Source organism: Salmo salar, chromosome 17 (genome assembly GCF_965601325.2).
Source record: "Salmo salar chromosome 17, fSalSal1, whole genome shotgun sequence".
Lineage (NCBI taxonomy): Eukaryota > Metazoa > Chordata > Actinopteri > Salmoniformes > Salmonidae > Salmo > Salmo salar.
The window spans coordinates 17890083-17962171 of record NC_138307.1 but is presented as its reverse complement, the minus strand read 5'-3'; the positions used below and the strand labels follow the sequence as shown (position 1 = coordinate 17962171).

Below are 72089 nucleotides of genomic sequence, written 5' to 3'. Positions count from 1 at the left end.
TCCACCATCCAGTTGTCTGAGTTTACCAAGGATTCTGTATCTCTCCCTTTGAAATGTTTCTTGAGGCAGGTGCCTTGAGAGGGAGTTAGTGAAATTCCCGCACCTCCATTTTCCTCTCCTTTTTCAGCTGTGTTCAGGTCGGCCCCCGGGCCTCCGCCGCCGCCCCTTTCAGAATCGCCGCCGGCTTCCAGTCCGCCGCCGCTTTCACAAATGCCGCCTCCGCCGCCTTTGCAATTGCCGCCTCCGCTGCAATCGCCGCCTCTGCATTCGCCGCCTCCTCATTCGCCGCCTCAGCAATCACCGCCTTCGCAATTGCCGCCATCGCCGCCGCCATCGCCACCATCGCCGCCTCCGCAATCGCCACCATCGCCGCCTCCGCCGCAATTGCTGCCGCCGCCTCCGCTGCCGCCGCCGCCTCCGCCGCCGCCTCCGCAATCGCCACCATCGCCGCCTCCGCCGCAATTGCTGCCGCCGCCTCCGCTGCATCTGCAATCGCCGCCGCCGCCGGTCCGCCGCCGGCCCCTGTCCCGCCACCGTCGTCCCTTTTAGGCTCACCGTCGCGCCCTGAGGAAACACACAGAGAGGGTAAACAATATACTACAGCCTCTGCTGAACCACCAGTGTTTCTCAGACATCAACATTTGTTCGCAGCAAAAAGAGTAGAGAAGGTTCCTTGAAGTTAATTTATGTATATGCCCTTTAATTTTGCGTAAGGTTATGACAAATTGGAAATGTTCTGGGTGGTGGGATTTACTGCTCTGTGAGTAAAGGTCTCTAGTTCAATTAAAACTAATTTCTGGTGATGCCATTAGGGGAACAGTAACCTCTGCAGAAACAGACACAGAAGGACAACATCAATTACAGCCCCTCTCCTACTGCATCAAAAACACACTGCTTAAATCTGCAATATGTAACTTTTTGGGCAACCCAAACAAATTCACATAGAAACGTGAGTTATAGATCTGTCATTCCCATTGAAAGCAAGTTCAAGAAGCGGTAGATTTGTTCTATGTGTGCTATTTATATGCTTCCCATTTCAGTTTTGTACACCAGCTTCAAACACCAGCTGAATATACTATATTTTTGGTTATGGAAAATATAGTTCACAGTGGTTTAGATGGTACAATGATCCTCTACACCAGGTATTCCCAAAGCCCCAGGGGTACGCGCAATGCCGTCGGGGGTACGCCAAATAAAAATGTGATTCACAGTCCATTTATATTTTCCAACGGGGCTATACATTTGGGTGAGGTTTTTCTCTCGTGGGAAATCCACTAACGGTCCGCATGTAGCCAAACGTAGCTGCTGCTCATTCCGTTTACTCAAAAATGTGTAAATGGTTTTTAAAAAAGGCCAGCGTCAATTGATACACATACCAGCTCTACTGGTAGTACTGCTACTACCAGCAGTAATACACCTGCTTCTGTCGATGACAAGTTGTTCTGCTTCCATGAGCACATCCAATGCTTGCATCAGTAATTCTATATTTGTTGTTAGCCCAGCTAGCATGGACACTGACAATTGTGAATCTGATGCAGCCAAAGAGCTACTGCCCCCTTACCCGGGAAAGCACCGAACAACAGACAGGGATGTTGGACCATCGAAGAGGCGCAAATATGATGAGAACTACATTGACTTGGGGTTCACTTATTTTGGGAGTAGTGCCTTTCCTCATCCACAGTGTGTTATATGTGTAAAAGTACTATCTCACAACTGGATGAAACCTTCACTGTTGCGCAGACATTTAGAAACAAAACGTGGCCATTTGAAAAATAAGCCACAGGAGTTTTGAGTGAGAATAAAGGCAATTTTCAAGTAGTAAGACATGTATAAAAGCAACAGATACCATTAATAAGAAGGGGCTAGAAACATTTTATATGGTGAGCTACCGAGTGGCTAGGACGGGCAAACCCCATACTATTGTGGAGGCCTTAATTCTTCCTGCTGCCACAGATATGGGGTGGCAGGGTAGCCTAGTGGTTTGAGTGTTGGGCTATTAACTGAAAGGTTGCAAGTTCAAATCCCTGAGCTGACAAGGTACAAATCTGTCTTTCTGCCCCTGAACAAGGCAGTTAACCCTCTGTTGGCTGTCATTGAAAATAAGATTTTTTTCTTAACTGACTTGCCTAGTTAAATAAAGGTCAAATAAATAAAAATGTAAATATGGCTGGGACAATGCTGGGGGAAAAGGACAAAAAAAACTATACAGACAATGCCTTCATCAAACAACACTGTTTCATGACATATCAGTGACATGCAGGAGATGTTTTGAAACAATTACTGCTTTGTTAATTATATGCGTTACAGCTGATTCCAAGATGGCGTAGCAGTCAGACGTGTGTTTTGTCTTGCCCCGTCCTGTCCCGTGTAAATATTGTTTTTTGCTTGTTTTTTCCCCTTTGTATACATTTGAGTCATTTAGCAGATGCTCTTATCCAGAGCATCTTAATCTTATCCAGAACATCTTAATCTCACTTTCCATCTACGGACTGAATATACTCTCCTGCAACCCGCCTCACCCAATGTGGTACGGATCTGCTATTTTTATACTTTAGAACCGGAACCCCCTTCAGCAGCTAGCCAGCTTACTAGCTAGTAGTCAGTTATCCACTGCTAGGAGTCTTCAGCCTTAACTCGGACACCAGCCAGCCTCAGCTCAGTCAATACCTGCCAGTCTACACAGCGTGATATCAATCCAGAGCATATCGGACTGCTTTTTCTCTACCACATCTCCGGATTCCTACCGCAAACTCTGAACCTTTACCCCGGATCATCGCAGCTAGCTAGCTGCAATCAGAGTGGCTACTCCTGGCTAACGTCTCTGTCCCGAAGCAAGCACCAGTTAGCCTTGAGCTAACCTCGAGCAAGGCCCATCTCCCGGCTAGCCGAAGAGGTCCACCAGCCAATTCTTGGGCTACAATACCCCTCCTGCCAATTGGCCTGGACCCTTTACTGCCGACACGGAGCCCCGCCAATCCATCACGACTGGTCTACCGACGTAATCTTCCGAGGTGGTTTCAACAGGCTCTTCCGTTGCGACTTCGCCAGAGGCCCATCTGCTAGCCCCGGCCCGCTAGCTATCTGAATCACCGTGTCTCCAGCTCGCCTAGCGTGGTAGCGACTACTGAATTGGCTCCCTGACTCATCTATTGCTACTCATTGGACCCTATGATCACTCGGCTACACATGCCTCTCCCTAATGTCAATATGCCTTGTCTATTGCTGTTTTGGTTAGTTATTGTGTTATCAAATTGTTTAATTTGGGTCAAACGTTTCGGGTAGCCTTCCACTAGCTTCCCACAATAAATTGGGTAAATTTTGGCCTGTTCCTCCTGACAGAGCTGGTGTAATGGAGTCAGGTTTGAAGGCCTCCTTGCTCGCACACGCTTTTTCAGTTCTTCCCACTACTTTTCTATGGGATTGAGGTCAGGGATTTGTGATGGCTATTCCAATACCTTGACTTTGTTGTCTTTAACCTCACTAGGGTAGGGGGCAGCATTCGGAATTTTGGATGAAAAGCGTGCCCAAACTAAACTGCCTGCTACTCAGGCCCAGAAGCTAGGATATGCACATCAAATTGCACTTCCTATGCCTTCCACTAGATGTCAACAGTCTTTAGAAATTGTTTCAGGCCTGTATTCTGAAAAATGAGGGAGTAAGACCAGTCTGAATGAGTGGACACCACAGTGGCCTAGAGATTTTTTCATGTGCGAGACCGAGAGCACGCCTTTCTTGTTTACCTTTTACATCGACAACGTTATTGTCCGGTTGAAATATGATCAATTATTTAGGCTAAAAACAACCTGAGGATTGATTATAAACATTGTTTGACATGTTTCTACGAACTTTACGGATTCGTCTGCCTGTTGTGACTGCGTTTGAGCCTGTGGATTACTGAACAAAACGCACAAACAAAATGTTTTTGGATAATAACAGGGACTTTATCGAACAAAACAAACATTTATTGAGTAAATGGGAGTCTTGTGAGTGCACCGATATGAAGATCATCAAAGGTAAGTGATTAATTTTAGCACTATTTCTGAATTGTGTAACTGTTCTACTTGGCTGGTTACTGTTTGTAATGATTTGTCTGCTGGGCTCTGTTCTCAGATAATCGCATGGTATGTTTTCACCGTAAAGCCTTTTTGAAATCTGACACCATGGTTGGATTAACAAGAAGTTCATCTTTAAACTGATGTATAACAGTTGTATCTTTTATGAATTTTTATAATGAGTATTTCTGTTTTTGAATATGGCGCTCTGCAATTTCACTGGATGTTGGCGAGTGGGACGCTAGCGTCCCACATCCCCTAGAGAGGTTAAGCCGTTTTGCCACAACTTTGAAAGTATGCTTGGGCTCATTGTCCATTTGGAAGACCCCTTTGCGACCAAGCTTTAACTTCCTGACTGATGTCTTGAGATGTTGCTTCATTATACCCACATAATTTTCCTTTCCTCATGAGGCCATCTATTTTGTGAAGTGCACCAGTCCCTCCTCCTGAGTGGCCTTTCAGGTTATGTCGATATAGGACTCGTTTTACTGTGGAAATAGATACTTTCGAACCTGTTTCCTCCAGCATCTTCACAAGGTCCTTTGCTGTTGTTCTGGGATTGATTTGTCTCCTTCCTGAGCGGTATGATTGCTGCGTGGTCCCATGGTGTTTATACTTGCATACTATTGTTTTTACAGATGGACGTGGTACCTTCAGGCATTTGGAAATTGCTCCCAAGGATGAAGCATACTTGTCGAGGTCTACAATTCTTTTTCTGAGGTCTTGGCTGATTTCTTTTGATTTTTCCATGATGTCATCTAAAGAGGCACTGAGTTTGAAGGTAGGCCTTGAAATACATCCACAGGTACACCTCCAATTGACTCAAATTGTGTCAATTAGCCAATCACAAGCTTCTAAAGCCATGACATATTTTTCTGGAATTTTCAAGCTGTTTAAAGGCACAGTCAACAGTTAAACTTCTGACCCACTGGAATTGTGATTAAGTTAAATAATCTGTCTGTTAACTTCTCAGGGCTACGTGGGACGCTAGCGTCTCACCTGCGGGTCACAGCCAGTGAAATATCAGGGCGGCAAATTCAAAAACAACAAAATGTCATAATTCAACTTTCTCAAACATACAACTATTTTACACCATTTTAAAGATACACTTCTCCTTGATGTAACCACATTGTCCGATTTCAAAAAGGCTTTACAGCGAAAGGAAAACATTAGATTATGTTAGGAGAGTATATAGACAAAAATAATCACACAGCCATTTTCCAAGCAAGGACATGTGTCAATAAAACCCAAAACACAGCTAAATAAAACACTAACCTTTGACGATCTTCATCAGATGACACTCCTAGGACAATATGTTACACAATACATGTATGTTTCGTTCAATAAAGTTCATATTTATATCCAAAAACAGCATTTTACATTGGCGCGTGATGTTCATAAAATGTATTCTCACCAAAACTCCCATTGAATGTGCACATCAATTTACAAAAATACTCATCATAAACGTTGACAAAATATATAACAATTATTTAAAGAATCATAGATAGACTACTCCTGGATGCAACCACTGTGTCAGATTTTAAAATAGCTTTACGGAGAAAGCACATTTTTCAATATTCTGAGTACATAGCTCGCCATCACAGCAAGCTATACAGACACCCGCCAAGTTCGGGGCAACCTAAACTCAGAATTAGTGTTAGAAATATTCTCTTACCTTTGCTGATTTTCGTCAGAATGCGCTCCCAGGACTGCTACTTCCACAAGAAATGTTGTTTTTGTTCGAAAAAAATCCATATTTGTCTCCAAATACCTCCGTTTTGTTCGTGCGTTCAGGTCACTATCCAAAAGCATGATGCGCGAGCGTAATTCGAGACACAAAAAGTCAAAATGTTCCATTACCGTTCTTAGAAGCATGTCAAACGCTGTTTAAAATCAATCTTTATGGTATTTTTAACGTAAAATTGCGATAATATTCCAACCGGACAATAGCATATTCATTCAAGGAGAAAAAGAAGGAACAGCATGCTCGCGTGACCGCGCATATCCAATCCCTTTGTTGCCAGGCAGGCCACTCAGTAACTGAGCTCCTATTATCTGCCCAGTGACAGGAGAATGCTAAAACAACTTTCTGAAGGCTGTTGACAGCCAATGGAAGCCTTAGAAAGTGCAACGTAACAGCACAGATACTGTAGTTTCGAAAGGGACTAGAAAGAAGAACTACATTTGTCAGATCCTACACTTCCTGGTTGACTTTTTCTCAGGTTTTTGCCTGCCATATGAGTTCTGTTATACTCACAGACACCATTCAAACAGTTTTACAAACTTCAGAGTGTTTTCTATCCAGATCTACTAATAATATGCATATTCTCATTTCTGGGCAAGAGTAGTAACCAGTTTAAATCGGGTTCGTTTTTTCATCCGGCCGTGAAAATACTGCCCCCTATCCATATCAGGTTAATATTTTATCATTTCTGCCCTTCGAATTCCCATTCATTATATGAATTGGCCCTTTTAATTTTGTCTGGCTTGCTATTCCAAATAAAATGTAATATTTTTTGCTCATATAATTTAAAAACAAGTCGCTAGGTGTAGACAAGACCATAAGCAAATAGGTAAACTGGAATATGTTTAAAGAGTTAATCAGGGTGATTTTTCCACAAATAGACAGGTATTTTCCTTTCCATGGTCGCAAGATCTTATCTATTGTTGATATCTTTCTATTAAAATGTTTTGGAGTGAGAATTTCTTTCTTTCGGGATATGTATACTGAGTATGTCCACATCCCAGTCAGACCATTTTATTGGTAAACTACACAGTAATGCTAAAGTTGTATTTTTTAAGGATCCAATACGTAATATAGTACATTTATCATAATTTGGTTTTAATCCGACCAATGGTCTTTGTAGAAAGTGGGAAGAGCACGAGACAATGTTGGTGGGAAGTCATTATAGTGTCTTCAACGACACAGGAGAACACACAAACCAATTTTTTTTAAAGGAGGGCTCGCCCACCTCCCAGTTCCCTGGCTATCAGATTACAACAAGGCTTACAAGGCCGAGTTCAAATCCTGACATCAGATTCAAAGCAATCGGCGAACAGCTTAAACTTCTGACCGGCAAAACAAACTGGCACTCTCTGTTCTCTGCTTTCTAAAAGTGAAAGAAAAGGCACCATGCTGGCAGCTGCTTTCCGAGCCATGCCATCCAATACTCTAAAATACATTTTAATTGGGATTGGAATCATTTTTGCCTACTTTAAATGTTTGTTATTGAGCTACTCTGCTATTCCCAATGGAAGCACCTGGTGGAAACCCCAGAGTTAGGGAGTAACTGATTACATGTAACATACCCAACGCTGGAAACACCTGGTGGAAACCCCCAGAGTTAGGGAGTAACTGATTACATGTAACATACCCAACGCTGGAAACACCTGGTGGAAACCCCCAGAGTTGGCGACTAACTGATTACATGTAACATACCCAACGCTGGAAACACCTGGTGGAAACCCCCAGAGTTAGGGAGTAACTGATTACATGTAACATACCCAACGCTGGAAACACCTGGTGGAAACCCCCAGAGTTGGGGAGTAACTGATTACATGTAACATACCCAACGCTGGAAACACCTGGTGGAAACCCCCAGAGTTGGGGAGTAACTGATTACATGTAACATACCTAACGCTGGAAACACCTGGTGGAAACCCCCAGAGTTGGCGACTAACTGATTTTATTGACTTGTGTTGTGATGGTGGGAAGTATTTGCATAAAGTTCAGCTTTTGATGACTGGCAGCGCCCTGTACACGACTATCGCCCATACTACCAACTGTCCCCTGCACACTTCTATTTCATTGGAAATGAATGGCTTTCCGTGGTTTCATGGCCCACATCATCTTCAGAGAGGCACTGTGAGCCTTTTCTTTTAAATCATTTTTCTGGTTTGTTTGAGTAATCTCTAGAAGACCTTTCCCCTACAGTGCTGTGAACTGTATCCATTGCAACCCCAGAGAGATCCCCTGAAGCTCCACGGTTGGCGACCTGAATATCCCGTACACTGTGATATACAGTCCACAGTCAGAATTCTGTTGCCCCGGATACTGTTTATCACATTGTAGGGGATGTTCAGGTCGCCAACTGTGGGGCTTCAGGGGTTCTCTCTGGGGTTGCCATGGATACAGTTAACAGCACTGTTAATTTGATTAAAACAGGTTTTCTGTCCTGTGCTGTCAGGACGCATGTGTGCAGTGCATTCGGAAAGTATTCAGACCCCTTGACTTTTTCCACATTTTGTAGCGTTACAATCTTATTCTAAAATTGATTAAATAGCTTTTTTTCCTCATCAATCTACACACAATACCCCATAATGACAAAGCAAAAACAGGTTTTTAGAATTTTTGCAAATGTATTAAAAATAAAAGTAAGCACCTATATAAGGTCTCACATGCAACTGTGAGACCTTGTATAGACAGGTGTGTGCCTTTCCAAATCATGTCCAATCAATTGAATTTATCACAGGTGGACTCCAATCAAGTTGTTGAAACATCTCAAGGATGATCAATGGAAACAGGATGCATCTGAGCTCAATTTCGAGTCGTATAGCAAAGGGTCTGAATACTTATGTAAATAAGGTATTTCTGTTTTTTATTTTTAATACATTTGCAAATAAATCTAAAAGCCTGTTTTTGCTTTGACATTATGGGCTATTGTGTGTGTAGATACATATTTTTTCATTTAATCCATTTTAGAATAAGACTAAATGTAACAAAATGTAAAAAAGTAAAGGGGTCTGAATACTTTACGAATGCAGTGTATGTGTATATAGTGCAGTACATGAATAATGTTGTTTGTATTACTTTGGGGACCCCGTTAGCAGGTTGAATATGAATCAGAGTCAAGTTAGGGTAAAACTTACCACAAATTCCACCACAAAACCTCCTCCAAAAGTCGATCCAGGTGTCTAGGGGATATCCTGAGAGGAAAAAGAAACACAAGAATGTAAAACATTATTAACATTTTCATTCAAATGGTTCTTTGTTAGTACTGGAATCCAAATGTATATGATTTTATTGTAAAGCAGTGAGTATGAAGAATTGAGACAGGAAGAGACAGATAATCATCCTACCAGTCCTTTTCTTCCACACCAACATTCCTGAGGAGTAAAAAAATGTATATTTTATTTTCCAAGTTGATCCATAGTTGTGTATTTTATGTGTTGGATTAACAGAGTGAGAAATAACCCCTCTTAAAGTACAAGTCGGTGCATTAACCATTCTGTCAGCTATTGAGTATGACTTCACCCACATTTACATGTTTAAGCTATTATTTCTTACATTGTTACCCCAGGAGAATTGTTTTTTGTAAAAGCATTTCGCTACACTCGCATTAATATCTGCTATCCAAGTGTATGCGACCAATAACATTTGATTTGATTTGATGTGTAGGATTTATCTAGCATAGTTTGCATTCGTCGTCAGCTGTTTAATACGCCGGTTACTTTCACATTGATGTTGGCATTTTAAGTCTGCCTTTTGCAGGTACTGTATGCATGCTCTCAGAAATAGGAGACAACCGGCGTATTAAACAGCTGACGACGAATGCAAACTATGCTAGATAAATCCTACACATCAAATCAAATCAAATGTTATTGGTCGCATACACTTGGATAGCAGATATTAATGTGAGTGTAGCGAAATGCTTTCACAAAAAACAATTCTCCTGGGTTAACAATGTAAGAAATAATAAATAAACATGCATTAACACATGCAGTGAAATAAAAGGCATACATAAAAAGACTTACTTATGCCTACAATTGAGAAGAACACTTGAAGACAAAAGCTCAAAGAATGACGAAAATCACAAAATATACACATGCCTTTTTAAAGGGAGCTAAGGCTACGTCCGTGATTCAGCACCGCTGAATGGACAGCTCCTCGGTACAGGTAGGCATAGTGGAGCTCAGTGGTGTGGTGCTGAATGGACAGCACCTCTGTCTAGTAGACAGCTACATAATTCTTCAGTTGTTGGGCAGATTTTAGGGCGTGGTTAGGTAGCCTACAATGCGTTTATGAAAATCATAAGTGGCATGCAGAACTTTATAAATGGTAGGATCAATTGTAAATTGGCACGCCAGATGAAAAAGGTTGCCGACCCCCTAGGCTATAGCCACCCTTGTGGAACGGCGCATACAGTGTAGGCCTGTAATGACGTCCCACCAACGGTCGTTTTATTTTTTAGGGGGTAGATCAGCTTTAATATTGCAGATAGATTGTAGCTTCCATCAATGTAATTGTCTGCATCATTTCCATATTTTTTTGTAAATATACACTACCGGTCAAAAGTTTTAGAACACCTACTCATTCAAGGGTTTTTCTTTATTTTTACTATTTTCTACATTGTAGAATAATAGTGAAGACATCAAAACTATGAAATAACACATATATTTAAGATTCTTCAAAGTAGACACCTTTTGCGTCTAGGGTCTAGGGTCTACACCAGAAGTTAATGGTTATCTGTAGGAGGAATGTATATGGTGGAGGCAATTAAGCTTGGAATGTATTGAGTAAAGGAAGGGCAATCACATGTGGCAGGCACTAATAAGGATGGAGAGATGTGGTTTAGTGAGGAAGAGGGCTGAGGTTATGTCAGGTCACATTAAGGGAGAAGGAACAGTTTATGGCCTCATCACTTAATTTCCTGCCTAGCAATAAAGATGTAATGTTTAGAGAGAAGGAGGACGTCACCTAAATTGGGGTATATATACTACCACTGGTGGAACCATGTCTTTGTCTTACGCAGCTGTAAGACCCAGTGGGTGAATAAACTTGGTTTGAGCTTTATTTAGCGTCCGTGAGTTTATTACTCTGTTTATTTAGAACCTAACAGTTGGCGCTGCGAGCAGGGTTCACCACGATTTACAGTCGAACTAGAGATTCCGAATCAGTGAAACAGGAGCCGGCACCAAAAACAAGGTAGGCACAGTTCCTACACCTGTTACCACTCATTCTGACATGTTGGGGAGATGAGAGTCGTAGGCTGAACCAATTATAGGATACGGACCTAGAAAGCCTGAGCTTATTCAGTAGTCCCATTGTATTACCACCGGTCGTAGATTCATGGTATATGGTAAGTCCCGGAAGGTAAGCCCGAGCAGGCTGGTACCTGCAGAGGGTAAGTCCTAGAGGGTAAATCCCAAGTGGGTTGGTTCCTGCGAGGACCATAAAGTATAGGGTAATTCTCGGAAGGTAAGCTGGAGCAGGCTGGTACCTGCAGAGGGTAAGTCCTAGGGAGTAAATCCCAAGTGGGTTGGTTCCTGCCAGGACCATAAAGTATAGGGTAATTCTCGGAAGGTAAGCTGGAGCAGGTTGGTACCTGTAGAGGGTAAGTCCCGAGTGGGGTTGGTTCCCTACTAGACCCGTAAAGGGAGGGTGAAACCCCAGCCACGGTGGCCGTAGTGTGTGTGTATGGATAAATTGTAATGCTTGTGTACTAGTACGGCAGTTTGTAGAGAAGTAGTCCATGGAGAAGGACAACAGGAGGGAATGTGGATGGTGATAAGAAGGTTGCCTATAATTTCTGAAAGAAAGCCACATTCATGGTTAAAAGAAAAGCAATAAGATATTCGAATACTGTTTGATTTGTGTGTATTAGCAGTAGCAATAAGGAGAGAGGTTGGTTTATGCCCTATTGGGAGGGGGAACCATGACATAGTATGTGGAAATAGGAAGACAACTGTGAATCATTTTGGTAATGTGTGTTATCAACAACAGTGATATTTGAGGCGTAACACTGGAATAAGACATAAGGTCACCCGTATTCTCCAGTAATACATTTGCAGACGCTATAGGATTGGTTCAAATACAAGGTATTAAGTGCCATGACCAATTAATAGGCACAAATACCATAACTATTCTCAGGGGAAGTGGGTAGCGCTACCTTGGAAAATAGTTAATAAAAGGTGTGTATTAGAGTGAAGAAGATCTGAACACCCTGGACACCATCAGGAGAGATTTCAGAATAATAACTATTGAAATGATGACAGACATTCAAGGATTCTCCCTGTAAAGCTGGGCTAGAGGAAGAGAAGTTTAGAGGTGTTGAAAGAGGCGCACAAGCATTCTACCAATTCTCGAATATTGGAAAAATTGCGCAAAATTGATAAAATTGGTCAGCATTTCCCTGCTAATGGAAAATTCCAATCAAATAAAGAGGGGGTAGTGGACCAGCATTCTCACTGGGATTTAATAGGACAAGCAGCGTTGAGAGTGGAAGCTAATTTAGTTTACACCGCAGATGTACAAGTGGTTAATGCTGCCACAGTGGAAGTCACTAACAGTGGTCTCAATGGCCAAGGTAGGACAAAGAAACAGAGAGGAAAGGGTAACTAACCTGTGCTAAGGCACCCGGGAATAGCTCCCTGTTTTAGATGTGTGGCTATCGGTCATTGGAAGAACGAGTGTAAGGAATCCGATGAGGTTATTCCATAGTGTGCGCGGTCCAAATTGATGCCTCCTTGTGACACATTATGAATGAAGACAGTGCCCTACAGCAGGTGGTGCATCTAACCCCCTGTCTTGTCTGTAGCAGTAGCCTGAACAGTACTGTAGATACAGGTAGAACAGGTATCCCCTTCAGGAGGTATAGCTCACTGTTGTTGCTACTGTTATGTCAACCTGTGCTTCAGAACTATGTACATGTGCAGTGCTCTGTTTCTATAGATGTGCTGTTCTTACCTGTTATGACAATGAAAACAAATGCTACAATGGCAGTGACAACAACACCAACAAAATCTCTGATGGAAGGCTCTGAAATGAAAACACATTTTGTATTGATACTTTGACAGGAGTTGATCAGGTATTCAACATAGTGCAACATTCAAAATGTCTTACAAAACTAGCAGTGTTACAAACATATCAATACATAAGTATGTAACACGCTTATGAGTGTCGACTCACCTGAGACAAACACCTCTCCAACTGGCTCGCTGACTTCCCCTTCCCCACTTACAGAGTTATTCAGCTTGCAGATGTACTTGTAACTGTTGGTTGAATTGCCAGTGTCGCTCTTAAAGACAATCAGCTGTTTTCCTCCAACCTCACACACCCCCTCTCCCACTTTCCAGCTGTAAGTGACTGGTTCAGCATCAGTGGTGTCGCCCTCACAGGTGTGAGTGCAGATGGTTTTGTTGGCGTTACAGGAAGAAGTGATTGTGGGTTTGGGGGCTGCCTCTGTAAATAGAGGAAAGAAACAGGAATAATTTGGGAAAATGCTTGTGAAACACTACAATACATAACCTGCTGTTTCTACACGACCACACATGTACACACACACATAAACACTTACTGATAACAGATAGTTTATATGTCTTGTCAAACAGTTTGCTGTTAAACTGCACAGAATAAACTCCACTGTCAGTTTTCATCAATCCACTGATTCTCAGCTCTCCAGTAGTCTGGTCCAGGATTGTGCGCTCTTTGAAGGCAGCATAGATGTCCAGACCACCAAAATCATTGTCCCACTCTGCCACCTTGTTCTTCCCATGCTTCCATAGGATGCTTGTGATGGAGTCAGGCACTGTGGACTTGTCCGGCGTCAACAGGAGCTCACCTCCCACTTGAAGGTTAAGGTCTTCTGGAAAAGCAGACATTTCATACATGTATCAGAGTATCAATGCATCCAGGGTGACACATTATGGTTAGGGTATAAATATGTAGTCCTAGCCCTATTGGCATTGAAAGAGACATTATTATCTACCTTTACTTTTTACATCTAGAATTCTGCTTGCTGGGTGTATCTGGTCTATGTAGACAGCCCACTTTGACTAGTATGTCCCCCTCACCACCACCACTGGAGCAGAAATGTATCTAGACTACACCACATATTAATGCCTTTGTCTACAGCCTGTCCCCGTTATATCACTAGCTAGGTTTCCATCCAATCTGCGACAAATTTTCATGTGATAATTCAAAAATCTGCACATTTTCCCACCAGAGAGATGTTTCCATCAAACTAAGTGGGGTTAGGCTATCTACATTATGAGATTATTATGGATAATAGTGATTATTATTTGTATTTGTCAAAGGGCAGCAAAGCATTGATGATCATGTCACCAGAATAACACCCTCGATATTTATTGGAAAGGAGCATCAAGATCACCGTGAACTTTCACCACCATGTGAAGTTCATCATAATGTATTTCATTTGTACTGTAATAAACTGCATGGTTTCCCGTGTCATAGTGGGAGGCCCACACACCATATAATCTGGTGACTCCAAGTTTACTTCGATATGACGGTCGTCATATGATTTTTGCGCATTAAACTGGGCATTAAACTGGCATTAAACTGGGCAGGTGCGAACGTGCGAAACAGCATCCCTCTGTCTCCTTAGGTGTAGACCATGTATCTGATGATGTAAGTGTAGACCATGTATCTGATGATGTAAGTGTAGACCATGTATCTGATGATGTAAGTGTAGACCATGTATCTGATGCTGTAAGTGTAGACCATGTATCTGATGATGTAAGTGTAGACCATGTATCTGATGCTGTCTGGGCAAAAGGAGTATGGCATGTCATACTTTTTCTGTCCAGACAGAATCAGATACATGGGCTTCATACAGCTGTTTCGCTGGCTAGTTTCAGCAGAGAGGAAGAGGCGAAGCGAGAGGGCTCAGTCCCGCCACAATCTGTCCTGGATAAGCCCAGTGCCCTTTAGCATAATATGCGGACCTAAACTAGTCGCCCGCATTCCCGCCTTTGGGACAACAACTCGCATTGTTAGGGTGGAGACATGAGCATCTCGTCAGATTATAGAGATTTCTGGTTTTAGCCACTTGTGAATGAGAAAGGAAAGTTGGCGGGTGCACATTGCACTTTTCGGATGCTGGCTTCCCCTAAAGTAAATTGATATTTACTCCTGTCTAAATAAAATAATTCAAAATACTTTACCAGAGAGCTTGACTTAGCCACAACAAATCCTAAGTTATTTTATTTAAATAGCACTGCATAGGCATATGCCTATTTGGGAAGCCAGAAATTTGGGCAGCGCATCTAGCAATATGCCTAGCTTTGTGGCTGTCAGTGAAAAGCATCTAAAATGTGTGAAGATAATGTGTCTTGAGTATAATTTACTCTGAAACAAAATATAAAATGTTGGGAAAAGAAGAAGGGGAGGGGTGTGTGGTAAAAATAGGGACATATTTCTCCAGAATGCATGCACTCAGCTCTCCAGAATGTGCTCAGCAGTCTCCCGCCAATTACTGCCCATTCATTCATTGTTTCATTGGGTGAATAGTTTGCCCTTTGATTGTTTATTTTATCAATAATCCATTACACATGTAACCAGTAGGCCTTAAATGTATCGTAAATGTATTGTTAATCCCCGTCATTTGGTTACATTAATTACTGTTAATACATGCATTACAGAGTTCACAACCCGCTACACTTGTGAGAAACACATTTTGGTTAATTTCATAACCATAATTTAGGAGTTTTGTCCATTTTTTCATTGACTTTTGTTTGGAGTGCTCCATGTGAGCAATGTGTCTGGTTTCTTTGTCCTGATAACGTTCAGGGAGCGAGCGAGCGAGCATGAGCACACCAACCTCCTGACATTATACAATGTTACACTTCACAAGTCATGACCGATAGAAAGGGAGGAAGACAGGCGGCGTAGAGAGATTAATGCAATCTAAAGAACCTGAATTTTGATCAGGATATTTTCTACTGTTTTTATTTGTCGGCTTTAGGCCTATGTATTTTACTTAGTTGATGATGGAAGTTATAGACGTACTATTGCATTGGTCTATAGACTATCTCTGAGTTCCATGCGCTAATTTCTTTAGCCGCCAGTGGATCAATGAATGAATCAGCAGCAATGAATTCATGAACTTCTTTGAGTAAAAGATCATGATCATTAGAAAGCAAATTACAGACTCCTCTTTAAATCTGGGTATTCCTCCAAAGCTCCGTTGTCCTGAGTCTGCACAACTCTGCCAGGACCTAGGATCAAGGGAGACACTAAAGTGTTTTAGTACTATATCTCTTGACACAATGATGAAAATAATCATGGCCTCTAAACCTTCAAGCTGCATACTGGACCCTATTCCAACTAAACTACTGAAAGAGCTGCTTCCTGTGCTTGGCCCTCCTATGTTGAACATAATAAACGGCTCTTTATCCACCGGATGTGTACCATATTCACTAAAAGTGGCAGTAATAAAGCCTCTCTTGAAAAAGCCAAATCTTGACCCAGAAATTATAAAAAACTATCGGCCTATATCGAATCTTCCATTCCTCTCAAAAAAAATGGAATAAACTGTTGCGTAGCAACTCACTGCCTTCCTGAAGACAAACAATGTATACGAAATGCTTCAGTCTGGTTTTAGACCCCATCATAGCACTGAGACTGCACTTGTGAAGGTGGTAAATGACCTTTTAATGACGTCAGACCGAGGCTCTGCATCTGTCCTCGTGCTCCTAGATCTTAGTGCTGCTTTTGATACCATGGATCACCACATTCTTTTGGAGAGATTGGAAAGTTCTGGCCTGGTTTAGATCTTATCTGTCGGAAATATATCAGTTTGTCTCTGTGAATGGTTTGTCCTCTGACAAATCAACTGTACATTTCGGTGTTCCTCAAGGTTCCATTTTAGGACCACTATTGTTTTCACTATATATTTTACCTCTTGGGGATGTCATTCGAAAACATAATGTTAAATTTCACTGCTATGCGGATGACACACAGCTGTACATTTCAATGAAACATGGTGAAGCCCCAAAATTGCCCTCACTAGAAGCCTGTGTTTCAGACATAAGGAAGTGGATGGCTGCAAATGTTCTACTTTTAAACTCAGACAAAACAGAGTTGCTTGTTCTACATCCCAAGAAACAAGGAGATCTTCTGTTGAATCTGACAATTAATCTGGATGGTTGTACAGTCGTCTCAAATAAAACTGTGAAGGACCTCGGCGTTACTCTGGACCCTGATCTCTCTTTTGAAGAACATATCAAGACTGTTTCAAGGACAGCTTTTTTCCATCTACGTAACATTGCAAAATCAGAAACTTTCTGTCCAAAAACGATGCAGAAAAATTAATCCATGCTTTTGTTACTTCTAGGTTGGACTACTGCAATGCTCTACTTTACGGCTACCCGGATAAAGCACTAAATAAACTTCAGTTAGTGCTAAATATGGCTGCTAGAATCCTGACTAGAACCAAAACATTTGATCATATTACTCCAGTGCTAGCCTCCCTACACTGGCTTCCTGTTAAGGCAAGGGCTGATTTCAAGGCTTTACTGCTAACCTACAAAGCATTACATGGGCTTGCTCCTACCTATCTTTCCGATTTGGTCCTGCCGTACATATCTACACATACGCTACGGTCACAAGACGCGGGCCTCCTAATTCTCCCTAGAATTTCTAAGCAAACAGCTGGAGGCAGGGCTTTCTCCTATAGAGCTCCATTTTTATGGAATGGTCTGCCTACCCATGTGAGAGACGCAGACTCAGTCTCAACCTTTAAGTCTTTACTGAAGACTCATCTCTTCAGTAGGTCCTATGATTAAGTGTAGTCTGGCCCAGGGGTGTGAAGGTGAACGGAAAGGCTGGAGCAACGAACCGCCCTTGCTGTCTCTGCCTGGCCGGTTCCCCTCTCTCCACTGGGATTCTCTGCCTCTAACCCTATTACAGGGGCTGAGTCACTGGCTTACTGGTGTTCTTGCGTCACTTGAGTGGGTTGAGTCACTGATGTGGTCTTCCTGTCTGGGTTGGCGCCCCCCCTTGGGTTGTGCCGTGGCGGAGATCTTTGTGGGCTATACTCGGCCTGGATGGTAAGTTGGTGGTTGGAGATATCCCTCCAGTGGTGTGGGGGCTGTGCTTTGGCAAAGTGGGTGGGGTTATATCCTGCCTGTTTGGCCCTGTCCGGGGGTTTCATCGGATGGGGCCACAGTGTCTCCTGACCCTCCTGCCTCAGCCTCCAGTATTTATGCTGCAGTAGTTTATGTGTCGGGGGGCTAAGGTCAGTCTGTTACATCTGGAGTTTTTCTCTTGTCTTATCCGGTGTCCTGTGTGAATTTAAATATGCTCTCTCTAATTCTCTCTTTCTCTCTTTCGGAGGACCTGAGCCCTAGGACCATGCCTCAGGACTACCTGGCAGTTTCAACTGTTCTGCCTGCGGCTATGGAACCCTGACCTGTTCACCGGACATGCTACCTGTCCCAGACCTGCTGTCTCAGACCTGCTGGAACACTGACCTGTTCACCGGACATGATACCTGTCCCAGACCTGCTGTTTTCAACTCTCTAGAGACAGCAGGAGCGGTAGAGATACTCTCAAAGATCGGCTATGAAAAAGCCAACTGACACTTACTCTTGAGTTGCTGACTTGTTGCACCCTCGACAACTACTATGATTATTATTATTTGACCATGCTGGTCATTTATGAACATTTGAACATCAATCAATCAATCAATCAATCAAATTTATTTTTATATAGCCCTTCGTACATCAGCTGATATCTCAAAGTGCTGTACAGAAACCCAGCCTAAAACCCCAAACAGCAAGCAAAGCATGTGAAAGAAGCACGGTGGCTAGGAAAAACTCCCTAGGAAAAACTCCCTAGAAAGGCCAAAAACCTAGGAAGAAACCTAGAGAGGAACCAGGCTATGAGGGGTGGCCAGTCCTCTTCTGGCTGTGCAGGGTGGATATTATAACAGAACATGGTCAAGATGTTAAAATGTTAAAATGTTCATAAATGACCAGCATGGTCAAATAATAATAATCATAGTAGTTGTCGAGGGTGCAACAAGCACGTCCGGTGAACAGGTCAGGGTTCCATAGCCGCAGGCAGAACAGTTGAAACTGGAGCAGCAGCACGGCCAGGTGGACTGGGGACAGCAAGGAGTCATCATACCAGGTAGTCCTGAGGCATGGTCCTAGGGCTCAGGTCCTCCGAGAGAAAGACAGAAAGAGAGAATTAGAGAGAGCATATTTAAATTCACACAGGACACCGGATAAGACAAGAGAAATACTCCAGATGTAACAGACTGACCCTAGCCCCCCGACACATAAACTACTGCAGCATAAATACTGTAGGCTGAGACAGGAGGGATCAGAAGACACTGTGGCCCCATCCGATGATACCCCCGGACAGGGCCAAACAGGCAGGATATAACCCCACCCACTTTGCCAAAGCACAGCCCCCACACCACTAGAGGGATGTCTCCAAACACCAACTTACCGTCCTAAGACAAGGCCGAGTATAGCCCACAACGATCTCCGCCATGGCACAACCCAAGGGGGGGCGCCAACCCAGACAGGTTTCTAAGACTTTCACTTTTACTTGGGCAATTTTCTACTAAGGTATCTTTACTTTTACTCAAGTATAACAATTATGTACTTTTTCCACCACTGGTATTCTGAATAACTTTTTATGTCAACAAAAGAACATACATTCGTGAGCAAAAGTAATAGAAAAGGGCTAACAATACCAAATGTATTCCTAGGACAATCCATCAAGGGATTTTTCTAGGACAGGAGAGCAGTGAAGGAGCGTCGATCATGGATCAGCGCGTCCAAACACTTGGTCTCACTAGACTGAAATCCGGTATACCTACCGGATGTGCCAGCTCTCTCTCTCTCTCTCTCTCTCTGTCTGTCTCTGTCTCTCTCTCTCTCTCTCTCTCTCTCATCCGGTAGGTATACCGGATTTCAGTCTAGTGAGACCAAATGTTTGGACGCGCTGATCCATGCTCGACGCTCCTTCACTGAGAGAGAGCGCGATGAATAATATCAATTATTATATTCATATACTATATATCAGCCTAGCTATTTGAACAAAATGTTTTCCTTGCACAGACGAGGCAGCATTGATGAAAGGGTGTTTAGTCCCATTGGGTCCATGGTATACCAGACGTTGTCATCATTGGAGAGCTTTAGTCTGGGGTGTAGATAAAAGGCTGGGGCATGTTCTGGTAATTTAAAGAGATATTTTTCTAGCGATGTCACCGGGCAGAGCTCGTTCCCTAGGTTTTCATAAACAGCCGCGACGAGTATCTCCGTCTCTTTCCATTGGATTTTTGTCTTTCTTGGTTTCTTCATTGAAACTCAGTGTTGCGTATCTCGATCCATTTTTGTCTTAATTTATTACGAACGAGTCTGGCTTCAGTTTGCGATTTCCTTCGTTGCCTCTTTGGCCAAAGTGCAAATGCAAATCAAACGACACCTTATTCAGTAATCATCAAGGATGGCGGGGCTCAAGGCTTCGGACTCGCAGAGGATTTTTAGGTCCTCCTGTGACTCTGTTATAGCTGGGTGGTGGTTGGTTCTGTCCCCGACCTCCCTTCTCAGCTGTTTTATGATACCAGCAAAGACATTGTTTGCATTTAGGAACTCAGTATCTCTCATCAGGCACCAAGACCGGCTCAGTGGAGGCTAATTTAAATGGTGATGTAGGCCTGCTCAAAGTCCAGCAAAGCAGTTGATTCCATATCGGTCTCCTTTAGCAGTCCTTGCGGTGGCGTAGAAACTCAGGAGAATATTACTCATCTCCTGTTTTGAAACACTTGCCAGATCGATGTTTATCCACTTTTCTGACAGACATTCCAGAAAGCACTTCACTGCCGAATTGGTTTGTCTTGATGTAGCTTTTTAATTTCTCTCCTTTTCTTTGTCGTCTATAGCAGCGCTACTGATTTCTGCATGTCTAACGTTAACGCCAGGCTCAGGTTGCTGGTCCACTTGCTCTTCTTCTTGTTTCATTTCTTTCATATCCTCCTCCTCTTCTTGTTGGCATCATCCTTCAAACGTTAGTGGATAAAACAAATCAAAAGCAACGTTAAAATAAATAATCCATGATGACTTACAGGTGCTAAGACTAGTAGTTTTAAAAGTAGTAGTGGTAGTGGGTTGCTAGGTAACGACGTAAAGATGCCACTTTATATGAACGTGGCCATGTGCATGTTGTCTCATATATCATGGGCAGGAGAGGCTCTAACAACCACCCGTTGTTTTAAATAACTTTAATAACATGTTTTTCTATATTCCTTGCTGTAGTCGTGCCCATAGCTTGTCTTTGGCACCTCCCTGTGTGTCTGATTGGCTACAATGCACAGGATTACATGTACAATTTCGAATTGATAGGATCACTGTACTATAATGCAACAAAGGTTGGCAATACTGTAATATTCAAAGGTAACTTAATAACTATAGTTCATTTAATTTTCCTCCTGTCCACTGAGTCTGAGGGCTTTTGATTCACCAGCTTATAGCCATTGACCTATAGGCCTACTGTATGAGACACGCACACAAAAACATTCACACAATGAAATATTTTCCTCAAAATATCATACATTTTTGTTGCATGGATTAACATTTCATTTTAATTCACATTATTCAAAGTTTATAACAATTATAGTAGCCTGGGTTAAACATGACAGCACATTGCATACAGGATAACAGTATGATGCATAATAACCCAAAAGAGAGATGAGTTTACTGAAGAGAAACAAACCTTCCCTGTACGGAATCTAAATATTTATCAAACAAACTATATATTCAACAAGTTCTTTTCAACTGGTTTCTTCTGGTCCAGACTCTGTAGCTGTACTGGTCTCTGTTGGTACAGAGGATTTACCTATACTTCGCTATGAAGTAGACAGATTATCTGAGCTACTCTCTATTGCTGTACATGCTGTATCTGAGCTGGTGTCTACTGGTTCAGAGGGTGCACCTGAACTGTATTTTACTGGAGTAGGTAGTGTACCTACATGCTGTGGCTCTGAGACCAGCTCACAATCCTGGACTGCTTCTATCAGGAGTGTTTGTACTGTCTGACACTGAGCTAGTGGGTCTATTCAGACCTAATAGGTTAAGTGTTCCTCCCTCTCTGTCTACCTGACCACTGCTCCTCTGGGTTTCCATTGTTTTCACTATGCTTTTTCTTCTTCTACACCCATCTGATAGCAATTAGAGTGTCTTATAGATGGTGGTCTTGGTGCAACAGGTGGTGGGGGATTGTGGGAGCATGTTGTTCTAGGAGAAGTTGGATCTTGATGTGTGGGATTTCGGGATGGAGGTGTTTGTTTGTGAGATGTTAGGTTCACCTACTTTCTCTCTGATGCTCCATCTTCATCCCTTCTCTGAGGGGTTGGTGGAGACCTCTGACCGTCAGTCTGGCTGTCGTGTGTGGCTCTCTTGGTCCTCTGACCCTGGCTCCACCTCAGAGTGGATGTCCTCCTGTTGTTGGGAATCACTTTCTTCTTTTCTATATCCCCCTTCTTCCTTCCCTTCTTCCTGTGTTTTCTATTCTTCCTCCTCTCCCTCTGCTTTCCCTCTTCCTCCCACTCGCCATTTAATCTTCCCTCATTCTCTCCCTCTGTCTCTCCATCTCCCCCTGTCTCTGCATCATAACCTATGACCCTTGCCTCATGTCTCCTGGTCAGATCCATTCCCATAATCCTCAGTCCCCCACAGTGTATCCTGATTGTGGTTCAGACTGTATCCATCGCTGGAATGTGACATCCGATGGGGCTTTGGAGAGGGTGAGATGAGCCTGTGACATGCTTTTCTCCTTTCTCTCACTCTCTTCCTTCACTTCACTTCCCTCTGTCTTTCTCCCGCTCTTCATTTTCAGATACCTTATTCAGTGTCCTCACCTGAGATCCAGGCTGGAAGGCATTGTAATTCGGACCCTGATTCTGGTCATTTCGTTTGAGCAGGCAATTACTCTCAACATCACCTGTGTTATCAGTAGATCCTGCCTCATCTAGTAATGGTTGCTTCTCTTCCTCACTCTCTCTGGTTATCACAGCCTTGCTGGTGTGGGTAATCTGGTTATACTTAACAATAATGCCCGAGGGGGTGTCATATATGGCCAATATACACCACCGTTCAAAAGTTTGAGTACACTTAGAAATATCCTTGTTTTTGTAAGAAAAGCACATTTATTGTCCATTAAAATAACATCAAATTGATCAGAAATTTGTGTTCCAATGGCACGTTGTGTTAGCTAATCCAAGTTTATCATTTTAAAAGGCTAACTGATCATTAGAAAACCCTTTTGCCATTATGTTAGCACAGCTGTAAACTGTTGTTCTGATTAAATTAGCAATAAAACTGGCCTTCTTTAGACTAGTTGAGTATCTGGAGCATCAGCATTTGTGGGTTCGATTACAGGCTCAAAATGGCCAGAAACAAATAACTTTCTTCTGAATCTCGTCAGTCTATTCTTGTTCTGAGAAATGAAGGCTGTTCCATGCGAGAAATTGCCAAGAAACTGAAGATCTTGTACAACGCTGTGTACTACTCCCTTCACAGAACAGTGCAAACTGGCTCTAACCAGAATAGAAAGAGGAGTGTGAGGCCCCGGTGCACAACTGAGCAAGAGAACAAGTACATTAGAGTGTCTAGTTTGAGAAACAGACGCCTCACAAGTCCTCAACTGGCAGCTTCATTAAATAGTAACCACAATACACCAGTCTCAATGTCAACAGTGAAGAGGCGACTCTGGGATGCTAGGCTTCTAGGCAGAGAAGCCTAGAAGATAGATTTAAACATAGAAATAGAAATAATCTATCTTATTAAACTCGCCAGATCTATTTCCAAATCAATGGATGTCGATTTACTCTTTTGACTGCTATGGTTGTAAATAAATCCCATTTGCGCATCTGAAATCTTTGCAAAGAAACATTTGGACAAACTTTAAGGCTATTTTCTGGTAATGGTGTCATTATTATGTGCCAGATGTTAAGACTACAAACCATTATAATTGGTTTAGTTGCGGGATTTACTCGTCATTTCAATAGCATTGGGTCTATGTTATTGTTACGCATGCCTCTAGGAAGAGGGAACGCAACACCCTGCTACAACTCAACTCCCTGTGAAGTGAAAGATGAATGGGATTGTAAGGATGACAAAGGCAGAGAATTTACCGTTTACTGGGAATTTATTGCTTCCTTCACACGGTAATTTTGGGGAAAAGGGCTGAACGGAACCAAAGCAAAGAAAGTCAAAGTCAAAGCCCCCTCTCCTACCTTACCTGCCTACCCACTACTTACCTAATTTAGCACCACCTGGTGCGCTAACCAAAATACAGGGGGTGGTCCGTCCACATCTTACCTAGTGTGCATAGACAGTAAATACTATGGGTTGTGTATGCCCGCAGGCCTCTTGCCTAAACACTCCCTAGGCGCCTTCCCCTTCCCCCCTAGGAACAAAAACAGAATAACAAAAACAAATTTAATAATCATTCAATAATCAAACAAATTAAATAATAATGACTCAAATCTGGGTTTCTGATTGTAATTCAAATATTGACATGGTTTTCTTAGCTAGATACAGCAGCTAGTGTTTGTTTTAAGATGTAAACTGAACGATTTAGCGCCTTGCTCAGTTCAAATTGAAATACTTTTTTATTCATGAATAGCAAGGCGATTGAGGTAATACATTTTTCTGTTGCCTAATAGCCTGCTAGAATAGGCTACTGAGAACGGTGTCGTAATTTCAATCACTGAATCAAATATGAATAATATGGATATGAACTGAATATATGCTTGTCAACAACAGCCAGTGTTTGTTTTGTTACATGTAGCCTAATCTGACGGATTGTTCCCTAAATCTAATGCATTCTAAAAACAGCTGATCGGCAATTGTGATAGAACTGTGAACATGATCACAATTGATAACTTCCAATTTAATGATTGTTTTCAGTATGTGGATGGTAATGTTATTAGTGGTTTGAATACACTAATAATTCAATGTATTAGTTGACGGGTGAACGAGATTAGTGCCGCTGGGCTTGAGTGGGCTGTAAGGGATGCATGTGGGATATTTGGAGCAGATGTTTGACAATTTCTAATTATTATTACTCAAGTTCATAGTTTGGGTAACACCAGTGATTTAAGCAAGAAGGTAATGTCATCTAAAATGATAATTGGTTTCCATTACGTGGAACAGTGTCTGAGATTGAATTAAACATTTTAGTATTGAATATTAAGCTGCTAAAACGGCACCAACTTTTGAGGGTCCTGGATTTATTAAACAGCAGGTTTTATATTGTCACTAAATCAATGCAACAGGTCAAAATGATAAGATTACCGGAAAGTGGCTCTGGGATTGTTTACTTCAGAAGGTTTCTATTCCGCTTACTGGGAAACTGTATCATCTGATGTGTCTGAAGTATAATTCTGGATACGTATGGTTTTATCAAGGCTTCCTGCCCAAAATGCTGTAAACTCGACTAAGATTCAACTATTTTTAGGATGCAGCATAGTGAAAACTAAGTACATGTTTATTTTATTTTTTTCAGGACTGATGGAATGTCCACCAACCAGTTGTCTGATGAGTTTACCAAGGATTCTGTATCTCTCCCTTTGAAATGTTTCCTGAGGTCAGGTGCCTTGGGAGAGGGGTTAGTGAAATTCTTGCACTTCCATTTCTCTCTCGTTTTTCAGCTGTGTTCAGGTCGGCCCCCGGTCCTCCGCCGCTGCCGGCCCTTTCAGGCTCGCCGCTGGCCCCTGTGGTAGCAAAACTCATGACTCCATTATTAGCAGGCAGTATTTAGACTGTCCACCTTGAAGAGCTGAGACAGATTGGCTGTATAAGGAATGGAACATATAGGACCAGGGCCCCGCTACCATTACAACCTATACAGCTGTCAGATGTGGGAGCTAACAAGCAAGAACTGAGATGGAAAGATAATGGTGGAGAAAGGTGAAGGGAAGCTATTTTCATATAGAGGGAGGGGACTCTATGCGTTATGCAAAGATAGAATAATATAAAGGCAGGACTCTGTAATATGAGAATTTAGTCTTTCCATGGAAGGACTCGGCTGTGTTACGTTTGTAATAAAGTCTGAATTGAATTCACAAGTTCCGGTACCTGTGCAAATATTTGACTCAAGATGTTCCACAACAAAATGGCGAGCTTTGCCAGGAGGTGCAAGGGACCAGACACTGAAAATCTGCAGCTGTGAATGGGCTTCCTGGACAGACTGCACAAAGCACAAATGGCCACTTGTTAAGACGGTAAACTGAGTTTTTGCCTGTAATAATAAAGTTATTGTGTGGTCCACTCTAGGAACCTGTTTTCAGAGGTAGGTAACCAGGGTCTCTCCAAATATTAAACAAACCAAGTGATAGTTATTTATAGGTATCTGTGTGGGCTATGTGTATTGGGGGCTGTGTGTGTGTTTCGTGGGTGTCGGGTATTTTAGACGGGTGGGGCTGTTTCTCTACCTAGTCTCATCTGGTGTGCCGACTGCCTCTGCATATTGTCAACACGAATAAAAGTAGAATCCTGTGCACCCCGTGACACCACTCCAAGAAGGTGTGGATGGGTATATAGGTTATGATAAGAACTTTCACCCGATTTTGCGAGCTCTTATCAGAAGAAACAAAATCCGGCGGCTACCGCTTAGCTAAAGAATAGCTAAGGTCTGAAAGGGTGGGTCACCTGGGTAGGTGTATAGCTTATACTAGGACTTTAACCCGATTTGGCGCGATCCTTTTATAAGAGAAATCCTATATCGTGTTGCGGAAGTGTATCGATAATTATTAGGTCGCTTAGGAAAGCGTGAAAAGTGTATGGTTGTGCTGGGACTTTGACCCAATTTGGCGAGCTCCCATCATACAATAAAATCCTGTACTGTTGAAAGAAAGAACGGCCGTAGAGACATAAATAGCGGTGCAGCAATAGGGCCCGTATGGAAACAGCCTGAGAGGGACAGATATAGCCCGGGAGGAGTGCATATCACAGCGAGTGGTAGAGAGATTGGTTTTGAACAGGTGAATAGCACAGTAAAGATATGAAATAGTGCAGAAACTATGGATAGCTAAATTAGAAATAAGAATATTAACTAACAATAAAATAGAATATAAGGAAAAAGGAAGAACAAGCAATAAATAAGTAATACACCAGTATAAATCCTAGGGGCTAGCAACCCCTATGCTAAGAAGAAATAATAATGATATCTGTGAATGGGAAAAACGCACAGTGATATTTGAGGCTGTCACGCATGTGTGTAGAAACGGACCAAGGCGCAGTGTGAGTATCATTCCACATCTTTATTTGATTGTGAAACTTAGCCAAACAAACAAACTATAAACAAACCACAAACCGTGACGACAGCGGTGCAACATGCACTAACTCAAAATAATCTCCCACAAACACAGGTGGAAAAAACAACTACTTAAATATGATCCCCAATTAGAGACAACGATGACCAGCTGCCTCTAATTGGGAATCATACAAAAACCCCAACATAGAAAAAATAAACTTGTCACGTCCTGGCCAGTATAAGGTCAATTGGTATTGTAGTTTGGTCAGGACGTGGCAGAGGGTATTTGTTTTATGTGGTTCGGGGTGGTGTTTTGGAAAATAGGGTGTTTGATTTAGTATTTCCGGGTTTTTGGGTTATGGTCTGTGTTTATGTATGTCTATGTTTGGTTAATTGGGGTGGACTTCCAATTGAAGGCAGCTGTGTGGTGTTGCCTTTGATTGGAAGTCCTATATTAGTTGGGTGTGTTTGTCTAATTGTGGGAGATTGTTTTTGCATTGCGTGTTTTGTAGCCTGTAAAACTGTTGCACTATCGTTGTTTATTGTTTTTTGTATCGTGTTCACGTTAGAGATTTATTAAATTCAAAGATGAACACGACCTCCGCTGCGTATTGGTCTACCTTTTCTGACGAGGACTTTTCTATTTCTTCTGAAGACGATGAATGCTGTGACAAAACTAGAGCACAACATAGAAAAAATAAACTAGAGCACAACATAGAAAAAATAAACTAGATAAACTCCCCAGTCACGCCCTGACCTACTCTACCATAGAAAATAAGAGCACTCTATGGTCAGGACGTGACAGAGGCTCTGTACAGGAATAAGACATTAAGACATCTGTAGTATTCAGTAATACAGTTGCAGACATAGAGTAGGCTTAAATAGGAGGTATTAAGTGCCGTGACTAATGAATTATTATCCGGGAAAGTGGGTAGCCCTACCTTGGAAAATAGTTAATAAAAGGTGTGTATTATAGACGGGTGTGAAGGAATCTAAAATACCCTGAACACCGTTGGGAGTGTTTAGGGAATAAAAGCTAGTCGTATGACGACAAACGGACCCATTTCTCCCTGTAATACAGAGATAACGGAATTTAATAAAGCCATGGAGGCGCTAAAAGAAGCGCATAGGCATTCTACCAGTTCGGCTGGAATATGGGAAATATTTGACCAAATTAGATAAAATTGGACAACATTTAAATCTCAAAGAATTCAGGGAGGCAATTATGACTTGGCACAAGGACATAAAACCAGAATCAAAAGCTCAATATACCAATGTTTTAATGTCAGCATTCTATAATCGGAAAATGCATCGCGATAAGCCAGATATGACGCTGTTCGCCTCGCAGACGTGGAAGGGGTTAGTAGAGCCATAGAGAATATCAAAGCGTAAGGAGATAGTCCCATATCTAAAACAGGGAGCTATCGGGCATTGGAAGAATGAGTGTAAGGTGATACTGGAACCTAGTGCATTGGCAGGAAATGCAGCTATACAAGAGTTTGCATCTTTTTCAAAAGAGCAACAGCTAATAGTGTTGAGGTTAGTAAGAATGGAACTTTCACCTAGCGGTGTATAGTCTGTTCGATCAATGAGTGGTTCACAGAGATTACAGTTTCTATGTGATGGAAGACGTATTAGATCACATTTTACCTAACTTCTAGTAGAGTAGCGATGGGATTTACAAATAGTCCCACTTGGTATCATTTTGCATTGAAACAATCGTTTCTGTGGTGATACAATACATGGGTGATTTGTTATTAGCGTCGACCGACGAATAAACTTATATGCGAGACCTCACCACCTTGGTAGACTAGTTGGAGGAACAGGCAAAGCAAAATGTAACATATTTGGCGTTTTCAATTTCTGAGAGCAAGATACACATAACCCGGGATCGGGTAGAAACTATGCGTTCTGTGGCATGGCCAAACACTCCTCGCACGCTCAGGAAAACTTTGGGGGGTTTCAATTTTGTTAGACATTTTATACCGTCATTCTCTGAAATTGCTAAGACACTTATAGAATCGAATCAAGAGTGTGAGGAAACGTTAGTCGAGTAAAAGAAGAAATTGGGTCAAGCGTCAGCATTGGGATTGCCAAATTTAAAATGACCTTTTAAAATGTTTTAGTTTATGAACATTGTGGTGGATTGAAACGAACATTTAATGATTGGAGTAAGGACAGTGGACTTATAATGATCATGTTCGGTATATAAGTAATACAATTGGCTTGCTGATTAAAAGGTAACATTGTGAATGCTAACTAAATGTACACTTTCTTTTCCAGAAGAAGGGGTTTCATTTTCTCTTGTCGAAATGTCCCTGGAGCCTGCGGTACTGGGGAAAGCGGTTAGTGATATTCGGCCGTTTTAAGAGTAAAAGTATCTGGATTAGGCTATAAATGGAGTTCCGGATAAGTGAGGCCGGTTCCTGTGTGTTTTTGACCTACGGTTCACCAGCAGGTACACACCATACCGGGAATGAATATGCGTTAGTGGAGTTATTTTGAAAGGGGTCTTTTCAATTCAGTTTCAAATTGGGTATGCAGAAGGATGGAAATGTTTTTGAAAAGGTATTTAAGTGGTTTCTAAAGGAAGGGGAAAGAAAAGGGAGTGGAAACATTTTAATGGTGTCGAAAGGTGCCCTGAATATTAAAAATTCCTAATGAAGAATGATCAACTTCATTATGAATTAAATAGAAGGGGGATTTCAGTATAAACTTCCTGAGAAACACCATTCTCTATCCAAATTGTACTATTACTTTAGGAGATTATTATTAATTCCGTAGGAAATTATAAAGAGTTGTAATATAAGTTGACTAGTTACTCAAATATGTTTATTTTTTGATTTAACATGTTTTTGAATCACGTGTTCATAGGGAAGATTACCAGTTAACTGGGGTTATGGACTATGGGTAAATATACAAATGTCCATTGTTCAGTCTGCATATAGAAGGGAAAATATATGTTAACAAGGGATGACAGTAACTCCAAATGGATTGTGATATATGTATTGATGATTTCACTCCTTGTTTTTGTTTTAATATAAATTTCTCCAGATTGGGATTTATGGAGTGTGGAATTCTAGGTGGGGTTAGGGCGATAACTTCATGATTTGTTAAGCCTTTCAGAGAGGTCGCCAGTAGAATAAGGGAGTTATAACGGAAGGTGACTTCAGAACGTCTTAATGCATGGGAGGGTTATTTTCACCACAACCAGTGTGTGTGAACCTCAAACCCACCCTAACTGGCTGAAGAGTGAGGGACAACTGTGTCTGTAGGGGAGATGACCAGTGAACTATATCTGAAATAGACATGCTGGAATGATATGTGCCGGGAGAAGGAAGACTAAAAGGGAACGGGTTACTGACCTTTCATTACCAGGCCACTCATGACAGGAAAACAGGGACAAAGTGTGGCTGTAATGAGAATAGTTATTACTGGTACTAAAAGTTATATTTTTATTTTAGTATAAATGTACATTTTTAAAAGGGATGATGTGTGTTGAATTGAGAAGGTAGAATTTGAGTTAAAGTAAGCACTAAGGACTTATTCTGAATATGGGTTGGATAATTTATAAAATGTTGTAGTTATGATTCAAATATAGAAGGCTCTACTCAAATATAATAGGCTGGGGGAAGCTCCTGATACATTATTTTTAAGTCCTCCGACAGGGAGGTTGTTAAGAGTACTCACTGGATGATAGCTAGGGGTTAACCATGAGGGTGTTTAATATCTTTTGTTTTCAAATGTACACAGACACATAATGTTGGTCACATCCATGGGTAATGTGCAGTTATTATAATTTATTTTTGTATTTTCTTGTCTGGTCAATTTATTTTTCTTTTGAGGAACATAAGTGTGTTTATTGTTCCTGAGGAGGGACTGTTATAAATTGACTAAAATTGATTTGAGAATGTATCAAACTGTGGAAGAAAATTAGGAGTAGTAATTTACGTGTTATGGGTTAGAAGAACTGTTACTCCATTGGGGATCTGAGGGGGCTAATAAATGAAGGTTATGGTAGTAGAGGGGTGTTATTTCTAGAGACTATGTATATGGTTACAGGAGATGGTGTCTGTGTAAAATATAGGGATGTAAATTATAGGGACAATTCTAAGTAAATTGAACATTACACATACCTAGATTATGGTAAGAGTAAAAGCGATAGTGGTGGCATTTTGAACACTTTGGTAAAAGTTTAAGAAACTTATGACTTAGAGTTTTGTTAAGTTGGATATTCTTCCAACTGGAAGACACTTGACTGATTACATGTTATTCTTACGGCAGTTGCTGTAGGGACCATAATTTGACTATCATTATGTATAAATATATCTGTGGCAGGAGGCGAGATGTTTGAGACAGAATGTTTACATAGGGCTGTTATTTAAATATTAAGAATTAGTGATCTTGCCATAAAGAAGAAAGTCTGTTGTCAGGAAATAACCCATGTGTTAGTGTGTATGTCCTCAGGTGAAAAGCAGTACATAAGAAGCCAGAAATAACCAAGGGCATGGGCTGAATTCTGGAGATTGAGTGTACATCAAGATACACCAGGCTGGGGGTATACTTCTTATAGCACCTGCAGTGGTAAAGATCGTCATGTCTCTCTTCAGTGGGTGCATAATTCTCACAAGAAGTAAGGTCCAGCTGAATAATGGGTGAGCTTGAAAACACCATGACACAGAGAGAGACAGAGACAGAGACAGAGACAGAGAGAGAGAGAGAGAGAGAGAGAGAGAGAGAGAGAGAGAGAGAGAGAGAGAGAGAGAGAGAGAGAGAGAGAGAGAGAGAGAGAGAGAGAGAGAGAGAGAGAGAGACTAGATTCCACTGTAGACATACAGATCTGTTGGGTTTGGGAGCGACTTGCTTTATTGGTTAATGCATCATATGAAAAAGGATGGATGTTAGGGTGATTGTACTCTAAACAACATGAAGGCATTGATGTGAAAGCACATACAGTGTTGAATTACTTCCCGAAGATATAATGTTGATTAACTTCTTGGGGCTATGTGGGACGCTAGCGTGCCACCCGTGGTGCACCCTATCAACAGCAGGTGCATTTCAAGAGCGGCAAATTTGAAACCAAATAAATGTCAAAATTCAAATTTTTCAAACATACAACTATCTTACACCCTTTGAAAGATAAACATCTCCTTAATCTAACCACGTTGTCCGATTTCAAAAAGGTTTTACGGCGAAAGCATAAAGTTAGATTATGTTAGGAGAGTACATTGACAATAGCTGTGTGTAATGTTTTGTCAATTCAAAGACAGGCGTCACCAAAACCATAAAACCAGCTAAAATGATGCACTAACCTTTAACAATCTCCATCAGATGACACTCCTAGGACATTATGTTAGACAATAAATGCATTTTTAGTTCTATCAAGTTCATATTTATATCCAAAAACAGCGGTTTACTATGGCGTTGATGTTCAGGAAATCGTTTCCCTCCAATAACCGGCAGTCAAGTCAGCACCACAAATTAAATAATTAAAATTAGAAAACATTGGTAAAATATTATATTGTCATTTAAAGAATTATAGATTTACATCTCTTGAACGCAATCAACTTGCCAGATTTAAAAATAACCTTACTGGGAAATCACACTTTGCAATAATCTGAGCACTGCGCCCAGAAAAATACGCTTTGTTATACAGACAAACGGCCATGTTGGAGAGATCTAAAATCGAAAATACTATGTAAATAATCCATTACCTTTGATTCTCTTCATCAGATGTCACTTCCAGGAATCCCAGGTCCATAACGAATGTAGTTTTGTTCAAAAAAGCTCATCATTTATGTCCAAAAAGCTCTGTATTGTTAGCACATGATCTAAGCCAGCCGGACTTCTCGTCATGAACGAGGGGAAAAAATATATTTACGTTCGTTCAAACATGTCAAACGTTGTATAGCATAAATCATTAGTGCCTTTTTTAACCAGAACATGAATAATATTCAAGGTGGACGAATGCATTCTCTTTTATAACGTATTGGAACGAGGGTACCCAACATGAACTCGCGCGCCAGAGTCTAATCGGCCATCACCGTTCCATGGCTCTTGTTCGGTCAGATCTCACAGTAAAAGACTCAAAACACTTTGTAAAGGCTGGTGACATCTAGTGGAAGCAATAGGAAGTGCCAAAACATTAATCAACCCCTGTGTGTTTCAATGGCATAGGCTTAAAGGTCATTCAACACATCAGGTATCCACTTCCTGTCAGAAAATGTCTCAGGGTTTTGCCTGCCAAATGAGTTCTGTTATACTCACAGACACCATTCAAACAGTTTTAGAAACTTTAGGGTGTTTTCTATCCATATATAATAAGTATATGCATATTCTAGTTACTGGGTAGGATTAGTAACCAGATTAAATCGGGTACGTTTTTTTATCCAGCCGTGAAAATACTGCCCCCTAGCCCCAACAGGTTAAGGATATGCACATGCCTATCAGTTGAAATGGAGGAGATGGGAAACAAAGTGAAAATGACATGATTTGGGAACACCTCTCGGAACCTGGGGCCGAAAGGGGAAGACTGGTGAAAGCATGAGGAAGCTTTTTAGGGCTTTTATTTTTGTGGAGTCTGTGACGACCCTCCCACTCTGTCTGCCGTATTTTCTTTCTTTGCTCTTGTTCCTTATTAGGATGCCGGTGGGCGGAGTTGGGAGGGTCGTCAGCTACATGGGAAACACCTGGGCTCGGGTGTGTCCCAGGATAAAGGCACCTCTTCCACATTCATTGGGGAGACTCTCTCCATGCAGACACCTTGTTGTTTTTGGTTGTGGTAGTTGTGTTTTTTTTGGTTGTTTGCTTTGGCACCTTTCAACACTCTGCATTATTACATTCAGGTATGCAAAACACTCACTTACATTACTGATTACACACACCATTGTTAACTACTTAGTTACTTTATTTCATAAATATATATTTTGATACTCCTGGTCTCCACGTTGTCTCCCTTTTGTTGCGAACTCTGAGCCGGTTCGTAACAAGTCCAGCAGAAGAGTATCCTGGAGGCATAGAGACAGGTGAAGAGAGAGTAAGAATTGTCATGGTCTTAGACTTTGGTTTTCATGCATATATATTTATGCATAACATATCCATTGTCAATACTGTTATGTTTTGTTTTTTGCTTTCCAAGTCTTATGCTATCACTCTCTTAGGAACCTCAAGGAGAGGGGGTCGCCAGCTTCAGCTGGAACGTCATTTTGTTGTGTGATAAGTGATGGGAATAAGAGGGTGTATGGTGTAATCATAGAACAGAGGCCATAAGTCTCTAAGTTTGAATGCCTCACAGAAAGAAGGCAGAAACCTGAACCAGGACCAGAGGTTCCACATCCGGTGAGCCAAGGTGACCAGGTCCGAGTGTTCCGGAAGAATGGAATGAGCCAAGGAGGGAGGGTTACTACAAGGTGGCTTGAACAACGTTAACTTCTTTGGGATAGGTGGCAGTATTTTCACGGCCGGATAAAAAACGTATCCGATTTAATCTGGTTACTACTCCTGCCCAGAAACTAGAATATGCATATAATTAGATTTGGATAGAAAACACTCTAAAGTTTCTAAAACTGTTTGAATGGTGTCTGAGTATAACAGAACTCATATGGCAGGCCAAAACCTGAGAAGATTCCATACAGGAAGTGCCCTGTCTGACAATTTGTTGTCCTTCTGTTGCATCTCTATCGAAAATACAGCATCTGTGCTGTAACGTGACATTTTCTAAGGCTTCCATTGGCTCTCTAAAGCCGCCAGAAAGTGGAATGGGGTGTCTGTCTCTGGGCAAAGAACAGCAGGAGAATTTGTAAGTGGTCAGCCTGGGGACAGTGACACTGGAGATGCGGTCACGAGACTACTCCATTTTTTTCTTTCAGCCTTTGAATGAATACAACGTTGCCCGATTGGAATATTATCGCTATTTTACGAGAAATAGCATAAAGGTTGATTTTAAACAGCGTTTGACATGCTTCTCTTTTGTCACGAAACACGCTCGCGCGTCACCCTTCGGATAGTGAACTGAATGCACGAACAAAACGGAGCTACCACACCCATTTTTCAAGCTAGCATATAATGTCACAAAAACAAAAACCACAGCTAAATGCAGCACTAACCTTTGATGATCTTCATCAGATGACACTCCTAGGACATTATGTGATACAATACATGCATGTTTTGTTCAATCAAGTTCATATTTATATCAAAAACAGCTTTTTACATTAGCATGTGATGTTCAGAACTAGCATACCCACCGAAAACGTCCGGTGAATTTACTCAATTACTCACGATAAACGTTCACAAAAAACACAACAATTATTTTAAGAATTATAGATACAGAACTCCTTTATGCAATCGCGGTGTCCGATTTTAAAGTAGCTTTTCGGTGAAAGCACATTTTGCAATATTCTGAGTAGATAGCCCGGCCATCATGGCTAGCTATTTTGACACCCACCAGGTTTGGTCCTCACCAAACTCAGATTTACTATAGGAAAAATTGGATTACCTTTGCTGTTCTTCGTCAGAATGCACTCCCAGGACTTCTACTTCAACACCCAATGTTGTTTTGGTTCTAAATAATCCATAGTTATATCCAAATAGCTGCGTTTTGTTCTTGCGTTCAAGACACTATCCAAAGGGTGACGCACCGGCGCGTATCGTGACATAAAATTTCAAAATATTCCATTACCGTACCTCGAAGCTTGTCAAACGCTGTTTAAAATCAATTTTTATGCGATTTTTCTCGTAAATAGCGATAATATTCCAACCGGGAGACGTTTTCGTTCAAACACTGAAAATAGAAACTGTAGTCTTCACATGCACACACGCGCCAGTGTCATTGTTCTCAGAACGACCACTTTCCAAAACCCCTACTGTTTTTCGCCCAGGGACTGCAGAGTTATCATTCAACGTGCTGGCGCCTTCTGAGAGCCTATGGGAGCCTTAGAAAATGTCACGTTACAGCAGAGATCCTCTATTTTCGATAGAGGCTACAGAAGGCCAAGAAATGGTCAGACAGGGCACTTCCCATAAAGAATCTTCTCAGGTTTTGGCCTGCCATATCAGTTCTGTTATACTCACAGACACCATTCAAACAGTTTTAGAAACTTTAGGGTGTTTTCTATCCAAATCAAATAATTATATGCATATTGTAGTTTCTGGGCAGGAGTAATAACCAGATTAAATCGGGTACGTTTTTTATCCGGCCGTGAAAATACTGCCCCCTATCCTAAACAGGTTAACTGCCGTCCAGGTGAAAGGAAGCAACACGTGGTACCATCTAAACCACTCAAAATATTCTACAATGCGCCTGGTCCGCCTCCGCCGGCCCTTTCGGAACCGCCTAGTCCGCCACCGGAATCTTGTCCGCCGCCGGAATCTTGTCCGCCGCCGGAATCTTGTCGTCGTCCGCCTGCGCCGCCGCGTCGTCCGCCTGCGCCGCCGCGTCGTCCGCCTGCACCGCCGCCGCGTCGTCCGCCTGCACCGCCGCCGCGTCGTCCGCCTGCACCGCCGCCGCGTCGTCCGCCTGCACCGCCGCCACATCGTCAGGTACAGCCAGAGCCTTGTCTGCCACTGGAGCATCCTTGTCGTCCCTCGCCGCCGGAGCCTCTTCCGTCGTTGGCGCCGGAAATTCTGGTGATGCCATTACGGGAACAGTAACCTCTGCAGAAACACACACAGAAGGACAACATCAATTACAGCCCCTCTCCTACTGCATCAAAAACACACAGCTTAAATCTACAATATGTAACTTTTTGGGGAACCCAAACAAATTCACATAGAAACGTGAGTTATAGATCTTTCTTTCCCATTGAAAGCAAGTGTAAGAAGCAGTAGATCTGTTCTACGTGTGCTATTTATATGCTTCCCATTTCAGTTTTGTACACCAGCTTCAAACAGCTGAATATACAATATCTTTGGTTATGGAAAATATATTTCACAGCGGTTTAGATGCTACAATGATCCTCTACACCAGGTATTCCCAACCTACCAGGGGTACGCGCAATGCCGTCGGGGGTGCGCCAAATAAAAATGTGATTCACATTTTTAAACAGTCCATTTATATTTTCCAACGGGGCTATACATTTGGGTGAGGTTTTTCTCTCGTGGGAATTCCACTAAAGGTCCGCATGTAGCCAAATGTAGCTGCTGCTCATTCCGCTGGATCAAATGTATAAATGTTTTTTTTTAAAGGCCCAAGTCCATTGATACACATACCAGCTCTACTGGTAGTACTGCTACTACCAGCAGTAATACACCTGCACCTGTCGACGACAAGTTGTTCTGCTTCCACGAGCACATCTAATGCTAGCATCAGCAATTCTACATTTGTTGTTAGCCCAACAAGCATGGACACTGACAGTTGTGAATCTGATGTAGCCAAAGTGCTACTGCCCCCTTACCCGGGAAAGCACCGAACAACAGACAGGGATGTTGGACCATCGAAGAGGCTCAAATATGATGAGAACTACATTGATTTGGGGTTCACTTATTTTGGGAGTAGTGCCTTTCCTCATCCACAGTGTGTTATATGTGCAAAAGTACTATCTCACAACTGGATGAAACCTTCACTCTTGCGCAGACATTTAGAAACAAAACATACCAATTTGAAAAATAAGCCACGGGAGTTTTGAGTGAGAATAAATACAATTTTCGAGAAGTAAGACATAAAAGCAACAGATACCATTAACCTCTATGGGCTAGGTGGGACACTTGCGTCCCACCTACTCAACAGCCAGTTGAATCCTGTGGCGCGTTATTCAAATCCTTAGATATGCTATTACTTCATTTTTTCAAAAATATGACTATTTTACACCATTTTAAAGATAAGACTCTCGTTAATCTAACCACACTGTCCGATTTCAAAAAGGCTTTACAACGAAAGCAAAACATTAGATTATGTCAGCAGAGTACCCAGCCAGAAATAATCAGACACCCATTTTTCAAGCTAGCATATAATGTCACATAAACCCAAACCACAGCTAAATGTAGCACTAACCTTTGATGATCTTCATCAGATGACAACCCTAGGACATTATGTTATACAATACATGCATGTTTTGTTCAATCAAGTTCATATTTATATCAAAAACCAGCTTTTTACATTAGCATGTGAATAGCATGTGACTAGCATTCCCACCGAACACTGACGGTGAATTTACTAAATTACTCACGAAAAACGTTCACAAAAAGCATAACAATTATTTTAAGAATTATAGATACAGAACTCCTCTATGCACTCGATATGTCCGATTTTAAAATAGCTTTTCGGTGAAAGCACATTTTGCAATATTCTCAGTAGATAGCCCGGCCATCACAGGCTAGCTATTTTGACACCCACCAAGTGTGGTACTCACCAAACTCCGATTTACTATTAGAAAAGTTTGATTACCTTTGCTGTCTTCGTCAGAATGCACTCCCAGGACTTCTACTTCAATAACAAATGTTGGTTTGGTTCAAAATAATCCATAGTTATATCCAAATAGCGGCGTTTTGTTCGTGCGTTCAAGACACTATCCGATGGGTAAAGAAGGGTGACGCGCCCGACGCGTTTCGTGACAAAAAAATTCTAAATATTCCATTACCGTACTTCAAAGCATGTCAACCGCTGTTTAAAATCAAATTTTATGCTATTTTTCTCGTAAAAAGCGATAATATTCCAACCGGGAGTGGTTATTTTCGTTCAAAGAGAGAGAAAGTAAACATGGTGTCGGCTCGGGCACGCGCCTCCAGTCCCATTGTTCTCAGATCGACCACTTACAAAATGCGCTAATGTTTTTCAGCCAGGGCCTGCAAAGCCACCATTCAGCTTTCTGGCGCCTTCTAAGAGCCTATGGGAGCGTTAGAAAATGTCACGTCATGCCAGAGATCCCCTGTTTTGGTTAGAGATGATCAAGAAGGCCATGAAATGGTCAGAGAGAGCGCTTCCTGTTTGTAATCTTCTCAGGTTTTGGCCTGCCAAATGAGTTCTGTTATACTCACAGACACTATTCAAACAGTTTTAGAAACTTTAGGGTGTTTTCTATCCAAATCAAACAATTATATGCATATTCTAGTTACTGGGCAGGAGTATTAACCAGATTAAATCGGGTACGTTTTTTATCCGGCCGTGCAAATACTGCCCCCTAGCCCCAACAGGTTAACAAACCTCCAAACGAGCTTCAATGCCATACAACACTCCTTCGACGGCCTCCAACTGCTTTTAAATGCTAGTAAAACTAAATGCATGCTCTTCAACTGATCGCTGCCCGCACCTGCCTGACTAGCATCACTACTCTGGACGGTTCTGACTTAGAATATGTGGACAACTACAAATACCTAGGTGTCTGGTTAGACTGTAAACTCTCCTTCCAGACTCACATCAAGCATCTCCAATCCAAACTTAAATCTAGAATCGGCTTCCTATTTCGCAACAAAGCCTCCTTCACTCATGTTGCCAAACATACCCTCGTAAAACTGACTATCCTACCGATCCTTGACTTCGGCAATGTAATTTACAAAATAGCCTCCAACACTCTACTCAACAAAATGGATGTAGTCTATTACAGTGCCATCCGTTTTGTCACCAAAGCCCCATATACTACCCACCACAGCGACCTGTATGCTCTCGTTGGCTAGCCCTCGCTACATATTCGTCACCAAACCCACTGGTTCCAGGTCATATATAAGTCTCTGCTAGGTAAAGCTCCACCTTATCTCAGCTCACTGGTCACCATAGCAACACCCACCCGTAGCATGCGTTCCAGCAGGTATGTTTCACTGGTCATCCCCAAAGCCAACACTTACTTTGGCCACCTTTCCTTCCAGTTCTCTGCTGCCAATGACTGGAACGAATTGCAAAAAAAAAAAAAAAAAATCACTGAAGCTGGACACATATCTCCCTCTCTTAACTTTAAGCATCAGCTGTCAGAGCAGCTTACCAATCACTGAACCTGTACACAGCCAATCTGTAAATGGCACACCCAACTACCTCATCCCCATATTGTTATTTATCTTCTTGCTCTTTTGCACCCCAGTATCTCTACTTGCACATAATTTCGCCTCTATGGCCTATTTATTGCCTTACCTCCCTACTCTTCTACATTTGCACACACTGTACATAGATTTTTCTGTTGTTATTGACTGTACATTTGTTTATGTGCAACTCCGTGTTGTTTTTGTTGCACTGCTTTGCTTTATCTTGGCCAGGTCACACTTGTAAATGAGAACTTGTTCTCAACTGGCCTACCTGGTTAAATAAAGGTGAAATATTTTTCTTTTTAAATGAGTCAGATGTGGTGGGCCTGGCACAGCTCCTGGTACATGTCCGTGATGTTTATGGGGGGGTCAATTAAGGAAGACATCTTCTTCTGCAAACCAGGACAACAGAAGAGGATATTTTTTTAAGTACTGGACAGCTTTGTGACATCAAATGGACGTTGGTGGTCAACATGTGTTGGTATCTGTACTGATGGCACAAAGGCCATCAGGGAGAAATAGTGGAGTGGTAACGTGTGTGCAAGAAGTTGCTTCCGAAGCCACTTGGGTACACTGCAGCATCCACCTAGAGGCTTTTGCTGCCAAGGGAATGTCTGACAGCTTGAAAGACGTTTTGGACACTACAGTGAAAATGGTTAACTTTGTTAAAGCAAGGCCCCTGAACTCTTGTGTTTTTTCTGCACTATGCAATGATATGGGCAGCAACGATGTAACGCTTTTACAACATACAGAAGTGCGCTGGTTATCAAGGGGCAAAGTATTAACACGTTTTTTGAATTGAGAGACGAGCTCAAAGTTCTTTACTGACCATAATTTTCACTTGTCTCACCGATTGCATGATGACGAGTTTCTCACACGACTGGCCTACCTGGGTGATGTTTTTTCTCACCTGAATGATCTGAATCTAGAATTACAGGGACTCTCCGCAACTATATTCAATGTGCGGGACAAAATTGAGGCTATGATTAAGAAGTTGGAGCAAGATCTTCTCTGTCTGCATTAACAAGGACAACACACAGGTCTTTCCATCATTGTATGATTTTTTTCGTGTGCAAATGAACTCAAGCTTAAGGACAATGTCAAATGTGATATAGCGAAGCACCTGAGTGAGTTGGGTGAACAATTACGCAGGTACTTTCCCGAAACGGATGACACAAACAACTGGATTCGTTATGCCTTTCATGCCCTGCCTCCAGTCCACTTACCGATATCTGAACAAGAGAGCCTCATCGAAATTGCAATAAGCGGTTCTGTGAAAATGTAATTTAAATCAGAAGCCACTCACAGATTTATTGGATTGGGCTGCGCTCACAGTATCCTACCATTGCAAATCGCGCTGTTAAGACACTGATGCCCTTTGCAACCACCTACCTACAGTGGGGAGAACAAGTATTTGATACACTGCCGATTTTGCAGGTTTTCCAAATTACAAAGCATGTAGAGGTCTGTAATTTTTTTTATCATAGGTACACTTCAACTGTGAGAGACGGAATCTAGAACAAAAATCCAGAAAATCACATTGTATGATTTTTAAGTAATTAATTTGCATTTTATTGCATGACATAAGTATTTGATACATCAGAAAAGCAGAGCTTAATATTTGGTACAGAAACCTTTGTTTGCAATTACAGAGATCATACGTTTCCTGTAGTTCTTGACCAGGTTTGCCCACACTGCAGCAGGGATTTTGGCCCACTCCTCCATACAGACCTTCTCCAGATCCTTCAGGTTTCGGGGCTGTCGCTGGGCAATACAGACTTTCAGCTCCCTCCAAAGATTTTCTATTGGGTTCAGGTCTGGAGACTGGCTAGGCCACTCCAGGACCTTGAGATGCTTCTTACGGAGCCACTCCTTAGTTGCCCTGGCTGTGTGTTTCGGGTCGTTGTCATGCTGGAAGACCCAGCCACGACCCATCTTCAATGCTCTTACTGAGGGAAGGAGGTTGTTGGCCAAGATCTCGCGATACATGGCCCCATCCATCCTCCCCTCAATATGGTGCAGTCGTCCTGTCCCCTTTGCAGAAAAGCATCCCCAAAGAATGATGTCACCTCCATGCTTCACGGTTGGGATGGTGTTCTTGGGGTTGTACTCATCCTTCTTCTTCCTCCAAACACGGCGAGTGGAATTTAGACCAAAAAGCTCTATTTTTGTCTCATCAGACCACATGACCTTCTCCCATTCCTCCTCTGGATCATCCAGATGGTCATTGGCAAACTTCAGACGGACCTTGCGTGCGCTGCAGGATTTTAATCCATGACGGCGTAGTGTGTTACTAATGGTTTTCTTTGAGACTGTGGTCCCAGCTCTCTTCAGGTCATTGACCAGGTCCTGCCATGTAGTTCTGGGCTGATCCCTCACCTTCCTCATGATCATTGATGCCCCACGAGGTGAGATCTTGCATGGAGCCCCAGACCGAGGGTGATTGACCGTCATCTTGAACTTCTTCCATTTTCTAATAATTGTGCCAACAGTTGTTGCCTTCTCACCAAGCTGCTTGCCTATTGTCCTGTAGCCCATCCCAGCCTTGTGCAGGTCTACAATTTTATCCCTGATGTCCTTACACAGCTCTCTGGTCTTGGCCATTGTGGAGAGGTTGGAGTCTGTTTGATTGAGTGTGTGGACAGGTGTCTTTTATACAGGTAACGAGTTCAAACAGGTGCAGTTAATACAGGTAATAAGTGGAGAACAGGAGGGCTTCTTAAAGAAAAACTAACAGGTCTGTGAGAGCCGGAATAATTACTGGTTGTTAGGTGATCAAATACTTATGTCATGCAATAAAATGCAAATTAATTACTTAAAATTCATACAATGTGATTTTCTGGATTTTTATTTTATTTCCGTCTCTCACAGTTGAAGTGTACCTATGATAAAAATTACAGACCTCTACGTGCTTTGTAAGTAGGAAAATCTGCAAAAGCGGCAGTGTATCAAATACTTGTTCTCCCCACTGTATGTGAGAGTGGATTCTCGGCCCTCACTAGCATGAAAACTAAATACAGGCACAGACTGTGTGTGGAAAATGATTTAAGACTGAGACTCTCTCCAGTACAACATTGCAGAGTTATGTGCATCCTTTCAAGCAGACCCTTCTCACTAACCTATGGGGAGATATTCACAATTTTTGATGAACAAATAAGGTTTTATATGTAAGACTGTTAAATAAAGAGCAAAATGATTGATTATATTATTTGTACCCGGGTCCTATAAGAGCTCTTTTGTCACTTCCCACGAGCCGGGTTGTGACAAACTCACACTCATTCTTGTGTTCAATAAATGTATCGTATAGTGTGTGTGTGTGTGTGGCAGGCTTACAATGATGACAAAAAACAACATTTGAGAGTGTGCTGAGCCTGGTGCTAGAGGGGGTACTCAGCTGGAGATTGAATGTTTGAAGGGGTAAGGGACTGTAAAAGGTTTGGGAACCACTGCTCTACACAATGACCGCTTGTTTTTTCACATAAACTGAAATTCAACTATTAGAATTGTATCAACCAGGAAATGGAGGAGTGATTTCTGTATAGTGCATCTTTAAAGAAATTACTTCTGTTTATAGGGTCTTAAATGAACTGGATGACTTGTCTTGTTCTGGCTGGACTCCATCACTGCCTTTAGTTGAGGTGGAGAGAAGAGAGAAAAGTTGAGCTTAGTATTCTCATACACAGACCATATTAGTATTTGTTTTGTTCACTTCTGGATGACAATGAAAAGGATGCTAAGTGACATAATTCAGGGGTTGTCATTGTTTCTTACCCTCACACATTGACTCATCTTTAGGACTGTTGGATCTGCTGGCTTTATCTACCAATGAGGACAAGTCTTTTTCTTTTTCTTCATTGATTAACAGAATACACTCATATTGTGTGTTGCCGCCACCTACTGTACAGGGTAGTAAAAAATACCCCATAAACAAAATATGTTTTACATTTACAAATTCTTACTTATTACCAAAAACAAAAAACACTAACCAAACACGAAATCAACATCATACCGCTCCTGGTCACTGACCGATTGCACTTAACCCAATTCGATCTTCACCATCGCAATCGGGTCCCCCCAAAAAACATCCCTGCTTGTGAATCACACTCCAACCATCAACTGCTGTTCATTTCCAACTTTAGCCCTTTCTACTTCACCATCGTCCACTCATTCTCCCCAACTGTAGTCAAGCCAAGAGAATGACACAATACTTCCGCTTCATGTGTCTAACTCATTCCACATAGGGCCGAGTGCCTGCAGATTTTCACTCCTCCCTTGTACTTGATTACAAGGGAGTACTAATTATTAAAAAAAACTCAGCTCACCTGGTTGTCTAGGTCTTCATTGAAAGGAAAAAACTAAAATCCGCAAACACTAAGCCTTTCATGGACTGAGTTTGGCACCCCTGTTCTAGATGAACCCTCTATACTTATAAAACACAGTATTATGTATTTAGCATACAAGAATCAGTCAGTTACAGGAATCATCCGGGACCAATACAATTTGGGTGTACTGTAACTGCCAGAGCACTGATTCCAGATCTGTTACGGGGTAAACTATGCACTTAAGTCTCATACAACCCTCCATTCCCCTGTACCGTCATCCCGTTTTGATGGACACTAGCATAAACCCCTCTGCAGAATCACACAGAAGTAAAAACTCAACTACAGCATCAAATGGAACTTTAAGAAGTTACTTCTGCTTTATACAGTCTTAAATTAACTGGATGACTTGCCTTGTTTTGGCTGGGCTCCATCACTGACTTTAGCTGAGACAAAGAGAAGAGAGAACTTGAGCTTAGTATTCTCATACACAAACCATTTTAGTATTTGTTGTGTTCACTTCTGGATGACAATGAAAAGGATGCTAAGTGACATAATTCCAGTTGAATGGCACTGTGCCTTACCATCAAGTTTTATTGAGTTACGCAGCAACTTTCTAGGAAGGAAAAACTCCCTAGAAAGGCCAGAACCTACTGCAGGATTTTGTTCCAACTAGGCACCACAACTGAGCTAATTTGACTAGGCAAGCCAGTTAAGAACAAATTCTTATTTTCAATAACGGCCTAGGAACAGTGGGTTAACTGCCTTGTTCAGGGGCAGAATGACAGATTTTTACCTTGTCAGCTCAGGGATTCAACCTTGCAACCTTCCGATTACTAGTCCAATGCTCTAACGCCTAGGCTACCTGCCACTCTAATTGATCAGCTCAGTGATTGCCTAAATTCAACACACTTGGTCTTCCAGGTCGGTTAAATCAAAAACATGGCCCTCCAGGACCAGGGTTGTCTACCCCTGCAGTAGATGAATGGTTTAACCATGAGCTCTTAAAGACACAAAACCTGCAAAAGTCTTGAGACGTTCTGAAACAAGCCACATGTCTAAACCAGCAACAGTCATATTAAACAAAACAACATGAAAACAGTTCTCAGAACTCAAAATGTTCTGATTGACAACCATGGAGCAGAGCAAATAAAGCATTAGACTAACACTGAAGAGTGTGAAATAATTGGCTTTTGGAACAAACTAGCAAAGGGTGACGGGGACAGAATCATTATTCACATTGTTACCTCTATGGGTGGCATTTTGACAGCGCACAAATGCATAGATGTGAAGAGAAACCAAAACCAAACAGGTTATTTAAAGCACACTTTCCTTGCAGATTCCAACTGCATCATATACATTTTATATATGCTAGCCCACACACTGCTAACTTTAAACTCACATTAGTAATCACCTTCTCTTACTGTATGTAGATGTCACTAAAACATGCTCTTCAAATAAATATCCCCACAAATAATATGAGAAACACATTTCTGGCAACATTTCCACATATCTGCATTGTCAAAATGGCCCCATAGAAGTACCATGTAAAAGGTGTATTAGTGTTACTACCTGTGTTAGTGGACTGATTGTTATTATTCTGATTCATGGAGTAATCTCCAGAAGACTTCTCCCCTACAGTGCTATAAACTGTGTCCATGGCAACCCAAGAGAACCCCTGAAGCTCCAAGGTTGGTGACCTGATCATCCCCTACAGTGTGATAAACAGTATCCGGGGCAACATAATTCTGATTGTTGCATGCGTACCGTGTACAGTTACACCTTCCATCAACATTGTTTACAGCAAACAGAGTAGAAGAGGTTCCTTGAATTTAGGAGGTATTTGCCCTTAAAAGGTTACATAAGGTTACGATGACAAAACGTGTTGAGCGATTACTGATGTGAACAAACTCTCTCTCACACACACACAATAGGAGATACAGTTGAAGTCGGAAGTTTACATACACCTTAGCCAAATACATTTAAACTCAGTTTTTCACAATTCCTGACATTTAATCCTAGTAAAATTTCCTTGTCTTAAGTCAGTTAGGATCACCACTTTATTTTATGAATGTGAAATGTCAGAATAATAGTAGAAAGAATGATTTATATCAGCTTTTATTTCTTTCATCACATTCCCAGTGGGCCAGAAGTTTACATACCAAATACTAATTCAGTGTAGCAAATTGTTTAATTTGTGTCAAAGGTTTCGGGTAGCCTTCCACAAGCTCCCACAATAAGTTGGGTGAAATTTGGCCCATTCCTCCTGACAGAGCTGGTGTAACGGAGTCAGGTTTGTAGGCCTCCTTGCTCGCACACGCTTTTTCAGTCCTGCCCACAAATGTTCTATTGGATTTGTGATGGCCATTCCAATACCTTGACTTTGTTGTCCTTAAGCCATTTTGCCACAACTTTGGAAGTATGCTTGGGGTCATTGTCCATTTGGAAGACCTATTTGCAACCAAGCTTTAACTTTCTGACTGATGTCTTGAGATTTTGCTTCAATTTCTCCACATCATTTTCCTTCCTCATGATGCCAGCAATTTTGTGAAGTGCACAGTCCCTCCTGCAGCAAAGCACCACCAGAACATGATAACGACGGTCATTATGGCCAAACAGTTCAGACCAGAGGACAAATCTCCAAAAAAGCATGATCTTTGTCCCCACATGCAGTTGCAAACCATAGTCTGGCTTTTTTATGGCGGATTTGAAGCAGTGGGTTCTTCCTTGCTGCGCGGCCTTTCAGGTTATGTCGATATAGGACTCGTTTTACTGTGGATATAGATACTTTGTACCTGTTTCCTCCAGCATCTTCACAAGGTCCTTTGCTGTTGTTCTGGGATTGATTTTCACTTTTCGCACCAAAGTATGTTAATCTCTAGGAGACAGAACGCGTCTCCTTCCTGAGCGGTATGACGGCTGCGTGGTCCCATGGTTTTTATACTTGCGTACTATTGTTTTTACAGATGGACGTGGTCCCTCCAAGAATTTGGAAATTGCTCCCAAGGATGAACCAGACTTGTCGAGGTCTACAATTTGTTTCTGAGGTCTTGGCTGATTTCTTTTGATTTTCCCATGATGTCAAGCAAAGAGGCACTGAGTTTGAAGATAGGCCTTGAAATACATCCACAGGTACACCTCCAATTGACTCAAATTATGTCAATTAGCCTATCAGAAGCGTCTAAAGCCAAGACATCATTTTCTGGAATTTTCGAGCTGTTTATAGGCATAGTCAATTTAGGGTATGTAAACTTCTCACTCACTGGAATTGTGATACAGTGAATTATAATTGAAATAATCTGTCTGTTAACAATGTTTGGAAATATTACTTGTGTCATGCACAAAGTAGATGTCCTAACCGACTTGCCAAAACTATAGTTTGTTAACAAGAAATGTGTGGAGTGGTTGAAAAACGCGTTTTAATGACTCCAACCTAAGTGTATGTAAACTTCCAACTTCAACTGTACCTATTAGTGAGTAAGGTTCCTTAATTCGATTAAAACAGGTTTCTGGATTTCTGGGATGGAACAAAAACAACACTACTGTCCTGTGCTGTGAGGAAGCATGTGTGCAGTGCATGGAAGTATAGTGCATTTGGATAGTATTCAGACCCCTTGACTTTTTCCACATTTTGTAATGTTACAGCCTTATTGTAACATTTATTAAATAGCTTTTTTTCCTCATTAATCTACACACAGGCTTTTTGACATTTTTGCAAATGTATTAATAATAAAAAACTTAAATATCACATTTACATAAGTATTCAGACCATTTACTCAGTACTTCGTTGAAGCACCTTTGTCAGCGATTACAGCCTCGAGCATTCTAGGATATGATGCTACAAGCTTGGCACACCTGTATTTGGGGAGTTTCTCCCATTCTTCTCTGCAGATCCTCTCAAGCTCTATCAGGTTGGATCGGGAGTGTTGCTGCACAGCTATTTTCAGGTCTCTCCAGAGATGTTCGATCGGGTTCAAGTCCGGGCTCTGGATGGGCCACTCAAGGGCATTCAAAGACTTGTCCTGAAGCTACTCCTGCGTTGTCTTGGCTGTGTGCTTAGGTCGTTGTCCTGTTGGAAGGTGAACTTTCGCCGCAGTCTGAGGTCCTGAGCACTCTGGAGCAGGTTTCATCAAGGATCTCACTGTACTTTGCTCCATTCATCACCTTGATCCTGACTAGTCTCCCAGTCCCTGCCTCTGGAAAACATCCCCACAGCATGATGCTGCCACCACCATGCTTCACCGTAGGGATGGTGCCAGGTTTCCTCCAGACGTGACGCTTGGCATTCAGGCCAAAGAGTTCAATCTTGGTTTCATCAGACCCGAGAACCTTGTTTCTTATGGTCTGAGAGTCTATAGGTGCCTTTCGTCAAACTCCAAGCGGGCTGTCATGTGCCTTTTACTGAGGAGTGGCTTCCGTCTGGCGACTCTACCATAAAGGCCTGATTAGTGAAGGGCTTCAGAGAGAGTTGTCCTTCTGGAAGTTTTTCCCATCTCCACAGAGGAAATCTGGAGCTCTATCAGTGACTATCAGGTTCTTGGTCACCTTCCTGACCTTTCTCCCCCATTGCTCAGTTTGGCCGGGCGGACAGTTATAGGAAGAGTTTTGGTGGTTCCAAACTTCTTCCATTTAAGAATGATGGAGGCCACTGTGTTCTTGGCAACCTTCAATGCTGCAGAAATGTTTTTGTACCCCTGCCCAGATCTGTACCTCGACACAATCCTGTCTCGAAGCTCTACGGACAATTCCTTTGACCTCATGGCTTGGTTTTTGCTCTGACATGCACTGTCAACTGTGAGACCTTATATAGACAGGTGTGTGCCTTTCCAAATCATGTCCAATCAATTGAATTCATCACAGGTGGACTCCAATCAAGTTGTAGAAACATCTCAAGGATGAGCAATGGAAACAGGATGCACCTGAGCTCAATTTTGATTCTCATAGTAAAGGGTGTGAATACTTATGTAAATAATGTATTTCTGTTTTTTATTTTGAATACATTTGCAAAAAAATTATGTTTTCGCTTTGTCATTATGGGCTATTGTGTGTAGATTGACAAGTATTTTTTTAAATCCATTTTAGAATGAGACTGTAACGTAACAAAATGTAGAAAAAGTAATGGGGTCTGAATACTGTATGTGTATATACTGTAGTACAATGTTGTGTTTGTATTACTTTGGGGACCCTGTTAGCAGGTTAAATATGGACCAGAGTCAAGTTAGGGTAAAACTTACTGCAATTTCCACAACAAAACTTTCTCAAAAAGTCAATCCAGGTGTCTTGGGGATATCCTGAGAGGAAAAAGAAACACAAGAAAGTAAGACCTTATTAACAGTTTCATTCAAATGGTTCTTTGTTTCCACAGGAATCCAAATGTAAATGATTTTATTGTGAAGCAGTGAGTATGAAGAATTGAGACAGGAAGAGACAGGTAATCATCCTACCAGTCGTTTTCTTCCACACCAACATTCCTGAGGAGTAACAAAATAAATATTTTATTTTCCAAGTTGATCCATGGTTCTGTAGCTTGTGTTAGCTATTTTAGAGTGAGAAATAACCCCTCTTAAAGTACAAGTCTGTGTATTAACCATTCTGTCAGCTATTGAGTATGACTTCACCCACATTTACATGTTTAAGCTGCAATAAGGAGACATCATTTCTGAGAGCATGCATACAGTACCTGCACAAGGCCGACTTCAAATCAATGTGAAAGTAACCGGCGCATTAAACAGCTGACGACGAATGCAAACTATGCTAGATAAATCCTACACATCAAATCAAATCAAATGTTATTGGTCGCATACACTTGGATAGCAGATGTTAATGTGAGTGTAGCGAAATGCTTTCACAAAAAACAATTCTCCTGGGGTAACAATGTAAGAAATAATTTATAAACATGCATTAACACATGCAGTGAAATAAAAGGCATACATCAAAAGACTTACTTAGGCCTACAATCGAGAAGGACACATGAAGACAAAAGCTCAAAGAATGACGAAAATCACAAAATATACACATGCCTTTTTAAAGGGAGCTAAGGCTGCGTCTGTGATTCAGCACCGCTGAATGGACAGCTCCTCGGTACAGGTAGGCATAGTGGAGCTCAGTGGTGTGGTGCTGAATGGACAGCACCTCTGTCTAGTAGACAGCTACATAATTATACAGTTGTTGGGCAGATTTTAGGGCATGGTTAGCCTACAATGCGTATTCTTCAGTTGTTGGGCAGATTTTAGGGCATGGTTAGCCTACAATGCGGATTCTTCAGTTGTTGGGCAGATTTTAGGGCATGGTTAGCCTACAATGCGGATTCTTCAGTTGTTGGGCAGATTTTAGGGCATGGTTAGGTAGCCTACAATGCGTTTATGAAAATCATAAGTGGCATGCAGAACTTTATAAATGGTAGGATCAATTGTAAATTGGCACGCCAGATGAAAAAGGTTGCCGACCCCCTAGGCTATAGCCACCCTTGTGGAACGGCGCATACAGTGTTGATCTATAATGACTTCCCACCAACGGTCTATTTTATTTTTTAGGGGGTAGATCAGCTTTAATATTGCAGATAGATTGTAGCTTCCATCAATGTAATTGTCTGCATCATTTCCATATCCCCTATATATTTTTTTGTAAATATACACTGCCATTCAAAAGTCTTAGAACACCTACTCTTTCAAGGCTTTTTATTAATTTTTACTATTTTCTACATTGTAGAATAATAGTGAAGACATCAAAACTATGAAATAACACAATAACACACGTTTTATATTTGAGATTCTTCAAGTAGACACCCTTTGCCTTGATGACAGCTTTGCACAATCTTGGCATTCTCTCAACCAGCTTCACCTGGATTTCTTTTCCAACAGTCTTGAATGAGTTCCCACATATGCTGAGCACTTGTTGGCTGCTTTTCCTTCACTCTACAGTCCAACTCATCCCAAACAATCTAAATTGGGTTGAGGTCGGGTGGTTGCGGAGGCCAGGTCATGTGATGCAGCAGTACATCACTCTTCTTCTTCGTAAAATAGCCCTTACACAGCCTGGAGGTGTGTTGGGTTATTGTCCTGTTGAATTACAAAATGATAGTACCACTAAGAGCAAACCAGATGTGTTGGCGTATCGCTGCAGAATGTTGTGGTAGCCATGCTGGTTAAGTGTGCCTTGAATTCTGATGAGTTCTAAACTTGAGATATTGTTCATTATCAGGTATCCTATTGAAATATTGACTGCCATAGACTAGAGTCTACACAGGAAGTTAATGGTTACAGTAGCTGTAGGAGGAATGTATATGGTGGAGGCAATTAAGCTTGGAATGTATTGAGTAAAGGAAGGGCAATCACATGTGGCAGGCACTAATAAGGATGGAGAGATGTGGTTTAGCGAGGAAGGGGGCCGAGGTTATGTCAGGTCACATTAAGGGAGAAGGAACAGTTTATGGCCGCATCACTTAATTTCCTGCCTAGCAATAAAGATGTAATGTTTAGAGAGAAGGAGGACGTCACCTAAATTGGGGTATATATACTACCACTGGTGGAACCATGTCTTTGTCTTACGCAGCTGTAAGACCCAGTGGGTGAATAAACTTGGTTTGAGCTTTATTTAGCGTCCGTGAGTTTATTACTCTGTTTATTTAGAACCTAACAGTTGGCGCTGCGAGCAGGGTTCACCACGATTTACAGTCGAACTAGAGATTCCGAATCAGTGAAACAGGAGCCGGCACCAAAAACAAGGTAGACACAGTTCCTACACCTGTTACCACTCATTCTGACATGTTGGGGAGATGAGAGTCGTAGGCTGAACCAATTATAGGATACGGACCTAGAAAGCCTGAGCTTATTCAGTAGTCCCATTGTATTACCACCGGTCGTAGATTCATGGTATATGGTAAGTCCCGGAAGGTAAGCCCGAGCACGCTGGTACCTGCAGAGGGTAAGTCCTAGAGGGTAAATCCCAAGTGGGTTGGTTCCTGCCAGGACCATAAAGTATAGGGTAATTCTCGAAAGGTAAGCTGGAGCAGGTTGGTACCTGTAGAGGGTAAGTCCCGAGTGGGGTTGGTTCCCTACTAGACCCGTAAAGGGAGGGTGAAAGCCCAGCCGCGGTGGCCGTAGTGTGTGTGTATGGATAAATTGTAATGCTTGTGTACTAGTACGGCAGTTTGTAGAGAAGTAGTCCATGGAGAAGGACAACAGGAGGGAATGTGGATGGTGATAAGAAGGTTGCCTATAATTTCTGAAAGAAAGCCACATTCATGGTTAAAAGAAAAGCAAGAAGATATTCGAATACTGTTTGATTTGTGTGTATTAGCAGTAGCAATAAGGAGAGAGGTTGGTTTATGCCCTATTGGGAGGGGGAACCATGACAGAGTATGTGGAAATAGGAAGACAACTGTGAATCATTTTGGTAATGTGTGTTATCAACAACAGTGATATTTGAGGCGTAACACTGGAATAAGACATAAGGTCACCCGTATTCTCCAGTAATACATTTGCAGATGCTATAGGATTGGTTCAAATACAAGGTATTAAGTGCCATGACCAATTAATAGGCACAAATACCATAACTATTCTCAGGGGAAGTGGGTAGAGCTACCTTGGAAAATAGTTAATAAAAGGTGTGTATTAGTGCCGGGAGTGAAGAAGATCTGAACACCCTGGACACCGTGGGGAGAGGTTCGAAATGGCGACAGATGCGCCCCGGATTCTCCCTGTAAAGCTGGGGCTAGAGGAAGAGAAGTTTAATAAAGCCATAGAGGTGTTGAAAGAGGAGCACGAGCATTTGACCATTCTCGAATGTCGGAAATATTTTGCTAAATTGTTAAAATTGGTCAGTATTTCCCTGCTAACGGAAAATTCCAATCAAATAAAGAGGGGGTAGTGGACCAGCATTCTCATTGGGATTTAATAGGACAAGCAGCGTTGAGAGTGGAAGCTAATTTAGTTTACACCGCAGATGTACAAGTGGTTAATGCTGCCACAGTGGAAGTCACTAACAGTGGTCTCAATGGCCAAGGTAGGACAAAGAAACAGAGAGGAAAGGGTAACTAACCTGTGCTAAGGCACCCGGGAATAGCTCCCTGTTTTAGATGTGTGGCTATCGGTCATTGGAAGAACGAGTGTAAGGAATCCGATGAGGTTATTCCATACTGGGCACGGTCCAAATTGATGCCTCCTTGTGACACATTATGAATGAAGACAGTGCCCTACAGCAGGTGGTGCATCTAACCCCCTGTCTTGTCTGTAGCAGTAGCCTGAACACTACTGTAGATACAGGTAGAACAGGTATCCCCTTCAGGAGGTATAGCTCACTGTTGTTGCTACTGTTATGTCAACCTGTGATTCAGAACTATGTACATGTGCAGTGCTCTGTTTCTATAGATGTGCTGTTCTTACCTGTTATGACAATGAAAACAAATGCTACAATGGCAGTGACAACAACACCAACAAAATCTCTGATGGAAGGCTCTGAAATGAAAACACATTTTGTATTGATACTTTGACAGGAGTTGATCAGGTATTCAACATAGTGCAACATTCAAAATGTCTTACAAAACTAGCAGTGTTACAAACATATCAATACATAAGTATGTAACACACTTATGAGTGTCGACTCACCTGAGAAAAACACCTCTCCAACTGGCTCGCTGACTTCCCCTTCCCCACTTACAGAGTTATTCAGCTTGCAGATGTACTTGTAACTGTTGGTTGAATTGCCAGTGTCGCTCTTAAAGACAATCAGCTGTTTTCCTCCAACCTCCCACACCCCCTCTCCCACTTTCCAGCTGTAAGTGACTGGTTCAGCATCAGTGGTGTTGCCCTCACAGGTCAGAGTGCAGGAGGTTTGGTTGGCGTTACAGGAAGAAGTGATTGTGGGTTTTGGGACTGCCTCTGTAAATAGAGGAAAGACACAGGAATAATTTGGGAAAATGCTTGTGAGGCACTACAATACATAACCTGCTGTTTCTACACAACCACGCACACACATACACAGGTACATCAGTGGCGATCCGTATTCAGGGCAGGTGGGGCAGAGACCCACATGTTTTGAGTCCCACATTTTAAGCAAAAATGTAAAATTAAAACTATATATATATATATATATATATATATATATACACATCTATATAAATATATATTGGGGGGGCTTTCCTGTTTTGCATGTTATTTGGGCATTAATACGTGTCACATATAAGTTTGCAAACAATGTAAAAAAATATATATATAATTGAGTTAATAAAGCCGCATACAAACATGGTCTTTTTTTTGTTATCTTGAGTAAGGCAGCTCCAAAATACAGATGTTTCAGCTTAGCTCAGTGGTAGTCGAGCCAGCAGAAAATAGGAGCATTGCGCCGTGAGTGGCTCAGTGTTTTGTCGCTCATGGGGACACCATGTCATTGCCAAGTTTATGTCCTTAGTAAGGGTAGACATCCGAAATTTCAGCCCTTTGGGTCCTGCCATAGAGTTATATTACAAGTGCCCTTCCAAGAAGGCTCAAGGTCATTGGTCACAGACAAAATTACATCAAATCGCGTTATATGTATCGTATCTTTGATTGGACTGATTATGTCAACATCTTATTTTTAAAGTCTTACCTAGCAGTCATCATCATGAATAAAGTCGACAATCTACTGGCAAATCCTTTTAAATCCTTGTCATATGAAGATAAATAATGAAGAGAAATTATAGATAAAACGTATGGGTGCTCATCGGCCATTGAACATAAAGATTACACAACAAGTTGGAAATCGCAAATTAAACAAGTAGTGGTATGGAAGGAATCAGTGGCTAACTGCAAGCATTGCAAAGCAACCACTAGCCTGCTATTCAGTGGAGTGGCTGTGTGTTCCCACCATAAATCCAGAGAATGCCAGACTTTGATGACAAAGTTTGATGACAAAATTTGCCCACAAAGGACCACCTTCCTGTTTAAGTGAGCACATCACAAGGTGAGTCCAAAAATGTCTTGTATGCTGCTGCATAAATGATGTAATATGCAAGGGAGATATGTATACTGTAGATAAGAATGTAATACTAAGTGTATGTTGTGTAGTAAGCTGTTAGCAGCCCATGTGCCTCACCCTCATAATTTGGTCTATTTTCACCAACGTGGTATTGTAAACACATAATTTGTTCCCCGGTGTGTGCTTGTTCGGCTACTGTTTGGTTCAGATTTGACAGTGCTACTGATAGTAGTTGTGTCACATGCATATTCAACACGCCAACATTCTATAATAGAATTGTGTTATTTGACGTGTCAAATTAAAAGCTTATTTAATGCGTCAAATAGTGTTGTATGATGTTTATCTTTTTTGACACGCAAACAGCGTTCAATGTGCCTCACCCTAATAATTTGGTCTATTTTCACCTCTTAATTCAGCCTACTGTTCTAACTTGGTGTTGCACATGTAGCCTATAACCTGTTTTAGAGAAATGTAATCATTGAATATTGTAAGAGCTTTCACTGTCTGTTTATATGCCCCCTTTATTTATCCTATGGTTCTGAATTGGTGTAAAGGGAAAACACTGTAAGAATGGCCCATGTTTTGAATTCTGTCATTGTACATTTCAAAAGTGCTGAACAAATAGTTATATTGACTACGTCCGTCGTCACTCGCTCATTAATGTCTTAATCGAAATTACGGATTGCCTCTTATCCGCTTGTCGTCCCCTTATGCCATAGTATGTACATCTCAATTGTCAGTAGAAACCACATTTGTTTAAGCAAGTCAGCCATATCAGCTATGTTTTTTTAAAGGCAGTAAATGAGGCTGAATGAACTGTTTTGCTGCCAGACAAGGCTCTGCTGATATCCAGGTGTAGCAGTGGTAAGGTGTTGGGACTCTGCTGTTGGGACAGCTTTATATAGGCCCTAACAGTTTGTGGGCACCGTTTGTCAGCGTTATAGTGCAATGAATGTATTGTTTAGCGTTGTGTTGTGTGGTGCTTTGTGCTTTGCTGGCATGCATCCTACATATTTTTCCCCCCCCACCAAGATCTACATGCTAAACACACATACAGAAAGAAACACTTACTGATAACAGACAGTGTATATGTCTTGTCAAGCAGTTTGCTGTTGAACTCCACAGAATAAACTCCACTGTCTGTTTTCATCAATCCACTGATTCTCAGCTCTCCAGTAGTCTGGTCCAGGGTTGTACGCTCTTTGAAGGCAGCATAGATGTCCAGATCAAAGTCCTTGTACCACTCTGCCACCTTGTTCTTCCCATGCTTCCATAGGATGCTTGTGATGGAGTCAGGCACTGTGGACTTGTCCGGCGTCAACAGGAGCTCACCTCCCACTTGAAGGTTAAGGTCTTCTGGAAAAGCAGACATTTCATACATGTATCAGAGTATCAATGTATCCAGGGTGACACATTATGGTTAGGGTATTAATATGTAGTCCTAGCCCTATTGGCATTGAAAGAGACATTATTATCTACCTTCACTGTTTATATCAAGAATTCTGATCGCTGGGCATATCTGGCCTATGTAGTCTGACCACTTTGACTAGTATTTTCCCCCTCACTGGAGCAGAAATGTATCTTGACTACACTACAGATTAAAGTATTTTTCTTTTCCCTGCCCACTATTATATCACTAGCTAGGTTTCTTTCCAATTTGTGACAGATTTTCATGCGAATATTCTAAAATCTGCATGAAACAATATGCACATTTTCCCACAGGAGATATGTTTCCAATAAACGGACGTTTTGCATATAAAAGGTCGTGTGATGATGTAGTGTACATAAAAATAAATTGTACCAAATTATAAATACAAGTTTCAATGGGTTTCCATCGCATTTTCAACTCCACTGATGGTTCGTCACAAAAACTGTTGTGTTATATAGACTGTTGTGTTATATAGACTGTTGTGTTATATAGACTGTTGTGTAATATAGACTGTTGTGTAATATAGACTGTTGTGTTATATAGACTGTTGTGTTATATAGACTGTTGTGTAATATAGACTGTTGTGTAATATAGACTGCTGTGTTATATAGACTGCTGTGTTATATAGACTGCTGTGTTATATAGACTGCTGTGTTATATAGACTGCTGTGTAATATAGACTGCTGTGTTATATAGACTGCTGTGTTATATAGACTGCTGTGTAATATAGACTGCTGTGTTATAAAGACTGCTGTGTAATATAGCAAATGTGCCGACTCTGGTCTTGACACATGCGCTCTAGCCAACAGCTACAGTGGGGGTAAACTATCTACATTATGACATTATCATGGATAATAGTGATTATTATTTGTATTTGTCAAAGGGCAGCAAAGCATTGATGATCATGTCACCAGAATAACACCCTCGATATTTATTGTAAAGGAGCATCAAGATCACCGTGAACTTTCACCACCATGTGAAGTTCATCATAATGTATTTCATTTGTACTGTAATAAACAGCATGGTTTCCCATGTCATAGTGGGAGGCCCACACACCATATAATCTGGTGACTCCAAGTTTACTTCGATATGATGGTCGTCATATGATTTTTGCGCATTAAACTGGGCAGGTGCGTGCTGACAGAAACATGCATCAATCTCAGTTAAAGCATCCGAGCGAGCGAAACAGCGTCCCTCTGTCTCCCTAAGTGTAGACCATGTATCTGATGATGTAAGTGTAGACCATGTATCTGATGATGTAAGTGTAGACCATGTATCTGATGATGTAAGTGTAGACGATGTATCTGATGATGTAAGTGTAGACGATGTATCTGATGATGTAAGTGCAGACCATGTATCTGATGATGTAAGTGTAGACCATGTATCTGATGATGTAAGTGTAGACCATGTATCTGATGATGTAAGTGTAGACCATGTATCTGATGATGTAAGTGTAGACGATGTATCTGATGATGTAAGTGTAGACCATGTATCTGATGATGTAAGTGTAGACCATGTTTCTGATGATGTAAGTGTAGACCATGTATCTGATGATGTAAGTGTAGACCATGTATCTGATGATGTAAGTGTAGACCATGTATCTGATGATGTAAGTGTAGACCATGTATCTGATGATGTAAGTGTAGACCATGTATCTGATGATGTAAGTGTAGACGATGTATCTGATGATGTAAGTGCAGACCATGTATCTGATGATGTAAGTGTAGACCATGTATCTGATGATGTAAGTGTAGACCATGTTTCTGATGATGTAAGTGCAGACCATGTATCTGATGATGTAAGTGTAGACCATGTATCTGATGATGTAAGTGTAGACCATGTATCTGATGATGTAAGTGTAGACCATGTTTCTGATGATGTAAGTGTAGACCATGTATCTGATGATGTAAGTGTAGACCATGTTTCTGATGCTGTAAGTGTAGACCATGTATCTGATGATGTAAGTGTAAACGATGTATCTGATGATGTAAGTGTAGACCATGTATCTGATGCTGTCTGGGCAAAAGGAGTATGGCATGTCATACTTTTTCTGTCCAGACAGAATCAGATACATGGGCTTCATACAGCTGTTTCGCTGGCTAGTTTCAGCAGAGAGGAAGAGGCGAAGCGAGAGGGCTCAGTCCCGCCACAATCTGTCCTGGATAAGCCCAGTGCGTTACCTTTAGCATAATATGCGGACCTAAACTAGTCGCCTGAATTCCCGCCTTTGGGACAACAACTCTCATTGTTAGGGTGGAGACATGAGCATCTCGTCAGATTATAGAGATTTCTGGTTTCAGCCACTTGCGAATGAGAAAGGAAAGTTGGCGGGTGCACAGTGCACTTTTCGGATGCTGGCTTCCCCTAAAGTAAATTGATATTTACTCCTGTCTAAATAAAATAATTCAAAATACTTTACCGGAGAGCTTGACTTAGCCACAGAGGATCATTAGTTTCTTTAAAAAAAATAGCAGCGCATAGGCATATGCCTATTTGGGAGGCCAGAAATGTGGGCCGCGTGCGTGGCAATAGGCCTAGCTGATTATTGAGTTGTGGATGTCAGTGAACAGCCTCTAAAATGTGTGAAGATAATGTGTCTTGGGTATAATTTACTCTGAAATAAAATATAAAATGTTGAGAAAAGAAGGGGAGGGGTGTGAGGTGAAGATACGGGCATCTTTCTCCAGAACACACGCACTCAGCTCTCCAGAATGTGCTCCGCAGTCTCCCGCCAATTACTGCCCATTCATTCATTCATTGTTTCATTGTGTGAATTGTTTGCCCTTTGATTGTTTATTTCTATCAATACCCCATTACACATGTAACCAGTAGGCCTAGAAAATGTACCGCTAATCCCCGTAATTAGGTTACATTAATTACTGGTAATGCATACATTACAGTCATTTACCTTTCTCATTCTCGGAGTGGAAACGTTGTTTGCAGAGTTCTAAACCTGCTACACTTGCGAGAAACACGTTTTGGTTAATTTCATAACCATAATTTAGGAGTTTTGTCAATTTATTCATTGTCTTTTGTTTTGAGTGCTCCATGTGAGCAATACGCATGTGTCTGGTTTCTCTGTCCTGATAACGTTGAGGGCGCGAGAGAGCGAGCATGAGCACACCAACCTCCTGACATGATACAATGTTACACTTCACAAGTCATGACCGATAGAAAGGGAGGAAGACAGGCGGTGTAGAGAGATGAATGCAATCTAAAGAACCTGAATTTTGATCAGGATATTTTCTACTGTTTTTATTTGTCGGCTTTAGGCCTATGTATTTTACTTAGTTCATGATGGAAGTTATAGACCTACTACTGCATTGGTCTATAGACTATCTCTGAGTTCCATGCGCTAATTTATTTAGCTGCTAGTGGATCAATGCATCAATGTGTCCATATGGCAAAGGCTGGTGCTCTTGCATTTAGTTGAATTTTAACTTGTATAGTTGTATAATTTTAATTCAGATGTGTATGATTAACCACGTAAATATAATTTAGCGAAACGAAAAGATTATTATTGAAATGAAACTGTTGCATGAAAATGTGCACATAAAATAATCACAACCGGCACGTAGATACGTAGAAATTGTAGTAGAAATTGTAAGCTTCTCGAAACTTTAAACTCTCGAGCTGATTATGGTCTTGATTATAACACCCATTAACAACATTCGTGCATGTGCGAGGGCGTGCACAAAAGTCCCATGGAAAAAACGGTCCACCTTTAGAAATCAAATGCCCATCCAACTGATTCGTTCTGGTGCCATACTCTTTTCGTCCAGACAGCATCAGATACATGGCCTATACAAACTGAGACAGAGAGGCGATGTTTCCCTCGCTCTGATGCTTTAGCTTAGAATGATGCGTCTTTCTGTCTCCGTGAGTTTAGGTCAAATAAATGATCAATATTTCAATATTTTATTTGGATGGGTAAGTAGGTACGGTAGGGCGGTCCAGTCCCTCTAAGGCCCATAACGCCGGCGCTGCCATGAACAGGTGAATGCACCAATTTGTAAGTCGCTCTGGATAAGAGCGTCTGCTAAATGACGTAAATGTAAATGTAAACATGCAGACCCTTCTGTAGGCTTGCGCTTTGGTTTGGCGAGGACTCAAAATTCGCTAACTTCCTGAAGTAGGCTCTGTGTAGCTAAACGGAATAAGAACAGTTGTGACCCGTCATTCTGGGTAGGTGGGGGTTTTGAGCCCCACCTTTTTAGCAAAATTAAAATGTTATTTTGGCATTAATACGTGTCACATATCAGTTTGCAAACAATGTAAAAACAAATAATAAATATATATATATATATATATAACTGATTTAATAAAGCCGCAAACAAATATGGTCTCTTTTTTTGTTTTCTTGAGTAAGGTAGCTCCAAAATGCAGGTGTTTCAGCCTAGCTCAGTGCTTTCTGTGGTGGTGGGGAAAGCCAGTAGAAAATATGGAGAGTTGCACCGTGATTGGCTCAGTGTTCTGTCACTCATGGGGACACTACGTCACCGCCAAGTCTAAGGGTAGAGCTAGAAAATTCATGCCCCTTGGGTGCTGCCATAGAGTTACATTAGAAGTGCCCATCAAAGAAGACTCAAGGTCATTGACCACAGATAAAATGACATAAAATATCGTTATATGTGCAGTAGTTTTGATTGGACTGATCATGTCAACATCATACTTTCAAAATCTTAGCTAGGAGTCATCATTATGAATGAAGTCGACAATCTACTGGCAAATCCTTTTTAATCCTTGTCATATGATGATAAATAATGAAGAGAAATTATAGATAAAATGTATCGGTGCTCATCGGCCATTGGACATAAACATTACACAACAAGTTGTAAATCACAAATTCAACAATGGGTGGTTTGGAAGGAATCAGTGACAGTGGCTAACTGCAATCATTGCAAATCAATCACTAGCCTGCTCTTCAGTGGAGTGGATGTGTGGTCTCAAATCTGGGATTAAGGGGCTCTTTTCCAAGTTTCAAATGAAAAACATTCAACATTGGCCATGATATCAATGAAGCATGATTTGTGCCAAGCTCAAGCTCGGGATGCTCGGGATGCTGGCCTTCAAGGCAGAGTTGCAAAATAAAAGCCATATCTCAGACTGGCCAATAAAAATAAGAGATTAAGATGGGCAAAAGAACAGAGACACTGGACAGAGGAAGATTGGGAAAATTGTGTTATGGACAGACAAATCTAAGTTTGAGGTGTTCAGATCTTTGATGGTGGTAAATTGGGAGATTTGTACAGGGTAAAAGGGATCTTGAAGAAGGAAGGCTATCACTGCATTTTGCAACGTCATGCCATACCCTGTTGCCTGCGCTTTACTGGAGCCAATTTCCTCCTACAACAGAACAATGATCCCAAAGCACAGCTCCAAACTATGCAATAACTATTTGGGGAAGAAGCAGTCAGCTGGTATTCTGTCTATATTGGAGTGGCCAGCACAGTCAACGGATCTCAACCCTATGGAGCTGTTGTGGGAGCAGCTTGACCGTACGGTACGTAAGAAGTGCCCATCAAGCAAATCTAACTTGTGGGAGGTGCTTCAGGAAGCATGGGGTGAAATCTCTTCAGATTATCTCAGCAAATTCACAACTAGAATGCCAAAGGTCTGCAAGGCTCTAATTGCTGCAAATGGAGGATTCTTTGACAAAAGCAAAGTCTGAAGGACACAATTATTATTTCAATTAAAAATCATTATTTATAACCTTGTTAACGTCTTGTCTATATTTCCTATTTATTTTGCAACTCATTTCGTGTATGTTTTCATGGAAAACAAGGACATTTCTAAGTGACCCCAAACTATTGAATGGTGGTGTATGTATACTGTAGCTAAGAAACTAATACATAAGTGTATGTTGTGTAGTAAGATGTTAGTAGCCCATGTGCCTCACCCTAATAATTTGGTCTATTTACCCTCTTAATTTCGCCTACTGTTCTGACTTGGTGGTGCACGTGTAGCCTATAACCTGTCTTAGAGAAATGTAATCATCGAATATTGTAAGAGCTTTCATTGTCTTTTGATATGCCCCCTTTATTTATCCTACGGTTCTGACTTGGTGTACAGGGAGAACACTGTAAGAACGGTTTATGTTCTGAATTCTGTCTGCTGTACATTTCAAAAGTGCTAAACAAATAGTTATATTGACTACTCCATCCTAGCTTGCTCATTAATGTCTTATTCAAATTACGGATTGCCTTTTATCCGCTTGTTGTCGCCTTATGCCATAGTTTGTACATCTCAATTGTCATTAGAAACCACATTTTTTTAAGCAAGTCAGCCATATCAGCGATGTTTTTTTTAAAGGCTGTAAATGAGGCTGAATGAACTGTTTCACTGCCAGACAAGGCTCTGCTGATAGCCAGGTGTAGTAGTGGTAAGATTTTGGGACTGCTGTTGGGACAGCTTTATGTAGGCCGTTTGTGGGCACCGTTTATCACCGTTATAGTGCAATTAATGTGTTGTTTAGTGTTGTGTTTTGTAGTGGCTTTGCTGGCATGAATCTATCTATCTCACTCCCCCCCCCCCCCCCCCCCCGCTGAAATCGCCACTTAACAAGAAGGGTGTGGTCCTTACTTCTAATCGAAACCCATATAGACGTTGTTTAAAACCATTCTGACTTTCCATGTTGAAAATCAATATGAAGACCGTGTTTAGACTATTGTCCATCCATGTCGTTACAAGTTATTTTTTCAGTGATATGAATCCCTCTCGGCGACTGCGTTTCTAACTTGAAGTTGCAGCGCACATAGTGTTCATAAAGGACATTATCTCGCTATACCTATTGTTCATGATAATCAAAGATTAGGAAGTGATGTTGTAGGCTAGGCTATACAATTAGCACACAATAGCAAACAAGTAGCCTAAAAATTAGTAGGTAGACCAAAATGCTACATTCGTCCTTGCCAGTCGGTTCAACTTACCTCCGGAGACCACCATCCGCGCCAGACAAAGCCAGAAACACAATCTAATGAGCTTTAGTTTGGGCATATCTGCTAGACTGTTTGTAAATATAATAAGTAACAGTACATTCAAATTAGATGGGCTAAAACACTGTGTGGTTCATCTAACCTACTTCTGATCGTCATTTCCCGAGGCTGTGAAAGTGAAAGTAAAATGTGGTTTAGTTCCTCACTATTCATAACCCCCTGATGGAAAATAAAACAACGTGCCATTTGACTTGTAAATAATGTTTAATAGCTGCAATACAAGCACACTGTATACCAACACATTGCATTATGTTTATATGCTATTTAAGCAATAATACATGAGAAGCTTCGCCTCTTGGCTATGACCACACCACAGCCATGATAAAAATGTCATAACACATGGCCTCGAATGTATTATTGCTTTTATACAACGGGTTACCAGAATTAAAAATCAAGATTATTTACCAAACTATACATTTTCTGACAAAACATGATGCTACATTCACTAACACTGGTTGTCAAGTAACATTTCAGGCGATCTGTGGTCGTTAGTTGTTGTCGTATTGACTGCCATGTAAAGAAAAACTACCCAAGTGCTGGTTGATAGTTCCAGAACCTTGCTTTCTAGGGGCGCTGTCCATGGTACTGAAACAGTGCTGAAACATTGTAGAAAATACATTGATACAGCAGATCAGAATAGAAACCACAATGACATTTTGGGGGGGATGGTCACAGCATCGATAGCTATTTATTTGTGATACACATTACATTTCCATTCATTGTGAAATGAGTGAAGTAGGTGTCTAACGCCGGGGTCTCAAGCGCAGCTGGGCGCCATTTCTCAGGAACAACTGCCTTGTTGTCGCACGCAGCTATTAGGATGTTACTCCATTTCTTCCTATTTTCCGTGGACGGCTTCCAATATCAACTAAGAGAGCTTTCAGCTCTGTGTCCGCTCACACTCATTATCCCTCTGGCCTCCAGACCTGCATAGGAGAGCTGCTGGATGGTAGTCGTCCTGACTACCGGTTCTGTCCCAGACAGTGCACAAAGGCCCCAAAAGCAACACCTGGCACAATATGCAGTAACTGAAACCCAAAATATTTTAGGGCAGGGGAAACAGAAGGTGTGGGGAATAGATGGTGGGTTACCTCTAGCTAGGCTACTAATTAGCCTAAATTCAGTTGTAGTATTTTCCAGTGGTATAAAGTACTTAAGTAAAACTACTTTAATGTACTACTTAAGTAATTTTGGGGGGTATCTGTACTTTACTATTAATATTTTGACAACTTTTACTTTTACTCCACTACATTCCAAAAGAAAATCATGTAAAAATTACACCATAAATTTTCCCTGACACCCAAAAGTACTTGTTACATTTTGAATGCTTAGCAGACAGGAAAATGGTCCAATTCAAACACATCAAGAGAACATCACTGGTCATCCCCTGCCTCTGAACTGGCTCACTTAACACAAATGCTTCCTTTGTAAATGAATGTCTGAGTGTTGAAGTGTGCCCCTGGCCAAACACAAATGCTTCCTTAATATAAGGAATGTGAAATGAAATGCTTTTACTCTTGATACTTAAGTATATTTAAAACCAAATACTTTTAGACTTTTACTTAAGTAGTATTTTACTGGGTGACTTTCACTTTTACAATTTTCTACTAAGGTATCTTTACTTTTACTCAAGTATGACAATTATGTACTTTTTCCACCACTGGTATTCTGAATAACTTTTTATGTCAACAAAAGAACATACATTCGTGAGCAAAAGTAATAGAAAAGGGCTAACAATACCAAATGTATTCCTAGGACAATCCATCAAGGGATTTTTCTAGGACAGGAGAGCAGTGAAGGAGCGTCGATCATGGATCAGCGCGTCCAAACACTTGGTCTCACTAGACTGAAATCCGGTATACCTACCGGATGTGCCAGCCTTCTAGAGAGAGAGAGAGAGAGAGAGAGAGCGATGAATAATGTCAATTATTATATTCATATACTGTATAGCAGCCTAGCTATTTGAACAAAATGTTTTTCTTGCACAGACGAGGCAGTGCCAGCCTCCTAGAGAGAGAGAGAGAGAGAGAGAGAGAGAGAGAGAGAGAGAGAGAGAGAGAGAGAGAGAGAGAGAGAGAGAGAGAGAGAGAGAAATAATGACAATTATTATATTCATATACTGTATAGCAGCCTAGCTATTTGAACAAAATGTTTTCCTTGCACAGACGAGGCAGCATTGATGAAAGGGTGTTGAGTCCCATTGGGTCCATGGTATACCAGACGTTGTCATCATCGGAGAGCTTTCGTCTGGGGTGTAGATAAAACGCTGGGGCATGTTCTGGTAATTTAAAGAGATCTTTTTCTAGCGATGTCACCGGGCAGAGCTCGTTCCCTAGGTTTTCACAAACAGCCGCGACGAGTATCTCCGTCTCTTTCCATTGGATTTTTGTCTTTCTTGGTTTCTTTATTGAAACTCGGTGTTGCGTATCTCGATCCATTTTTGTCCTCATTTATTACGAATGAGTCTGGCTTCAGTTTGCGATTTCCTTCGTTGCCTCTTTGGCCAAAGTGCAAATGCAAATCAAACGACACCTTATTCAGTAATCATCAAGGGTGGCGGGGCTCAAGGCTTCGGACTCGCAGAGGATTTTTAGGTCCTCCTGTGAGTCTGTTATAGCGGGGTGGTGGTTGGTTCTGTCCCCGACCTCCCTTCTCAGCTGTTTTATGATACCAGCAAAGACATTGTTTGCATTTAGGAACTCAGTATCTCTCATCAGGCACCAAGACCGGCTCAGTGGAGGCTAATTTAAATGGTGATGTAGGCCTGCTCAAAGTCCAGCAAAGCAGTTGATTCCATATCGGTCTCCTTTAGCAGTCCTTGCGGTGGCGTAGAAACTCAGGAGAATATTACCCATCTCCTGTTTTGAAACACTTGCCAGATCGATGTTTATCCACTTTTCTGACAGCCATTCCAGAAAGCACTTCACTGCCCAATTGGTTTGTCTTGATGTAGCTTTTTAATTTCTCTCCTTTTCTTTGTCGTCTATAGCAGCGCTACTGATTTCTGCATGTCTAACGTTAACGCCAGGCTCAGGTTGCTGGTCCACTTGCTCTTCTTCTTGTTTCATTTCTTTCATATCCTCCTCCTCTTCTTGTTGGCATCATCCTTCAAACGTGACTTACAGGTGCTAAGACTAGTAGTTTTAAAAGTAGTAGTGGTTTAAATAACTTTAATAACATGTTTTTCTATATTCCTTGCTGTAGTCGTGCCAATAGCTGGTCGTTGGCACCTCCCTGTGTGTATAATTGGCTACAATGCATAGAATTACATATACAATTTAGAATTGATAGGATCACTGTACTATAATGCAACAAAGGTTGGCAATACTGTAATATTCAAAGGTAACTTAATAACTATAGTTCATTTAATTTTCCTCCTGTCCACTGAGTCTGAGGGCTTTTGATTCACCAGCTTATAGCCATTGACCTATAGGCCTACTGTATGAGACACGCGCACAAAAACATTCACACAATGAAATATTTTCCTCAAAATATCATACATTTTTGTTGCATGGATTAACATTTCATTATAATTCACATTATTCAAAGGTTATAACAATTATAGTCTCTTCCTCACTCTCTCTGGTTATCACAGCCTTGCTGGTGTTGGTAGTCTGGTTATACTTAACAAAATGCCCGAAGGGAGTCATATATGGCCAATATACACCACCGTTCAAAAGTTTGGGGTCACTTAGAAATGTCCTTGTTATTGAAAGAAAAGCAAATTTTTTTGTCCATTAAAATAACATCAAATTGATCAGAAATGTGTGTTCCAATGGCACGTTGTGTTAGCTAATCCAAGTTTATCATTTTAAAAGGCTAATTGATCATTAGAAAACCATTTTGCCATTATGTTAGCACAGCTGAAAACTGTTGTTCTGATTAAATTAGCAATAAAACTGGCCTTCTTTAGACAAGTTGAGTATCAGCATTTGTGGGTTCGATAACAGGCTCAAAATGGCCAGAAACAAAGAACTTTCTTCTGAAACTCATCAGTCTATTCTTGTTCTGAGAAATGAAGGCTATTCCATGCGAGAAATTGCCAACAAACTGAAGATCTCGTACAACGCTATGTACTACTCCCTTCACAGAACAGCGCAAACTGGCTCTAACCAGAATAGAAAGAGGAGTGGGAGGCCCCGGTGCACAACTGAGCAAGGGGACAAGTACATTAGAGTGTCTAGTTTGAGAAACAGACACCTCACAAGTCCTCAACTGGGAGCTTCATTAAATCGTACCAGCAAAACACCAGTCTCAATGTCAACAGTGAAGCGGCGACTGGCCAACAGTGAAGAGGATGCTGGCCTTCTAGGCAGAGTTCCTCTGTTCAGTGTCTGTGTTCTTTTTCCCATCTTAATCTTTTCTTTTTCTTGGCCAGTCTGAGATATGGCTTTTCTTTGCAACTCTGCCTTGAAGGCCAGCATCCCAGAGTGACCCCAAACTTTTGAATGTTGGTGTGCCTTGACTAAGGGCTGTTCTTTGCACAACACAACACGAAGTGCCTGGATACAGTCCTTAGCCGTGGTATATTGACAATATACCAAAAACCCCAGAGGTGACTTATTGCTATATTAAACTGGTTACCAACATAATTAGAGCAGTAAAAATACAAGTTTTGTCATACCCGTGGTCTATGATCTGATATACCACAGCTTTCAGCCAATCAGCATGCAGTTCTTTGTCCTGCTCTGGATATCATTCAACATATCATACCTAGAGAACCAGGGATGTTGGAGCATATGGAGCACACTTTCCCTTTCTTACTTTCAAAATCTGAATATGTTGTTGACCTGGAATCATTATTTGATCCTGAGAGAGCTAGAGATACAATTGTTGATATGAAAAATATATTTACATCAAACTTCAAGGAGGAGACTCAAATAATGAAACATTTATGGTAATATTCACAGTAAAGATATTGGCTTACGTTTGGAACACTTCCAGCAGATGGGACAGGCCAATACACATGGAAGAATAAACAATAGAACAGAACGCAAGACGCAGATGCAGGTTAAAAATCACTGTGTTGTAGTACAAATAATTACGTCAATATAATACTAAAAGATTGAGAGATACAAATTGTGATGGAAAAACAATATTTTACATGTTGATTGCCATAGTTGGATGTTGACTATGTGGAAGTATGAAAGGCACTCAGAGCAAATAAAACCCTCTGTCTGATTAGCCTAGGCAGCCGATTGTGCATGGGTGCTAGATCTTCACTATCGTGTCCCCGTATACTGGCTCGTTGTAACGCCCTGGCCATAGAGAGGGGTTTTTGTTCTTTATTTTGGTTAGGCCAGGGTGTTACATTGGGTGGGCGTTCTATGTTCCTTTTTCTATGTTTTTGTATTTCTTTGTTTTGGGCCGTGTGTGGCTCCCAATCAGGCACAGCTGAAGCTCGTTGTTGCTGATTGGGAGTCACTGTCACGGTTGTCGTCGGTGAAGGAGGACCAAAACGCAGCAGGTATGTGCAGGCTCATCTTGATGTTTATTTACTTTCAAAATGAACGTACCAAAATAACAAAACACGAACGATCAACAAAAACAGTCTGGTAAGGCACAAGGCGAAACACAGAACAATCTCCCACAAAATACAAGACAAACACACCCAACTAATATAGGACTTCCAATCAAAGGCAACACCAAACAGCTGCCTTCACTTGGAAGTCCAACCCCAATTAACTCAACATAGAACCAGACACACTAGACTAAACATAGAAATACCTAAACATAAACCAAAACCCGGAAATACTAAATCAAACACCCTTTTAACAAACACACCACCCCGAACCACGTAAAACGAATACCCTCTGCCACGTCCTGACCAAACTACAATACTAATTAACCCTTATACTGGCCAGGACGTGACAGTACCCCCCCCTTAAAGGTGGTAACCCCGGAAGCACCTTAAAAAAATAAATAACAAAAAAAACAACAACCCCAAACAACAAAACCAAAATCCCCCTCTACTAAAGGGAGGGAAGGGAGGGTGGCTGCTGTCAACGACGGCACTGTGCTACACCCCCCCTCCCCAACCCAACCAATATCTGGAGGTGGCTCTGGTTCCGGCCGTTCCAGGCTGTCGGGCCACTCTGGCATCGCCGGGGTGCAGTCGGGGCAGTCTGGCAGTTCGGGGCAGTCTGGCAGTTCGGGGCAGTCTGGCAGCTCGGGGCAGTCCAGGGCAGTCTGGCCGCTCCGGCAGTCCAGGGCAGTCTGGCCGCTCCGGCAGTCCAGGGCAGTCTGGCCGCTCCGGCAGTCCAGGGCAGTCTGGCCGCTCCGGCAGTCCAGGGCAGTCTGGCCGCTCCGGCAGTCCAGGGCAGTCGGGCAGCTCCGATGACGACTGTTGACTGGCGGGCAGCTCCGATGACGACTGTTGACTGGCGGGCAGCTCCGATGACGACTGTTGACTGGCGGGCAGCTCCGATGACGACTGTTGACTGGCGGGCAGCTCCGATGACGACTGTTGACTGGCGGGCAGCTCCGATGACGACTGTTGACTGGCGGGCAGCTCCGATGACGACTGTTGACTGGCGGGCAGCTCCGATGACGACTGTTGACTGGCGGGCAGCTCCGATGACGACTGTTGACTGGCGGGCAGCTCTGACGACTGTTGACTGGTGAGGCTGGGTTTACGCACTTGAAGCCTGGTGCGTGGTGCTGGTACTGGGCTTACCAGATTTTGAACACGCACCTCCAGGCTAGTGCGGGGAGCGGGAACAGGACGAGTCGGACTGGGTTGACGCACTTTCGGGTTCGCACGAGAGACAGGAGCTGGAAACCCAGGGCTATGGAGGCACACAGTCGGTCTAGATCTTACCTCCTGCACAACCCGCCTTGGCTGGATGGAACTAGTAGCCCTGTACGAGCGGGGTGCTCGTACAGGGCAGACTGGGCTGTGCAGGGGCCTGATGGTAGCCGTGCGTAGAGCGGGAGTTGGGTAGCCTGGTCCTCGGAGGCGTACCGGCGACCAGATGCGCTGCGCAGGCATCCTCCTACCAGGCTGGATGCCCGCTCTAGCACGGCACCTGCTAGGGGCTGGAATAACGCGCACCGGACTGTGCGTGCGTATGGGTGAGATAGTGCGCTCCTCAGCGAAACATAGCGCTCTCCACCCCATACGCTCCTCCATATAACCACGTGTAGCTGGCTTCCGGCTCTTCCTACGCCTAGCCAAACTACCCGTGTGCCCCCCCAAAAAATATTTCGTTCCTCTCGTGCTTCTCCCTCAGCGCGTCCATGGCCTCGTACCTCCGCCTCTCTGCCTTGGCTGCCTCAATTTCCCACTGCGGGCGGCGATACTCCCCAGCCTGGTGCCAAGGTCCGGCCCCGTCCAGAACTTCCTCCCATGTCCATTTTTCCCACCAGTCCAACTCGAAGTCCCTCTGCTCCTTCCTCTGCTGCTTGGTCCATTGTTGGTGGGAGATTCTGTCACGGTTGTCGTCGGTGAAGGAGGACCAAAACGCAGCAGGTATGTGCAGGCTCATCTTGATGTTTATTTACTTTCAAAATGAACGTACCAAAATAACAAAACACGAACGATCAACAAAAACAGTCTGGTAAGGCACAAGGCGAAACACAGAACAATCTCCCACAAAATACAAGACAAACACACCCAACTAATATAGGACTTCCAATCAAAGGCAACACCAAACAGCTGCCTTCAATTGGAAGTCCAACCCCAATTAACTCAACATAGAACCAGACACACTAGACTAAACATAGAAATACCTAAACATAAACCAAAACCCGGAAATACTAAATCAAACACCCTTTTAACAAACACACCACCCCGAACAACATAAAACGAATACCCTCTGCCACGTCCTGACCAAACTACAATACTAATTAACCCTTATACTGGCCAGGACATGACAGTCACACATAAGGAGCATGTTTTTCCTTTGGGTTTTGTGGGTAATTGTTTCTGTTTAGTGTTTGCACCTGACAGGACTGTTTGGCTGTCGGTTTCTTGTTTTTGTCTAACGTGTTCTTTCTTTAATAAACTGGTATAACGTCTTATCGAATGCCAGAAATGAAACCGGAAGCCACAAAGCCATCCTCCGCGACAGCCCTTTACACTCGTAAATAAAGCATCCTCCATTCAGGCTGCTAAGGCATAATTTTCCTCCTTAACTAGATTTAATGAATAAACTGGGAAAATGTGAACTTGCTTTATTTTATTTTGCATTGTATTTTTTTATTAAACTTTTATTGAGATTCTGGATGGCCAGATTGCTAGGAAGAATGACAAGAAACTGCCATGTGGGGAATCATAAGTGGCTCGTTTCGCTCGTTCTTGATACCATGTCTTGTTTTTGAGGTGTTTTGACTCAGGTCATGTCTATGCTAATATTACTAAAATTTCCTAGATAGCTAACCAAC

The 72089-nt window shown here is 41.9% G+C and overlaps 1 protein-coding gene across 1 annotated transcript; it reads right to left on the bottom strand.

The window, feature by feature from the left end:
* Positions 1 to 36394: 36394 nt before the first annotated feature.
* Positions 36395 to 63654, bottom strand: LOC106592161 (CD48 antigen-like). Its single transcript, XM_082963297.1, has 4 exons — positions 63639 to 63654; positions 56352 to 56636; positions 53933 to 54205; positions 36395 to 36714 (listed from the first exon to the last, which is right to left on the bottom strand). Exons 1-4 carry the CDS (start codon positions 63652 to 63654, stop codon positions 36395 to 36397), a joined length of 894 nt encoding a protein of 297 aa, XP_082819423.1.
* Between the last annotated feature and the right edge of the window lie 8435 nt (positions 63655 to 72089).

What these genes read in the sequence shown, in the direction of transcription:
- LOC106592161 (XM_082963297.1), bottom strand. An exon ending in ATATACACTGTCTGTTATCA is followed by an intron (nt 54,206 to 56,351) that starts GTAAGTGTTTCT and finishes CTCTATTTACAG; the next exon opens with AGGCAGTCCCAAAACCCACA. An exon ending in TGGAGAGGTGTTTTTCTCAG is followed by an intron (nt 36,715 to 53,932) that starts GTGAGTCGACAC and finishes GTGTTTCTGCAG; the next exon opens with AGGTTACTGTTCCCGTAATG.